We start from the raw sequence: 72,089 nt of genomic DNA, 5'->3' as shown, positions 1-72,089 counted from the left end.
TGTCGACAGATGATTTGGTTTATGCGAAGGTTGGTAGGGTGGAAGGTGAGTACGAGGGACATTCTGTCCTTGTTATGGTTGGAGGGGTGGGGTCTGAGGGCGGAGGTGCGGGATATGGACGAGATGCGTTGGAGGGCATCTTTAACCACGTGGGAAGGGAAACTGCGGTTTCTAAAGAAGGAGGCCATCTGGTGTGTTCTGTGGTGGAACTGGTCCTCCTGGGAGCAGATCTGGTGGAGACGGAGGAATTGGGAATACGGGATGGAATTTTTGCAGGAGGTAGGGTGGGAAGAGGTGTAATACAGGTAGCTGTGGGAGTCGGTGAATTTGTAAAAAATGTCAGTGTCAAGTCGGTCGTCACTAATGGAGATGGAGAGGTCCAGGAAGGGGAGGGAGGTGTCAGAGATGGTCCAGGTAAATTTAAGGTCAGGGTGCAATGTGTTGATGAAGTTGATGAATTGCTCAACCTCCTCACGGGAGCACGAGGTGGCATCAATGCAGTCATCAATGTAGTGGAGGAAGAGGTGGGGAGTGGTGCCGGTGTAATTACGGAAGATCGACTGTTCTATGTAGCCAACAAAGAGACAGGCAGAGCTGGGGCCCATACGTGTGCCCATGGCTACCCCTTTGGTCTGGTGGAAGTGGGAGGATTCAAAGGAGAAATTGTTAAGGGTGAGGACCAGTTCGGCCAAACGAATGAGAGTGTTGGTGGAAGGGTACTGTTGGGGACGTCAGGAGAGGAAAAAACAGGGCTTGGAGGCCCTAGTCATGGCGGATGGAGGTGTAGAGTGATTGGATATCCATGGTGAAGATGAGGCGTTGGGTAGCAGGAAAACGGAAGTCTTGGAGGAGGTGGAGGGCGTGGGTGGTGTCTTGAACGAATTTGGGGAGTTCCTGGACTAGAGGGGATAGGACAGTGTCGAGGTAGGTAGAAATGAGTTCAGTGGGGCAGGAGCATGCTGAGACAATGGGTCGGCCAGGGTGGTCAGGCTTGTGGATCTTGGGAAGGAGGTAGAACCGGGCAGTGCGGGGTTCCCGGACTATGAGGTTGGAAGCTGTGGGTGGGAGATCTCCTGAGGTGATGAGGTTCGGTATAGTCTGGGAGATGATGGTTTGGTGATGGGGGGTGGGGTCATGGTCAAGGGGGCAGTAGGAAGAGGTGTCCTCAAGTTGGCGTTTGGCTTCAGCTGTGTAGAGGTCAGTGCTAGTGAGGTCGTGATTGGAGCAGAGGGATTGGAGGGCTGCTCTTTGTGAGGGCGCGAGGTTGGAGTGGGGGAGGGAGGTAGACAGGTTGAGGCGGTTAATGTCCCAGCAGCAGTTGGAAATGAAGAGGTTGAGGGCGGGTAATAGGCCATCGCAGGGTGTCCAGGTGGATGCAGTGTGTTGGAGGTGGGCGAAGGGGTCCTCGGAAGGTGGGCGGGAGTCCTGATTGTGAAAGTAAGCTCGGAGGTGGAGGCGACGGAAGAAGTGTTCGACGTCACGGCGTGTATTAAATTCATTGATGCGTGGACAGAGGGGGATAAAGGTGAGTCCTTTGCTGAGGACTGATCGTTTGTCCTCAGTGAGGGGAAGGTCTGGACGGATGGTGAAAAATCGGCAGGGCTGGGAGCTGGGATCTGGTGTGGGTGTGGAACTGGGAGTGGGGTCGGAGCCAGTACTTGGAGTGGGTCTGATGGTGGAGGGAATGGGGGTGGAGTCTTGAGCCGGGGTGATGTTCTTCTCAGGGTTTTGGGGGCCAGGAATGGTGACAGTGGGATATGTGGGGGGCATGTCAGCAGAATGCAGGTGAGTGGCACTGGTGGGGGCGGAAGTGGTGGCAGACACAGCAGTAGGGGGGGCGAAGTCACTGAGCGTGTGACATCAACGATGATGTGAGGGGCGGAAGTGAAGTCTCGTGTGGTGCATGAGGAATTGTGAGGGGTGGAAGTGGCTGTGGGAGCGGCCATGATGGGGGCGGAAGTGACATCATCAATCAGCGTGGGGGTGGCAGCTGCACCAGCCACATGGCTAATGGCATCCAAGCAGTTCCAGTGGAATCTACTGGAATGTTTGAGGAGTGCTGGTTATGGAGGTGGGTAGATAAAAGGTTGTTGTACTTACAGTTTTGATGTTTGAGATGGAGTTGAAATACTGTTTGTTGAGAGTATGAATTCTCCTGAGGATGTAGTACAGAGTGGGTCCTTTGCAATTCTGAGAGAGTGTGGCCCTCAGCTGAGGCAGGGCTGACTGGAGAGAGGTTAGGAGCCGGCGCATTGCTGCAAGCGTGGAGCGGAGGATCTTAAAGGAGAATTGTTGCTGGTGTTTTTTGAATCTGTAGTCTGTACTGTTTGTCCTGTTCGGGTCCGAACTCTGCTGGTTTAAAGGTGGTCCGGAGTCCGTGTGGGATGAGTTGGTTATGGAGGCAGGCACTGAGGAAGCAAATGTGGCTGTGGTAGCGAGTGGGTGTTGACTCATTTCTCAGAGACTAGTGTTGGGCGTTGGCTGCTCCCTCAGTAGCTCGTGTTCGGTGTTGGCTGGTCTCTCAGTGACTAGTGTTGGGCATTGGCTGGTTTCTCAGTGGCTAGTGTTGGTGTTGTCTGTTTTCTTGGTGACGAGGTTTGGGTGTTGTTGAGTCTTTCAGTGGCTAGTGTTGGGTCTTCGCTGGTGTCTCAGTGACTAGTGTTGGGTGTTTGCTGGTGTCTCAGTGACTAGTGTTGGCTGTTGGCTGGTCTCACAGTGGCTAGTGTTGGGCGTTGGCTGGTCTCTCAGCGACTAGCGTTGGGCATTGGCTGGTCTCTCAGTGACTAGTGTTGGGTCTTGGCTCAACTCTCAGTGACTAGTGTTGGGTGTTGGCTGGTCTCACAGTGGCTAGTGTTGGGTCTTGGCTCGACTCTCAGTGACTAGTGTTGGGTGTTGGCTGGTCTCACAGTGGCTAGTGTTGGGCGTTGGTTGGTCTCTCAGTGACTAGTGTTGGGTGTTGGCTGGTCTCTCAGTGACTAGTGTTGGGTCTTGGCTCAACTTTCAGTGACTAGTGTTCGGTGTTGGCTGGTCTCTCAGAGGCTAGCATGGTGTGATGGCTGCTCTGTCGGTGAGTAGTGTTGGGTGTTGGCTGGTGTCTCAGTGACTAGTGTTGGATGTTGGCTGTTCTCACAGTGGCTAGTGTTAGGCGTTGGCTGGTCTCTCAGCGACTAGCGTTGGGCATTGGCTGGTCTCTCAGTGACTAGTGTTGGGTCTTGGCTTGAATCTCAGTGACTAGTGTTGGGTGTTGTCTGGTCTCACAGTGGCTAGTGTTGGGTCTTGGCTCAACTCTCAGTGACTAGTTTTGGGTTTTGGCTGGTGTCTCAGTGACTAATGTTGGGTGTTGTCTGGTCTCTCAGTGACTAGTGTTAGGCATTGGCTGGTCTCTCATTTGCTAGTGTTGGGTGTTGTCTGGTCTCTCAGTGACTAGTGTTGGGCATTGGCTGGTCTCTCATTGGCTAGTGGTAGGCATTGGCTGGTCTCTCATTGGCTAGTGTTAGGCATTGGCTGGTCTCTCAGTGACTAGTGTTGGGTGTTGGCTTGTCTCTCAGCAGCTAGAGTTGGTGTTGGCTGGTCTGTCAGTGACTAGTGTTGGCTCATCTCTCAGCGGCTAGTGTTGGGCATTGGCTGGTCTCGCAGAAGATGGTGTTTTCTGTTGTCTGGTCTCTCAGTGGTTAGTGTTAGGCATTTTCGGGTCTCTCAGTGACTAGTATTGGGCATTGGCTGGTCTGTCAGTGGCGAGTGTTGGACGTTGCCGGATCCCTCAGCGGCTATTGTGCAATTGCTGGTCTCTCAGCGGCTAGCCTTGGTCATTGGCTGGTCTCTCAGAGACTAGTCTTGGGCATTAGCTGGTCTCTTTGGCTAGTGTTGCGTGTGGCTGGTCTATCAGTGAGTAGTGTAGGCTGTTGGCTGGTCTCTCAGTGACTAGTGTTGGGTGTTGCCTGGTCTCTCAGTGACTAGTTTTGGCTGTTGGCAGGTCTCTGTGACTAGTGTTGGATAATGTCTGGTCACTCAGTGACTAGTGTTGGGTGTTGTCTGGTCTCTCAGTGACTAGTGTTGGGCATTGGCTGGTCTCTCAGTGACTCGTGTTGGGTCTTGGCTCGACTCTCAGTGACTAGTGTTGTGTGTTGGCTGGTCTCACAGTGGCTAGTGTTGAGCATTGGCTGGTCTCTCAGTGACTAGTGTTGGGTGTTGGCTGGTCTCTCAGTGACTAGTGCTGAGTGTTGGCTGATCTCTCGGCGAATAGGGTTGGGTTTTGGCTGGTCTCTCAGTGACTAGTGTTGGGTGTTCTCTGTTCTCTTATTGGCTAGTGTTGGGCATTGGCTGGTCTCTCAGTGACTAGTGTTGGGCGTTGGCTGATCTCTCAGTGACTAGTGTTGGGCATTGGCTGGTCTCTCAGTGACTCGTGTTGGGTCTTGGCTCGACTCTCAGTGACTAGTGTTGTGTGTTGGCTGGTCTCACAGTGGCTAGTGTTGAGCATTGTCTGGTCCCTCAGTGACTAGTGTTGGGTGTTGCGTGGTCGCTCGGTGACTAGTTTGGGCGTTGTCTGGTCTCTCAGTGACTAGTGTTAGGTGTTGGCTGGTCTGTCAGTGACTAGTGTTGGTCGTTGGCTGGTCTCTCAGTGGCTAGCTTTGTGCAATGGCTGGTCTCTCAGTGACTAGTGTTGCTTGGTCTCTCAGTGACTAGTGTTGGGTTTTGGCTCATCTCTCAGTCACTAGTGTTGGGTGTTGGCTGGTCTCTCAGTGCCTCCTGTTGGGTGTTGGCAGGTCACTCAGTGGCTAGTGTTGTGTGTTTGGCTGGTCTCTCAGTGACTATTGTTGGGTGTTGGCTGGTCTCTGGATGACTAATGTTGGATGTTGTCTGGTCACAGTGACTACTGTTGGGTGTTGGCTGGTCTCCCAGGGACTAGTGTTGGGTGTTCTCTGTTCTCTTAGCGACTAGTGTTGGGCATTGGCTGGTCTCTCAGTTACTAGTGTTGGGTGTTGGCTGGTCTCTCAGTGACTAGTGCTGAGTGTTGGCTGATCTCTCGGCGAATAGGGTTGGGTTTTGGCTGGTCTCTCAGTGACTAGTGTTGGGTGTTCTCTGTTCTCTTATTGGCTAGTGTTGGGCATTGGCTGGTCTCTCAGTGACTAGTGTTGGGTGTTGGCTGATCTCTCAGTGACTAGTGTTGGGCATTGGCTGGTCTCTCAGTGACTCGTGTTGGGTCTTGGCTCGACTCTCAGTGACTAGTGTTGTGTGTTGGCTGGTCTCACAGTGGCTAGTGTTGAGCATTGTCTGGTCCCTCAGTGACTAGTGTTGGGTGTTGCGTGGTTGCTCGGTGACTAGTTTGGGCATTGTCTGGTCTCTCAGTGACTAGTGTTAGGTGTTGGCTGGTCTGTCAGTGACTAGTGTTGGTCGTTGGCTGGTCTCTCAGTGGCTAGCTTTGTGCAATGGCTGGTCTCTCAGTGACTAGTGTTGCTTGGTCTCTCAGTGACTAGTGTTGGGTTTTGGCTCATCTCTCAGTCACTAGTGTTGGGTGTTGGCTGGTCTCTCAGTGCCTCCTGTTGGGTGTTGGCAGGTCACTCAGTGGCTAGTGTTGGGTGTTTTCCGGTCTCTCAGTGACTGGTTTTGAGCGTTGGTTGGTCTCAGTGACTAGTGTTGTGTGTTTGGCTGGTCTCTCAGTGACTATTGTTGGGTGTTGGCTGGTCTCTGGATGACTAATGTTGGATGTTGTCTGGTCACAGTGACTACTGTTGGGTGTTGGCTGGTTTCCCAGGGACTAGTGTTGGGTGTTCTCTGTTCTCTTAGCGACTAGTGTTGGGCATTGGCTGGTCTCTCAGTTACTAGTGTTGGGTGTTGGCTGGTCTCTCAGTGACTAGTGCTGAGTGTTGGCTGATCTCTCGGCGAATAGGGTTGGGTTTTGGCTGGTCTCTCAGTGACTAGTGTTGGGTGTTCTCTGTTCTCTTATTGGCTAGTGTTGGGCATTGGCTGGTCTCTCAGTGACTAGTGTTGGGCGTTGGCTGATCTCTCAGTGACTAGTGTTGGGCGTTGTCTGGTCTCACATTGACCTGTGCTGGGTGTTGCCTGGTCTCTCAGTCACTAGTGTTGGGTGTTGCCTGTTTTCTCAGTGACTAGTTTTGGGTATTGACTGGTCTCTCAGTGACTAGTGTTGGGTATTGACTGGTCTCTCGATGCCCAGTGCTGCGTGTTGGCTGGTCTCTCAGTGGCCAGTGTTGGTTGTTGGCTGGTCTGTCAGTGACTAGTGTTGGACATTGGCTGATCTCTCAGTGACTACCGTTGGGTGTTGGCTGATCACTCAGTGGCTAGTGTTGGGTGTTCAGTGGCCACTCAGTGACTAGTGTTGGCTATTGCATGGACTCTCAGTGAGTAGTGTTGGGCATTGGCTGGTCTTTCGGTGAGTAGTGTTGGGTGTTGGCAGGTCTCTCATTGACCTGTGCTGGGTGTTGGCTGGTCTCCCAGTGACTAGTGTTGGGTTTTGACTGGTCTCTCGGTGACTAGTGCTGCATGTTGGCTGGTCTCCAAATGAATAGTGTTGGTTGTTGTCTGGTCTCTCAGTGACTAAAGTTTGGTGTTGTCTGGTCTATCAGTGACTTGTGTTGGGTGTTGGTTGGTCTGTCAGTGACTAGTGTTGGGTGTTGGCTGGTCTCCCAGTGACTATTTTTGGGTGTTGGCTGGTCTCTCAGTGGCTAGTGTTGGCTGGTCTCTCAGTGGCTAGTGTTGGGTGTTGGCTTGTCTCTCAGAAACTAGTGTTGGGTGTTGTCTGGTCACAGTGACTACTGTTGGGCGTTGGCTGGTCTCCCAGTAACTAGTATTGAGTGTTCGCTGTTCTCTTAGTGGCTAGTGTTGTGTGTTGGCTGGTCTCTCAGTGACTAGTGTTGGGTGTTGGCTGGTCTCTCAGTAGCTAGTGTTGGGCATTGGCTGGTGTCTCAGTGACTAGTGTTGGGTGTTGTATGGTCTGTCGGTGATTAGTGTTGGGCGTTGGCTGGTCTCTCGGTGACTAGCGTTGGGTGTTGGCTTGTCTCTTTGTGGCTAGTGCTGAGTGTTTGCCGATTTCTCGGCGAATAGGGTTGGGTTTTGACTGGTCTCTCAGTGACTAGTATTGAGCATTGGATCGTCTCTTAGTGACTAGTGTTGAGTGTTGTATGGTCTCTCAGTGACTAGTGTTGGGCATTGGCTGGTCTCACATTGACCTATGCTGAGTGTTGGCTGATCTTTCGGTGACCAATGTTGTGTGTTGGCTGGTCTGTCAGTGACGAAAATTTGCTGTTGACCAGTCTCTCAGTGACTAGTGTTGGTTTTTGGCTGGTCTCTCAGTGACTACTGTTGGGTATTGGCTAGTCTCTCAGTGACTAGTGTTGTGTGTTGGTTGGTCTGTCAGTGACTAGTGTTGAGTGTTGGCTGGTCTCTCAGTGACAAGTGTTGGTCATTGGCTGGTCTCAGTGTCTAGTGTTGGGTGTTGGCTGGTCTCTCAGTGACTAGTGTTAGGTGTTGGCTGGTCTCTCAGTGACAAGTGTTGAGCATTGGATCGTCTCTTAGTGACTAGTGTTGAGTGTTGTATGGTCTCTCAGTGACTAGTGTTGGGCATTGGCTGGTCTCACATTGACCTATGCTGAGTGTTGGCTGATCTTTCGGTAACCAATGTTGTGTGTTGGCTGGTCTGTCAGTGACGAAAGTTTGCTGTTGACCAGTCTCTTAGTGACTAGTGTTGGTTTTTGGCTGGTCTCTCAATGACTACTGTTGGGTATTGGCTAGTCTCTCAGTGACTAGTGTTGAGTGTTGGCTGGTCTCTCAGTGACAAGTGTTGGTCATTGGCTGGTCTCAGTGTCTAGTGTTGGGTGTTGGCTAGTCTCTCAGTGACTAGTGTTGGTCGTTGGCTGGTCTCTCAGTGGCTAGCTTTGTGCAATGGCTGGTCTCTCAGTGACTAGTGTTCGGTGTTAACTGGTCTCTCAGTGACTACTGTTGCTTGGTCTCTCAGTGACTAGTATTGAGTATTGGATCGTCTCTTAGTGACTAGTGTTGAGTGTTGTATGGTCTCTCAGTGACTAGTGTTGGGCATTGGCTGGTCTCACATTGACCTATGCTGAGTGTTGGCTGATCTTTCGGTGACCAATGTTGTGTGTTGGCTGGTCTGTCAGTGACGAAAATTTGCTGTTGACCAGTCTCTCAGTGACTAGTGTTGGTTTTTAGCTGGTCTCTCACTGACTACTGTTGGGTATTGGCTAGTCTCTCAGTGACTAGTGTTGAGTGTTGGCTGGTCTCTCAGTGACAAGTGTTGGTCATTGGCTGGTCTCAGTGTCTAGTGTTGGGTATTGGCTGGTCTCTCAGTGGCTAGCTTTGTGCAATGGCTGGTCTCTCAGTGACTAGTGTTGCTTGGTCTCTCAGTGACTAGTGTTGGGTTTTGGCTCATCTCTCAGTCACTAGTGTTGGGTGTTGGCTGGTCTCTCAGTGCCTCCTGTTGGGTGTTAGCAGGTCACTCAGTGGCTAGTGTTGGGTGTTTTCCGGTCTCTCAGTGACTGGTTTTGAGCGTTGGTTGGTCTCAGTGACTAGTGTTGTGTGTTTGGCTGGTCTCTCAGTGACTATTGTTGGGTGTTGGCTGGTCTCTGGATGACTAATGTTGGATGTTGTCTGGTCACAGTGACTACTGTTGGGTGTTGGCTGGTCTCCCAGGGACTAGTGTTGGGTGTTCTCTGTTCTCTTAGCGGCTAGTGTTGGGTGTTGGCTGGTCTCTCAGTGACTAGTGTTGGATGTTGGCTGGTCTCTCAGTGACTAGTGTTGGGTTTTGGCTGGTCTCTCAATGACTAGTGTTGGACGTTGGCTAGTCTCTCAGTGACTAGTGCTGAGTGTTGGCTGATCTCTCGGCGAATAGGGTTGGGTTTTGGCTGGTCTCTCAGTGACTAGTATTGGTCGTTGGCTGGTCTCAGTGTCTGGTGTTGGGTATTGGCTGGTCTCTCGGTGGATCATGGCCGAGTTTCAGTTCGGAGTGTGAGTGGATCCTGCCCTGACATGTTCCTGAGGCCCTGCGGGAGATGTAGGGTGCAGCAGTTTCAGCAGCAGTAACAATATCTGCAGTATCGGTGTCAAGACAGACAGCAGAGCGGGATAGGCAGAGGACTCATTAAAGACTGTTGAACTTTTAACTTATTCCTTTATTTTCCTGGTTTAAACTACGAAAGACTTTAATGTAAGCTGTTACCTATTTCTTTATTTTTCATCTATTCTGTGAAGTAATGCTAAACGTTTTGACTCTGTTCTTTTACTATCTTGTACCTAGGCTTTTTTTTGTATCCAGGTACTTGGTTACTTACCAAGTGTGGTGACATTACACTGTACTTCTGTACTTGATTACATGTGTCAATAAAATCTAAAATCTAAGTATCTAAATCTAAGGAATGCAAGTGACTATGCAGGAATGTATTCCACCTGCTGTTCACTTTTAGGGTCATCCAGCAAGGAAACCACCCCTTCGGTCCAACCAGTCCACAGTGACCACGTTCCCAAACTAAACTAGCCTACTTGCCTGTGTTTGGGTCATATCCCTCCAAGCCTTTCCTATTTATGTACTTATCCAAATGTGTTTCACATATTGTAACTGTACCCCCATCCACTGCTTCCTCTGGCAGCTCATCCCACACACACACACCACTCTCTGGGTAAGAAAGTTGTCCCTCATGCCCTTTTAAAGACTTTCTCCACTCACCGTCAAAATGTGTCCCCTAGTTTTGAACTCCCCCACTCTGGGAAAAAGACCTTTGCCATTCACCGTATCCGTGCCCCTCATGATTTCATAAATCTCTATCAGGTCACCCCTCAGTCTCCCTGTGCTACAGTGAGAGAAGCCTCAGTCCATCCAGCCAGCTTTAAGAGGTGTATTTAAGTCCTGGTTGTTTTTTTGAACAGATGTTTGAAGACAGGGGTGAGGAGTTGTCTATTTGTAACAAATAACGACCCATCAAACTTTACAATCAGTATGACCAGTGCTGCCCATTGCCCAGAATGCTCTGGTTTGACAATCCCTTCGCTTTCCAGCCTCCCGATTTCTGCCTCTACTTTTGTCTATGAGGCACATGGCACTGGGTAGACCTTACAGAATCATGGGATTGCTTCCTGGTCAACACGCAAGGTGGCCTTGCCTCCTTTGATAGTCTCAGAAACTTTCTGACAGATTTCCAAGTATTTAATTAGGACTTTACACAGGCTGACATTTTTAAATTGAAAGCTGTTGATCCAATCAAGGTAAATCTCTCTCAACCAGCTTCACTCCATCAGGCTTGGGTCCGAGTCTTTTACGACAATCAGTGGGAACTGAACTAGCTGCTTCTCATACAAGACCAGGACCGAAGTTGTACCCTTAATCTGTAAAGGTTCCCTAGACTAGGGATGGAATGGTGGCTCAGTGGTCCACACTGCTGCCTCACAGTGCTAGAGACATGGGTTCGATTCCAGCTTCGGGCCACTGTCTATGTGGTGTTTGCAAGTTCTCCTGTGTCTGTGTGGGGGTGCTCCAGTTTCCTCCCACAATCCAAAGATGTGCAGATTAAGAGAATTCGCCATGCTAAATTGTCCATCATATTCAGGAATGTGTAGGTTAGCTGCATTAAGGTAAAAACAATGACTGCAGATGCTGAAAACCAAATACTGGATTAGTGGTGCTGGAAGAGCACAGCAGTTCAGGCAGCATCCAACGAGCAGCGAAATCGACGTTTCGGGCAAAAGCCCTTCATCAGGAATAAATTAGTCAGGGGTAGGGAATGGGTCTGGGTGAGTTACTCTTTGGAGGGTCAGTGTCGACATGTTGGGCCGGAAGGCCAGTTTCCACGTTCTAGGGATTCTTGCTTCTCAGCCTGGCCAACATCTTACGCAAGCTTAAGGATTGGAGTCCTGAGTGAATGTTGTTAAAAGGTGGTTCTGCAATCACTGATACAGCTGCACCACTGTTGACCTCCATTAGAACTAGGTGACCATTTAACCAGACCTTGATTATGATTAGTTCTTTTATGGTTGTTGCTAAGCAATGTAACTGTTCCAAACCAGCTTTGATGGTGGCCTTTCCAGGGTGTGCACTCTCCTGGATTCCAGCCGATGACTTCCGTGCCCCCAGTAAAGCCTAGTGGGACTCCATTGCTATCTTGAATCTACAAACCAGCAGTAACGACAATGGCTTGCCAGCCCAGAACCTGAAGAAAATGTTAACTGTTTGGCCAAGGTTTTGTTTTGGGATTTTGCTGTGGGCTGACCTACAGTCCTTCTGTTGGAAGTTCAGTTGGGCTTCAGCTAGTCAGCACTTTCACATGGTTACATCTTTAATCCCAAATACCAAAGGATCGGTCTCTCAGCATCTCATTAAGGGTGAAACCAAAGTCACATACCTCTATCAGTCATTTTAACCCTGTCAAAATGGGAACCCAGACTGTAGCTTTAGGGTGCAGGACCTGGAGTGTAGGGAGGTTAGGAATATGGCATTAATCTTAAAGGAGGGTGCCTGTAAACAGAAGAGTGGCTTGAAGTGTGTATACTTTAATGCCAGAAGTATACGAAATAAGGTAGGTGAACTTGCAGCGTGGGTTGGTACCTGGGACTTCGATGTTGTGGCTATTACGGAGACATGGCTAGATCAGGGACAGGATTGGCTGTTGCAGGTTCCAGGGTTTAAATGTTTTAGTAGGGTCAGAGGTGGGGGTAAAAGAGGGGGGGGTGTGGCTTTGCTTGTCAAAGATAGTATTACAGCGGTGGAAAGGAAGATGGACGAAGATTTGCCATCTGAGGTAGTTTGGGTTGAGGTTAGGAATAGGAGAGGTGAGGTCACCCTGTTAGGAGTCTTTTACAGGCCTCCTAATAGTCCTAGAATCATTGAAGAAAGGATTGTGAAGATGATTCAGGAGAAGAGTGACAGTAATAGGGTGATTGTTATGGGAGACTTTAACTTTCCTGATATTGATTGGGAAAGCTATAGCTCCAGTTCGTTAGATGGGTCAGTGTTTGTGCAATGTGTGCAGGAGAGTTTCCTGACACAATATGTAGATAAGCCAACAAGAGGTGAGGCCATACTGGATTTGGTTCTGGGTAACGAACCAGGCCAGGTATTAGAACTAGAGGTAGGTGAGCACTTTGGGGACAGTGACCACAATTCGGTGATTTTTACACTCGTGATGGAGAGGGATAAGTGTGTACTACAGGGCAAGAGTTATAGCTGGGGGCAGGGAAATTATGATGCGTTGAGGCATGACTTAGGATGTGTGGATTGGAAAAGTAGATTCCAAGGCAAGAGCGTAATTGATATGTGGAACTTGTTCAAGGAGCAACTATTGAGTGTCCTTGATAAGTACGTACCTATCAGACAGGGAGGAAAGGGTCGTGTGAGGGAGCCGTGGTTTAATAAGGAATTGGAATCCCTTGTTAAATGGAAGAGGGCGGCCTTTGTAAAGATGAGGCGTGAAGGTTCAATAGGGGCGATTGAGAGTTATAAGGTAGCCCGGAAGGACCTGAAGAGAGAGCTAAGAGCAGCAAGGAGGGGACATGAAAGGTCCTTAGTTGGTAGGATTAGGGAAAACCCTAAGGCTTTCTATAGGTATGTTAGGAATAAAAGAATGACTAGGGTAGGAATAGGTCCAATCAAGGATAGTAATGGGAAGCTGCGTGTGGAGGCTGAAGAGATTGGGGAGGCACTGAATGAATACTTTTCGTCAGTATTCACTCAGGAACAGGACATTGTTGTCGATATGAATACTGAGGCACGAATAAGTAGAATGGATGGCTTTGAGATATGTAGAGAAGAGGTGTTGGAAATTCTGGCAAGGGTGAAAATAGATAAGTCCCCTGGGCCTGATGGCATTTATCCTAGGATTCTCTGGGAAGCAAGGGAGGAGATTGCAGAGCCATTGGCCTTGATTTTTGTGTCCTCTTTGTCGACAGGAGTAGTGCCAGAGGACTGGAGGCTAGCAAACGTGGTTCCCTTGTTCAAGAAGGGGAGTAGGGATAATCCTAGTAACTATAGGCCAGTGAGTCTCACTTCTGTTATGGGCAAAGTCTTAGAGAGAATTGTAAGGGATAGGATTTATGAACATCTGGATAAGAATAATGTGATCAAGGATAGTCAGCATGGTTTTGTGAAGGGCAGGTCGTGCCTCACAAACCTTATTGAATTCTTTGAGAAGGTGACTAAGGAGGTAGATGAGGGGAAAGCGGTAGATGTGGTATATATGGATTTTAGTAAGGCGTTTGATAAGGTCCCCCATGGTAGGCTACTGCAGAAAATACAGAGATATGGCATTGAGGGTGAGTTGGAGGTTTGGATTAGGAATTGGCTGGCTGGAAGAAGACAGAGGGTAGTAGTTGATGGCAAAGGTTCATCTTGGAGTGCCGTCACTAGCGGTGTTCCGCAAGGATCTGTTTTGGGACCATTGCTGTTTGTCATTTTTATAAATGACCTGGAGGAAGGGTTAGAAGGTTGGGTGAGCAAGTTTGCAGATGATACGAAAGTCGGAGGAGTTGTAGACAGTGAGGAAGGATGTGGCAGGTTACAGCGGGATATAGAGAAGCTGCAGAGCTGGGCAGAAAGGTGGCAAATGGAGTTCAATGTAGCTAAGTGTGAGGTGATTCACTTTGGTAAGAGTAACAAAAAGATGGGGTACTGGGCTAATGGTCGGATACTTGGTAGTGTGGAAGAGCAGAGGGATCTTGGTGTCCATGTACACAGATCTTTGAAAGTTGCCACCCAGGTAAATAGTGCAGTGAAGAAGGCATATGGCGTACTGGCTTTTATTGGTAGAGGAATTGAGTTCCGGAGTCCTGAGGTCATGCTGCAGTTGTATAAGACTCTGGTGCGGCCGCATCTGGAATATTGTGTGCAGTTTTGGTCGCCATACTATAGGAAGGATGTGGAGGCACTGGAACGGGTGCAGAGGAAGTTTACCAGGATGTTGCCTGGTATGGTAGGAAGATCCTATGAGGAAAGGCTGAGGCACTTGGGGTTGTTTTCATTGGAGAAAAGAAGGTTTAGGGGTGACTTGATAGAGGTGTACAAGATGATTGGGGGTTACTTAGGGTTGACAGTGAGAACCTTTTTCCACGTATGGAGTCAGCTATTACAAGGGGGCATAGCTTTAAATTAAGGGAGGGTAGATATAGGACAGATGTTAGGGGTAGATTCTTCACTCAGCGAGTCATATGTTCATGGAATGCCCTGCCAGTAGCAGTAGTGGACTCTCCCTCTTTATGGGTATTTAAGCGGGCATTGGATAAGTATATGGAGGATAGTGGCTTAGTGTAGGTTAGGTGTGCTTTGATCGGCGCAACATCGAGGGCCGAAGGGCCTGTACTGCGCTGTAATGTTCTATGTTCTATGTTCTATGTTCTAAAACTCCTAGTGCAGATTCCCCTGGATCTTGAATTGCCGGGTAAAACCGATAGCCTCTCAGAATTTGACAAGGCTTTGTGTCGTAATCTCTAGAAAGGTTTTGGTTTCTGGTGCCTCAGGGAAAGTTACTCTGCCAATAACCAAAAAGGCTGTGGGTCCACAAGCTGTCAGGAGAATGTTTTGTTGTTTCTCAGCTGCCCCGATGTCATTTTGTCCAGAAAAGAAATGCACACACTGGGCCCAGTCTTCAACAACAGGATCGAAGCTTCCTAAAGAACAATGGTGCCAGAAATTCTCACCCCAACTCAAAGATGACCGTCGCAAGCAGGTTTCCTCAGGAACATGCTTTTCTATCATCGTCACTGAAATAACTCCACGGAGGCCATATCCCTTCAGCAAGTCACACATGGAAAACCCTTGACACTGATCCAGAGCCAGCACTCAGTGTCAAGATATCTGACACTCCTCTTTTTACCTGTCAGCCAGGGCTTCATGATTGGATCAGATTAACATCCCCAATCAGGGAACTCATATTCTTTGAAGTCCATCTGGCTGACCTCATTACCATCACTACAGGTAATCTGCAGGAGGTTTCTTTGCCAGTGTTTGACTCCATTGAGTCTGTAATCAATGTGAGGACTCCTAGAGTAACTCTCTTCCACTGTGGCTGCCATTGTACCACCACCTGTGCTGGGCCTGGTTACCAGTGGGGCAGGATATATCCATGAGTGCTGATGGTAGTCTCTGGGATATTGCCTGTAATGTTATTGAGTTATTATGTCTACATTAGCTGCTGCTTGACTAGTCTGTGAGACAGCACTCCCAAGCATGCACATTGAAAGAAATTACAGCACAATGAAGGAACAGGCTGTGCTGTGAATGAATATATCACACCTTGAAAGTAGGTAGCACACACTCAGGGACCCTGAGGGAATGTGCTACACACTAGTGGATTACTCAGCGCCTTGATAGAATGTACTGCATTTATAACATGTAACACAAACTGCAGAATTAAGCTTACACATTATTGGAATTTTCTGCACACTGATGGAAAATACTGACCACTACAGAAGTATGCAGCACCTTTAAAGAACTTAGTACTTCCTCGGGGAATGTACTGTATTTTGTAAGAATGTGTAGGAAGGTTAATGTAGACTTTGTAATTTATATATAATCTTTTGCAAGTTTGGGCTTTTGGGTTTTGAGTTAGTGGTATGTATGTTTCCATGTATTTGAAGTTAATGATTAAGTTGTAAGAGATTCTGTAGCCATGGTGATTTCTGGGAGTACTTGCACACATCTAATAGATTCTTTGGTGTACCTCATGTTTTGCAGCCCAGCAATGGACCCTCAGGTTTTAATGAGATTTCTGGAACTTTATTTCTTTCAGCCTTGGGGAAAACACTCGCAACTTCGAGAGAGAGAGGGGTTTTTTTAAGTTTTACTATGAGGTTTGAGCAGTCCATTGAAGTCTTCTGATGATGATGATGCATGTATAAACCAGTGCTCTTGAGAAAGGAAGTCTTAAGTGAAATGAGGTTAACTCAGGGTAAAGGGTTAGTGTGAGTCCCAGTGTTGGGATAAAACCCTGAAGAGGTTACTGAAAAAATGAGTATGCTCAGTGCATGAATAGCTCAAGGAAGCCACAAACTGACATTTCACTCTATAAATTAAAGTCACAAGTGAATTAAACCCATGTGGGTGTTAAAGACAGAGACTCTGATTTGTATGATGTGTGAAGGGTATATTTAGGTGCTTACCGTGGGTGTGCTTTGTGAACAATGCATAAAACATTGTTTTGTTTTCAATTTAGAAAGGTGTTATGGGATTAATGAGGCAATAATTTGAAAGTGTGTTTGAAAATCTTTTACATCTGTAACCATATCATGTACACATGTGAATGCATCGCCCAGTAGGGAAGTGTTGCACACTGAACTCTGAAGGAAACTAGCACACATGGAAGAAATGTATTGAACTATGGAGGAATTTATGAAATTCATTGTTGGCAGTACTGAAATTTGAAATACTGAATGCTGGAGGAACACACTGAACTCTGAGAAGTTGTACTGTGTACTGACATCACGTATTACACAGCATCCACCACAGTATAATTTCCAATGTATAAATTCCATTAACACTCCAAGTGTTCACAACCACTTACTGTCTGATCACGTTTCTTTAAGAGAAGAACCTTCACATAAGCCACTATTTGAAATCTGAATATTATAACATATTGGATGTAGGTTTGCTCACTGAGCTGGAAGGTCCATTTTTAGACGTTTTCTCATCATACGAGGTAACATCTTCAGTGAGCCTCCGGATGAAGCACTGCTGATGTTTCCTGCTTTCTATTTATGTGTTTAATTTCCTGTGGGGACATCATTTCCTATGGTTCTGCCTTTTCCTGTTCTTTTTCTCAGGGGATAGTAAATGGGATCCAAATCAATGCATTTATTGATAGAGTTCAGGTTGGAATGCCATGCTTCTAGGAATTCTCATGTAGGTCTCTGTTTGGCTTGTCCTAGGATGGATGTGTTGTCCCAGTTGAAGTGGTGTCCTTCCTTATCTGTATGTAAGGATACTAATGAGAGAGGATAATGTCATTTTGTGGCCAGGATACATGAACGTCAACTAGCCACAAAATGACATGACCCTCTCTCACTAGTATCCTTACATAAACAAACTAATTGACTTGGATCCCATTTACCACCCCCTGAGAAAAAGAACAGGAAATGACATCACCACAGGAAATGACATCATCAATCCAAGGAAACCCAAACATACAAATAGAAAGCAGGAAACACCATCAGTGCTTTGTCCAGAGTCTCACTGAAGATGTTACCTAGTATGGTGACGAAACATCTGAAAATAAGCCTTCCAGCTCAGCGAGCAAACCTACATCAAGAACTTCAACCTGAGCTACAAATCTTCTCAAAAATTATGACGTATATATAACATATAAAATCACATGCCTTTTATCACACCAACCAACCAGCATTCTCTTGGATGGCTTAGAAATGAAGAACAAGGAAACATTGAAGCAGGAGTAGACCATTCGGCCCTTCAAGATTGCACCACCATTCAACAGGATCAAGCTATATTCCTGCTTGATGCCTTAAAATTCTCAAACTGTATCTCTCTTTCCTGACTATGTTCAGTGATTTGGTCCTCCACAGCATTCTATGGTATGGATTTCCACAAGTTCACTCCGCTGTGAGTGAAGAAATGTTTCCTGATCTCAGTCTGAAATGGTCTATCTCACATCATGATGTGATGATGCTGCTCCTTTAACAAGGTTATGCTGCCCCTGGCTTTTTTTTTCAGAGAGGTCATAAAAGGAGTGAATCCGAAACGTCTAGGTTTGAAGGTTTTTAGGGCCAGTTTGATTATAGCTATTGATACTGCATCAGACAAAAGGCTTTCAAGTTTAAAAAAAACTTGCAATATGAAAGAGGAATGGCCAGTTCTCCCAGCTCAGCTTTGATTTGGTTTGGTTTTAGCAGTCTGGCTGTTAACGGAAAGCAGTGTCGAAGAGTGTGGTGGAGGAAAAGCACAGCCGGGCAGGCAGTGCCCGAGGAGCAAGAGAATCGACATTTTAGGCATAAGCTCCTGATGAAGAGCTTATGTTCATAACGTCGACTCTCCTGCTCTTCGGATGCTGCCTGACCGGCTGTGTTTTTCCATCACTACACTCTTCGACTCTGATCTCCAGCATCTGCAGTCTCGCTGAAAGCAGCCAGGCAGTGTTGAGGCTGCTGGTCCAAGAAATAGCTACATGTAAGAAGGTGTTCCACACTGAATCCTTCTGCCATCTCTTCTCTCTCTCTCTGTAAGACCCTGTTTGATTTTACCTTTTGTGCCAAGTGGTGTTCGTTGGGATTGTTGCAAGTATTTGGAAGAGCAGCATTAATTTGGGAAAATCTGTTGGGTTTTCAGATAGGTTAAGTTATTCTGCATTCTGTTCTCGTTTATTTGTGTTTCATTCAGCAATCTTGTAAATAAATTCTGTTTTGTTTATAACTAAGTGGTTTGACAAACTGCATCGCTCCTGGAATATCCACTGTACACCTGCCTAAAACAACTTGCAAAGTTAGGGTGCGAGCTACTTTCTTGAGATGTTTTGAGGGGGTCTGGCCTGGCCCATAACAGACTGGGGGCTCCTGGTGGTATTTGCTCTATAGTGCAGATTGGGATGAGGGTTGTTGGACTCGAAGGCAGCGAGTGGTAGGTGTTTGTGACTTTTGTTCGGGGTGTTGAATTCAACAGGTTTAAACAGTGCTTGGGATACGTAATGACTCTTTCGGTTACCAAGAGTATTCGGGGGGTGGAAGAAGTGACTTTGCAGGCCTTAGAAAAGGTGATAAAGGCCGAGCTGCTGGAATTAACAGACCAGCTGGAGCTGGAGCTGCCTCCTTCCGTTAGAAAAGGAGAGATAGTCACAGCAATAGCTCAGCATTTAAATTTGCTGGAAACACCATCAGAATCTTTGGAGATGGTTCAATTTCAATTTAAAATGAAGCAGCTTGAGGTAGAGGCACAAGACAAGGAAAGGGCAACAGCAATTAAATGGTTTGAATTACAATTGAAAGCCAAGGAAAGACAGAGAGAGAAAGAAAGAGAGAGGAAAGGATGAAGGAGAGGGATTTTGAACTTTAGAAATTGGCACTTAGACAGGCAAGTCAGCTGAAAAGGATGGAGATGAAGGGTGAAGGTAAGCTTAATGAGGAAGAGAGTGAGGATGAGCAAACCCATAGTCGACAAAGGTCTGGTGAGAATCTGTTTAAATATATTCACGCATTGCCTATATTTGATGAGAAAGATGAGTGGCACCATGGCTCAGTGGTTAGCACTGCTGCCTCACAGCATCAGCAACCCAGGCTCCAACTCCAGTCTGGGGCGACTGTCTGTGTGGAGTTTGCACGTTCTCCCCATGTCTGTGTGGGTTTCCTCCCGGTGCTCCGGTTTCCTCCCACATTCCAAAGATGTGCAGGTCAGGTGAATTGGCCATGCTAAATTGCCCATAGTGTTAGGTGCATTAGTCAGAGGGAAATGGGTCTGGGTGGGTTATTCTTCGGAGTGGACATGTTCACTCAGGGCCTGTTCCCATTCTGTAGGGAATGGAATCTAATCTCAGGATGTTGAAGTATTTTTCATCTCATTTGAAAAAAGTGGCTAAACAAATGCGGTGGGCCAGTGACCATTTGGGTATTGCTGGTCCAAATAAAACTTGCAGGCAGAGCAAGTGAGGTACTCACGCCACTATCAGAGGAGGTATCTGTAATGTGTGAGGAGGTGAAGGAAGCCACTTTAAGTGCATATGAGCTTGGGCCAAAAGCCGACAGACAACGTTTCAGGAATTTAAGGAGGGACCCCGGTCAAACCTACACTGAATTTGAAAGGATCAAAGTCATTTTGACAGGTGGATAAGGGCATTAAAAATATGAAAATATAAACACCTATGATGCTCTTAGAGAGATGATTATTTTGGAGGATTTCAAAAATTCACTCCCTGAACTAGTGAGAACTCATGTGGAAGAGCAGAGGGTTAAATTAGCAAGATGAGTCATTGAAATGGCCGTTGATTATGAATTGGTTAATAAAGCAAAGTTTGACTTCCAGAATCAATTTCAATCTGTGCGACATAGAAATTGGGGAAGAGAGAAATCCTCAGGTGGTAAAGGGAAGGTAGATCTCAGTGAAGGTAATAAGGATAACTTACCACAGGGTAAAAAGGAAACCCTTGAAGGGGAAGACAACTTAAAAACTCCGGCATTTTCACTGCAATAAAGTAGGCCGCATAAAATCACAGTGTTGATGAGTTAGGAAAAGCACTGGGAACCCAGATGTCGGAAAAGAGGATAAGCCAGTGCATTTTGTTGGAGTGGTAACAAAAAGCACAGTGGAGGCTACAAAAGCTGCAGCAGAATGTCCAAACTGGTCAAAGGTTGGTTCACAAGGAAGTGCCAGATCTTCTTAAACCATATACCTGCGAAGGTAGAGTTGATTCGAGCAGCAGATAAAGAGGTTACAACATTAAGAGATTCAGGATCCTCTCCCTCTGTGATGTTGAAAACTGAGATATGTACCTCTGAAGGAGTATTGCCAAAAAAGTTGCTAGTAACGTGAATTCATGGTGAGACAAGAAGCACTCAATTATGCAAAGTGAGGTTAGAGTGTCAAGTGAAGAGTGGGGAAGTCTTGGTAGGAGTACTCTCTCAACTCCAGGAGGACAAACTCTCAACTCCAGGAATACAATGTATTCCTGTTAATGATATAGCTGGTTCCCAGGAAGGAGGGATGCCTAATGAGCCAGTGGAAACTCAGGCAACTGAGCTATTGCAGGGCACACATCCTGGGATTTTTCCTGACTGTGTGGTAATGAGGTCACAGTCACCAGTTGAAACAGGAAACATCAAGAGTACAGATAAGAAAGTTGAAGTGAAATTAGCAGAGACCCTGTTTGATCAGATGGTGGAGACAAACCAGGAGCAGATAGGTTTCACAGCAGATATCTCTAAATCAGATGAATTAACTCAGTTATAGCAGAAAGATGAAAATTTAAAGAACTTGTATCAAAAGGCATATACAGCAAAAAAGAATCTGAATGTCTCCCTGAATGTTATTATCTTTAAAATGATGTCTTAATGAGGAAATGGAGACCATGTTCAGGCAGATTAGAAATGGGCAAAGACTCATCAAGTTGTATTGCCAGTGGGTTACAGAAAGGAAATGCTGCAGGAGGCACATGAACGACCAATAGGGGGTCATTTAGAATGGAGAAAAACTCAAGCTAAAATACAAAACCATTTTTCGCAGTCTGGACTGCAGTTGAATATTGCCAGACACGTCATACATGTCAGGCAATTAGATAACCACAGGCAGTTATAAAACCTGCACCTTTAATACCTACTCTTGCATTTGAGGAACCTTTTACAAGAGTCTTAAGTGATTGCATAGGACTCCAACTAAAACAAAACGTGAGAATCTGTATTTGTTAACAATAATGGATGTCTCCACTCAGCTCAGCTGTTTGCTTCACAGCAGTGTTTTGTAGAGGAATAAGACGGTGTTACTTTCTGGGTCTGTAGATTGTGAAGGAGCAAAAATGGCCTTGGCAGTGATATGTACTTCTTGTCAGATGTGGGAGTTTAAAGAGAGTTTAAGGGTTACTGCAGATTATATCTGCCATAAATACTGCTAGAATGCGAATCTTATCAGATTGAATGGATCAGTTGGAGAGACAGTTAGAAGTGACGTGGAATTTGCAACAGCAACAGTATGTGATGGATGGCAGTTATAGGAAGGGGGGAAAGTCTCAGATACAGTCACAGAGATGGGTTAACTCCAGGAAGGGTAAGAGAGGTAGGCAACTAGTGCAGGAATCTTTTGTGGATATACACATTTCAAACAGTATGCTGTTTTGGAAAATGTAGGGGGTGATGGATTCTCAGGGAATGTAGTACGAACAGCCAAGTTTCTCGTATTGAGACTGGCTGTGATGCAAGAGGGGTACATCGGCTTCCAAGAGATCAGTTGTGTTAGGGGTTCCGTAGTCCAAGGTACACACAGATGTTTGTGTGGCCAGCAGTGAAAAAGGAGAATGGTGTGTTGCTTCCCTGGTGCCAGGCTCAAGGATGTCTCAGAGAGGGTGCAGAATGTTCTCATGGGGGAGAGGGGCCAGCAAGAGGTCATTGGCCACATTGGAACCAACGATATAGGAAGGGAAAAGGTTGAGATTCTGAAAGGAGATTATAGAGAGTTAGGCAGAAATTTAAAAAGGAGGTCCTCAAGGGTAGTAATATCTGGATTACTCCCAGTGCTACAAGCTAGTGAGGGCAGGAATAGGAGGATAGAGCAGATGAATGCATGGCTGAGGAGCTGGTGTATGGGAGAAGGATTCACATTTTTGGATCATTGGCATCTCATTTAGGATAGAAGTGACCTGTACAAGAAGGACGGATTGCACTTAAATTGGAAGGGGACTAATATACTGACAGGGAAATTTGCTAGAACTGCTTGGGAGGATTTAAACTAGTAAGGTGGGGGTGGGGGGGGGGGTTTGGGGGGTGGGGGGTGGGACCCAGGGAGATAGTGAGGAAAAAGATCAATCTGAGACTGGTACAGTTGAGAACAGAAGCGAGTCAAACGGTCAGTGCAGACAGGGACAAGGTAGGACTAATAAATTAAACTGCATTTATTTCAATGCAAAGGGCCTAACAGGGAAGGCAGATGAACTCAGGGCATGGTTAGGGACATGGGACTGGGATATCATAGCAATTACAGAAACATGGCTCAGGGATGGGCAGGACTGGCAGCTTCATTTTCCAGGATACAAATGCTACAGGAAGGATAGAAAGGGAGGCAAGAGAGGAGGGGGAGTGGCATTTTTGATAAGGGATAGCATTACAGCTGTGCTGAGGGAGGATATTCCCGGAAGTACATCCAGGGAAGTTGTTTGGGTGAAACTGAGAAATAAGAAAGGGATAATCACCTTATTGGGATTGTATTATAGACCCCCGAATAGTCAGAGGGAAATTGAGAAACAAACTTGTAAGGAGATCTCAGCTATCTGTAAGAATAATAGGGTAGTTATGGTCGGGGATTTTAACTTCCCAAACATCGACTGGAGCTGCCATTGTGTTAAGGGTTTAGATGGAGAGGAATTTGTTAAGTGCGTACAACACAATTTTCTGATTCAGTATGTGGATGTACCTACTAGAGAAGGTGCAAAACTTGACCTACTCTTGGGAAATAAGGCAGGGCAGGTGACTGAGGTGTCAGTGGGGGAGCACTTTGGGGCCAGCGACCATAATTCTATTACTTTTTAAATAGTGATGGACAAGGATAGACCAGATCTATAAGTTGAAGTTTTAAATTGGAGAAAGGCCAATTTTGACGGTATTAGGCAAGAACTTTAGAAAGTTGATTGGAGGCAGATGTTCACGGGTAAAGGGACAGCTGGAAAATGGGAAGGCTTCAGAAATGAGATATCAAGAATCCAGAAAAAGTATATTCCTGTCAGGGTGAAAGGAAAGGCCGGTAGGTATAGGGAATGCTGGGTGACTAAAGAAATTGAGGGTTTGGTTAAGAAAAAGAAGGAAGCGTATGTCAGGTATAGACAGGATAGATCGAGTGAATCCTGAGAAGAGTATAAAGGAAGTAGGAGTATACTTAAGAGGGAAATCAGGAGGACAAAAAGGGGACATGAGATAGCTTTGGCAAATAGAATTAAGGAGAATCCAAAGAGTTTTTACATATACATTAAGGACAAAAGGGTAACTAGGGAGAGAATAGGGCCCCTCACAGATCAGCAAGGCAGCCTTTGTGTGGAGCCACAGAAAATGGGGGAGATACTAAATGAATATTTTGCATCAGTATTTCCTGTGGAAAAGGAGACGGAAGATATAGACTGCGGGGAAATAGGTGATGACATCTTGCAAAATGTCCAGATTACAGAGGAGGAAGTGCTGGATGTCTTGAAATGGGTAAAGATGGATAAATCCCCAGGACCTGATCAGGTGTATACGAGAACTCTGTGGGAAGCTAGAGAAGCGATTGCTGGGCCTCTTGCTGAGATATTTGCATCATTGACAGTCACAGGTGAGGTGCTGGAAGACTGGAGGTTGGCAAACGTGGTGCCACTCTAAGAAGGGTGGTAAGGACAAGCCAGGGAACTATAGACCGGTGAGCCTGACGTCGGTGGTGGGCAAGTTGTTGGAGGGAATCCTGAGGGACTGGATGTACATGTATTTGGAAAGGCAAGGACTGATTCGAGATAGCCAACATGGCTTTGTGCGTGGGAAATCATGTCTCACAAACTTGATTGATTTTTTTGAAGAAGTAACAAAGAGGATTGATGAGGGCAGAGCAGAGCAGTAGATGTGATCTATATGGACTTCAGTAAGGTGTTCGACAAAGTTCCCCATGGGAGACTGATTAGCAAGGTTCGATCTCATGGAATACAGGGAGAACTAGCCATTTGGATACAGAACTGGCTCAAAGGTAGAAGACAGAGGGTGGTAGTGAAGGGTTGTTTTTCAGACTGGAGGCCTGTGACCAGTGGAGTGCCACAAGGATCGGTGCTGGGTTTGGATTTGGTTGTGAGCATAAGAGGTACAGTTAGTACAGTTAGTAAGTTTGCAGATGACACCAAAACTGGAGGAGTAGTGGGCAGCAAAGAGAGTTACCTCACATTACAACGGGATCTGGACCAATGGGCTGAGAAGTGGCAGATGGAGTTTCATTCAGATAAATGCGAGGTGCTGCATTTTGGGAAAGCAAATCTTAGCAGGACTTATACACTTAATGGTAAGGTCCTAGGGAGTGTTGCTGAACAAAGAGACCTTGGAGTGCAAGTTCATAGCTCCTTGAAAGTGGAGTCACAGGTAGATAGGATAGTGAAGAAGGCGTTTGGTATGCTTTCCTTTATTGGTCAGAGTATTGAGTACAGGAGTTGAGAGATCATGTTGCGGCTGTACAGGACATTGGTTAGGCCACTATTGCGTTGGAATATTGCATGCAATTCTGGTCTCCTTCCTATCGGAAAGATGTTGTGAAACTTGAAAGGGTTCAGAAAAGATTTATAAGGATGTTGCCAGGGTTGGAGGATTTGTGCTACAGGGAGAGGTTGAACAGGCTGGGGCTGTTTTCCCTGGAGCGTCGGAGGCTGAGGGGTGACCTTATCGAGGTTTACAAAATTATGAGTGGTATGCATAGGGTAAATAGGCAAAGTCTTTTCCCTGGGGTGGGGGAGTCCAGAACTAGAGGGCATAGGTTTAGGGTGAGAGGGGAAAGATATAAAAGAGACCTAAGGGGCAACTTTTTCACACAGAGGGTGGTACGTGTATGGAATGAGTTGCCAGAGGATTTGGTGGAGGCGGGTACAATTGCAACATTTAAAAGGCATCTGGATGGGTATATGAATATGAAGGGTTTGGAGGGATATGGGCCAAGTGCTGGCAGATGGGACTAGATTGGGTTGGGATGTCTGGTCGGCATGGACGGGTTGCACTGAAGGGATTGTTTCCATGCTGTACATCTCTATGACTCTATGACCCTAAGTGTGATGTTTTTAAATTTTTCAACACACTCTGTGCATGTTAAGTCCTTGCTGGCTTTCACTTTCTCTTAAAGGTACAGTACACACCTACAACTTCATAACAATACTGTGTTGACGGCTTATAAGAGAGTTCCGTTTGTAGTTTTTTACAATCAGAGATGCACCAAATAATTCGACCAAGTTCAGTCCATTTGAATTAGTTTTTGGACATGAAGTAAGAGGACCATCAAAACTGATTCAGGAGAAATGGGTAAGTCAGAATTCAGAGACCGCACATTCGGACTATGTGTTAAATTTTAGGGAACGATTAAATGGAGCAGTCGAGTTGGCTAGACAGCATTTAAAAGTATCACAGCGTACAATGAAAAAGAAGCCGACAAGAAATCAAAAAAATGATTTTACTATCGGGGATAAGGTTACTTCCACTGATAGGTGAACATTTATAAGCAAGGTTTAGTGAACCTTGTCAAGTTGAAACACAATTGAATGAGGTGAACTATTTGATAAGGATTCCAGACAGAAAGAACTCTCACAGAGTGTATGCTCGAATTGTATATTGATCGGGAAGGAAAGCAAGAGGAGAAGGTGGTAATGAGTACAGAAGGAAGAAACCAAGTTCAGACGATTCTGAATTGGACATTCCTCAAATCAAATTGGACAATGAGGAAGTCATCAAAAATTGGGATAAATTGTTGAGTTAACTTGCAGAGGAAAATGGAAATATCCTGAAAGAGTTATTACTATCACATGGGGAGCGTATGTGGAAATACGCTGGGAAGTATGAACCTAATTATGCATGATGTAAATATAGGAGATGCTGTTCCGATTAAGCAACATCCTTACAGGCATAACCCTCTAACGTTGGCACAGATTCAAAAGGAGATTGAACGCATGCTCCAAGATGGCACAATCAAAGTGAGTTACAGAGACTGGGGCTCACCCATAGTAATGGTGTCAAAACGAAATGGTACCCAATGATTATGTGGGTCGAGAGTGTGGTGCTGGAAAAGCACAGCAGGTCAGGCAGCATCCGAGGAGCAGGAGAATCGACATTTTGGGCATAAGCCATTCATCAGGAAAGAGGCTTGTAGGACGGGGGGCTGAAAGATAAATGGGAGGGGGGGTGGGGCTGGTGGGAAGGTAGCTAAGAATGCGATAGGTAGATGAAGGTGAGGGAGAAGGTGATAGATCAGAGAGGAAGGTGGAGCAGATAGATGGGAAAGGTTATGAACAGGGCAGAAGGGCAGTGCTGAGTTGGAGGCTTGAAACTGGGATAACGTGGGGGGAGGGGAAATGAGGAAACTGGTGAAATCCACATTGTGTGGTTGCAGGGGTCCCAAGGCAGAACGTGAGATGTTCTTCCTCCAGGAATGAGGTGGTAATGATTTGGCAGTGGAGGAGGCCCAGGACCTGCACGTCCTTGACGGAGTGGCAGGGGGGAGTTGAAGTGTTCAGCCATGGGGCGGTGGGGCTAGTTGGCACAGGTGTTCCAGAGATGCAAGTAGGCATCCTATCGCCCCAATGTATAGGACACCACATCAGGTACAACGGATACAGGAGGTGACATTGGTGGAGGTGCAGGCACATTTCTGTCGGATGTGGAAGGATCCTTTGGGGCATTAGACGGAGGTGAGCGGAGTGGTGTAGGTGCAGGTTTTGCACTTCCTGCGGTGGCAGGGAAAGGTGCTGGGAGTGGAGTGTGGACTGGGGGGGTGGGCGTGGACTTGACGAGGGAGTCACGGAGGGAATGGTCTCTCGAAAACGCTGATAGGCATGGTGAGGGAAATACATCTCTGGTGGTGGGATCTGTTTGGAGGTGGCAGAAGTGGCGGAGGATGATGTGATGTATACAGAAGTTGAAGGAGTGGAAGGTGTAGACGGGCGGGGGGGTGAGGAGGTGCACAGAGTTTTGTCCTTGTTGCATTGATAATGGTGGGGTTCAAGGGTGGGAGGTGCATGAAGTAAAGGAGATGCGCTGGAGGGTATCATCGACCATATGGGAAGGAAAATTGTAATCTTGGAAGAAGGAGGCCATCTGGGATTTTCCCAGTCCCAAGCCTCCAACTCGGCACCACCTCCCTTATCTGTCCATCACCTTTCCCATCTATTCGCTCCATCCTCCTCTCCGGCCTAAGGGCTTTTACCTGAAACGTTGATTTTCCTGCTGCTTGGATGCTGCCTGACCTGCTGTGCTTTTCCAGCACCACACTCTCGACTCTGATCTCCAGCAGCTGTCATCACATTTTCTACTACCCAACGGTTATGTGTGGACTATTGCAAAGTCAATGCCGTTACAAAGACTGATGCATATCCGATTCCACAGCTGGAAGACTGTGTTTAGAAGGTAGGACAAGCAACCTATATTTCAAAGCTGGACTTGCTCAGAGGATACTGGCAGGAACCTTTGTGTGAAACAGCGATAACAATTGCAGCTTTTGTAACGCTGAATGGACTGTATCAGTTTAAAGTCATGCTGTTTAGTATAAAAAATGTGCCAGCCTCATTTCAGACACTAACCAATAAGGTCATTTCCGGATTACCCAACTGTGTCATATATCTCCACGACCTAGTGATTTTTAATCACACATGGAAGGAATATTTGCAAAGTTTTTCAGGCGGCATGGTGGCTCAGTGGTTAGCACTGCTTCCTTACAGTAGCAGGGTTCCAGGTTTGATTCCAGCCTCGTGTCTGTCTGTGTGGAGTGTGCACATCCTCCCCTTGTCTGTGTGGGTTTGCTCCAGTTTTCTCCCACTTGTTCAGATTGGGTGAAGTGGCTATGCTAAATTACCCATAGTGTTAGGTGCATTAGTCAGAGGGGAATGGGACTGGTTGGGTTACTCTTCGGAGGGTCAGTGTGGACATGTTGGGCCGAAGGGCCTGTTTCCATACTGTAGGTAATCTAATCTTGTTTGATCGACTTCAGGAGGCAGGTTTGGTAATAAACCCGGTTAAAAGTGAATTTTCCAAAGCTTGTTGTTACAGCCATTCAGTTTGAAAACTGTGCATGTGGCAGGCTGGCTGTTCACTGAAAACAGTCAGTTCACTTGAGGCTACTGGCCCAAGAAATAGCTACATGGAAGAAGGTGTTCCATACTGAATCTCCCTGCCATCTCTCTCTCTCTCTCTCCCCGATAGGACCCTCTGTCTGATTTTACCTTGTTTGCCAAGGGTTTGTTCATGGGGATTGGTGCAAGTATTTGGAACAGCATCATTAAGTTGGGCGAATCTGTTGGGTTTTCTGATAGGTTAAGTTATTTGGTATTCTGTTCTCTTTTGTTTGTGTTTCATTTGGCAATCTTGTAAATAAGATTAGATTAGATTAGATTAGATTAAATTACTTACAGCGTGCAAACAGACCATTTGGCCCAACAACTCCACACCGACCCTCCGAAGAGCAACCCACCCAGATCCGTTCTCCTGCATTTACCCCTTCACCTAGCACCACGGGCAATTTAGCATGGCCAATTGACCTAGCCTGCACATCTTTGGACTGTGGGAGGAAACCGGAGCACCCGGAGGAAACCCACGCAGACATGGGGAGAATGTGCAAATTCCACACAGACAGTTGCCTGAGGCAGGAGTTTAACCTGGGTCTCTGGCACTGTGAGGCAGCAGCGCTCACCACTGTGCCATCGTGCTGCCCAAAATTATGTTTTGTTTGCAACTCAGTGGTTTGACTAGCTGCATCCCTCCTGGAATATCCACTTTACACCTGCTTAAAACAACTCGCAAAGTTAGGGTCTGGGCTACTTTCTTGAAATGTTGTGAGGGTGTCTGGTCTGATCCATAACATGAGACCCTTGATGTTGCGCCAACCTGTGAACTATTCTCAGTTCGTCCCCCTATGCCATCATCATTTGCTAGCCAATAGAGGACAGAGTGGGATAAGGTCATTTTCAGGATGTAACTAGTGGTGTCATAGTGATCAGAGCTGGGGCCACAACCTTTTACAATGTACAAAATGCTAATAACTTGGATGAAGAAAGTGAATTTAGAATTCAAAATTTATGAATGATGCAAAAAATAGGTGGTGAGAATGAAAGTCTGGAAGGATCAAGTTAAGTGAATGAGTAAAAACTTAGCATACAATCATACAGCTGTACAGCATGGAAACAGACCCTTTGATCTAACTCACCCATGCCACAAAGATAATAGCTGCACTGTAGCAATTTTCCAAATATCTTTATATTCTGGAAAATTCAGAGTATTGCAAAACTGTCATTATAATATCATTAATTAAAAAGGTAGGAGTCTAAAAATAGATAACTATAAGGCAGTTGGCTGAATTGTATCCCAGATATTAGGAAATTAGCCTATTATAAAAGATACAATGGCAAAGCATTTAGAAATACGTATAATCAGCGTAACTTCATGAAGGGGAAATCATGCCCAACAAAATTAATAGAATTTTTTCAGGAGGTAGAAAGTAGGATCAATAAAGGCGATCCAGCGGCCTTTCAGAAGGTGTTTGATAATGTTCCCCCCTGTTAGAATTTTATATGTTTCAATCAGATCCCTCTCATCCTTCTAAACTCGTGAATACAGGCCCAGTCAAATCCACTCTCCCCATGGGAGTCTCCTGTTATCCCCACGACAGCCTAGTGATCCTTCACTACACTCCTTCTAGGACAAGTATATTCTGTACAGGTAGGGGCACCTGTACAACTACATCCCTTCTTCTGAACTCAAATACTCTTGCAGCGAAGGCCAATATATTATTTGCCTTCCAAATTTCTTGCTGCACCTGTCTGTTTACTGTCAGTGACCAGCATACAAGGATAACCAGATTCCTTTGTGCAGTTGCCCTTCCCAATATATTACAATTCAGATAATACTCTGCTCCTCTGCTTTTCACACTGAAATGCACAACATCACATTTAGCCACATCATTCTATATCCCCAGTGTTTTCCCACTCAACTTGTTTACATCATCTTGTGGCACCCTCCTCACACTCACAGACCCATCTGATTCTGTGTCATCTACAAATTTGGAAATGTTGCATTTAGTTTCCTTATCCAAATCATTGATATAGATGCCATAAATAGCTGGAACCCAGTCACTGATCCCTGTGGTACCATACTATCCACAGCCTGTCATCTGGAAGTAGCCCCATATATTCACATTCCCTTTTTTCTGTCGGTCAAACAATTCTCAATTCTAGCTGATATATTCCCCAATTCCATGTACTTTGCCTTTGCCTACTCACGTCTCCTTGAAGCTTCTTATCAAAAACCTTCTGAAAATCGAAATACACCACAGCTGCTGGTTCTCCCTTATCTATTCTAAGGGATAAACACTCAACAAAAACTCCATCAGGTTTGTTAAGCATGATTTGCCTTTCATGAACCCGACTGGCTTGGTCCAAACCAGTTAATGCTTTCCAAATGTTCCATTATTACATCTTTTGTAATAGGCTCTAGCATTTTCTCCAATATTGATGTTTGGCTAATTAGCCTAGAACTCTGTTTTCACTCTCTCCCTTTGTAAATAGTGATGTTACATTTACCACTTTTCAATCTGTTGGAACTACTCCGAGAGGCTATAGAATTTCGAAAGATGACCTCCAATGCATCCATTATTTCCAGGACCACTTCCTTCGATACACTGTGATGTAGATGATCAGGTCGCAGGGGTTTGTCATCCTGTAACCTCATTAAATTCCCCAGCCCCATTTTCTTACTAATGCAGATTTCTTTCAATTCCACCCTCTCACTAAACCTTCAGTTCCTGAATATTTTTGAGAGATTACTTGTGTCCTCTTTTGTGAAGACAGAACCAAAATTTGTGTTCAATTCTTTTGTCATTGGTTTGTTCCCTGTTACAATTTTCCCAGCTTCTCACTGTAAGAGACAATTATCTGTCATTTCTCATATTTGTTTGTTCACGTATTTATTTCAATGGTTTCTATGTTAGCTGCAATTTTACTCTCATATTCTATCCTTTTGATCAAACATTTTATCCTTTTTTGCTAAATTATAAAATTCTCCCTATCCATGATCTTTTTTGTGACAATTTTATATGTCTCCTCTTTAGATCTAATACTCTCCCTAATTTCTTTTATAAGTCATAGTTGAGTCATAATTCCTTTTTTACTTTTACGCCAGGCAAGTATGAAGAATTGTTGTAATTCATGCACACTTCTTTCAAATGGGAGCCATTGCTGAGCAGTTGTCAACTCCTTTGATAAAGATTCCACAATCCATCCTTACCAATTCACTCCTCATACCATTGTAGTCCTTTTTATTTAGGTGCCGGACTCTAGTTTCGGATCTGATGACTTCGCTCTCTGCCATAATAAAGAATTCTATCATATTATACTCACTCATCTCCAGGAGGTCTCACACAAAAAAATTGCTAATTAATCATTTTTCAGCACTCAGTATCCAGTCAAAACCTGCTCTCTGTTTGGTTTCTCAACACATGGATCAGAGCAAATTCCTTCAAAATATATTAAGAAGGTAGTCTTGACCTTAAGTTTTTCTAATTTCAAAGATAAAAGCAAGGTGTTATGTGCAAGATGAAAATTGTTTTTTTTCTGAATTTGCCTTTTAGCCACAAGTGTGTTTATGGGATTAGTTGTTGTTTGGTGGTAAAATAATCTCTTATTCTTAAGCTTTCGAATAAAGTTAAACTATTCCAAGTTCCTCATTCTTTTGCTGTATTTTACCTTTAATGTTTGAATATATTGTGTCTTGCTTAACATCAAGTAGTTTGACCAATCGAGTGCCTCACATGCAGGTCTCCAATCCAGGATGAAAGAACATCAAAAGACAGTTCTGGCAGAAAAACTCAGAGAGAGAGAGAGAGAGAGAGAGAGAGAGTGTAGCAGCCGGAAAAGATTCACTGCCTTTCAATCCTGCTGAGAACTCAGCAACAACTGCTGAAAGCTAACTCAAAATCCTGGATCTGTGACAGCTTGACCACACCCTCTCAGGCTGCTTCTATTGTTCCAGCTTTAAAAAATAGAGCCAAGGTCTTACAAGTGGTTTATCTTCTCACAGACTGCAGGAGACCTATCCCTCAATCTTTTGCTCTATAAGAAACCAGATAAACACACCCTTTAAAGCCACATATCATCTCAAAACTAATCACTTGAATATTCCAGGAAATCCTCCTCAACTATACCATTGCTAGTTTGTTATCTTTACTGCCAATCAGCATTCCCTACAAATAAAATATAAAATGTTTTAACCCTGCCCAAAATCTATCTTTTATCAGCAATGGTCAAGCTCTGCCGTCTAAATCAATGTGGAGGGAATGGACTGCAGATTAGAGGAATTCAGCTTTTTAAGAGATGCAGCTGACAGTTTGGGAATTTGTGGAACACTGTTAGATTGCAAAGTGCACTTGAGGGATGTGAACGATTCACACTTTGGAAATTTATGCAGACGTTGTATAAAATATTGAAGGACTGTGCAGAGGACTGAAGAAAGGCCATGAGCGAAGTCCAGCACATGGAGAAATTGTCACTACAATGATCTGATCTGCCCTAAATTCAGGGATGGTCTTTTTGCCTTTGGCACTGTATTTGTACCTGATGAAGCAACACTTATGTTAGGTTCTATAACATGAGAATCAGACGTGAGTACCACAATACTAAAAATTCTTTATTACAGCTCCTGATATATACTCCTATATTACAATAAGAGGCATTGTCACGTCTGGGTGAGTATTGAGCAATTTGGTTACAAACTATATGCAGTTAGCCCAGTGATGCTGCAAGTAGCCCCAGTATAATGAAAACTCTATTTTTTTATTTCAGAAGGCATCTGATAAGATACCCCACATTAGTCTACTTAATAAGGTCAGAGCCCATGGTATGGAAAGTAGTACATTAGCATGGATAGAGGATAGGTTAACCGTGGGCGGCACGGTGGCACAGTGGTTAGCACTGCTGCCTCACAGCGCCAGAGACCCGGGTTCATTTCCCGCCTCAGGCGACTCTCTGTGTGGAGTTTGCACGTTCTCCCCGTGTCTGCGTGGGTTTCCTCCGGGTGCTCCGGTTTCCTCCCACAGTCCAAAGATGTGCAGGTCAGGTGAATTGGCCATGCTAAATTACCCATAGTGTTAGGTAAGGGGTAAATGTAGGGGTATGGGTGGGTTGCGCTTCGGCGGTTCGGTGTGGACTTGTTGGGCCGAAGGGCCTGTTTCCACACTGTAAGTAATCTAATCTAATCTAATAGAAGGCAGTGTTGGGACAAGGGCACATTTTCAGATTTGAACTAGTGGAGTGCCACAGGGATCAGTGCTGGGGCCACAATATTTTGCAATAAATATTAATGACTTGGTTGAGGTACCAGTCAAGATCGGAGACAGTTACAGAGAACTCGGTGAACTCAGTCAGGACAATCACAAAGGCCAACCTCCCATCTATAGACTCCATCTACCAGGCCCGCTGTCGAGGAAAGGCCGCCAGCATCCCCAAAGATCCATCCCACCCTGGCAATGTTTTTCTACAACCTCTACCATCGGGGAGAAGGTACAGAAGCCTGAACACACACACCAGCCGATTTCGAAACAGTTTCTACCCTACTGTTGTCAGAATACTGAATGGACTCTTAACATTCGCCTGTACCTGTGTTTTTGTTTTTGCCGCTGTTTACCTAGTATTTACTTATCTATGCTACTTAACTCTGTGATCTGCCTGTATTGCTCACAAGACAAAGCTTTTCACTGTGCGTCGGCACACATGACAATACATTCAATTCAATTCAGTTCAATTCAATGTTCTGTTGCCAGGTTTGCATTTGACACAAAAGTAGGTGGGAAGGCAAGTGGTGAGAATGACACACAGAGTCTACTGAGGGACATAGACAGGTGAAGTGAGTGGGCAAAAAATGTAGCAGATGGAATATAGTATGGGAAAATGTTTCAATGGAGAAAGACTGAAGAAATAATGGAGCAAAGGCATTTGGGAGATACAGAGAAGATATGAGCAGGAGTAGGCCATTCAGCCCCTCAAACCCATTTTACCTTACGATCATGGCTGATTTTCAAGGTCAATGCCCTAATCACATCCTCCCCCCAGATCCTTTAATCCCTTTAGCCAAAGGGATCCCTTTGATCCCTTTCCGTGGTAATGAATTCCACAGGCATGCCACTCTCTGGGTGAAGACATTTCTCGTCCATGAGTTCTCACCCATCAATCATAAAAAAAAGTGAGGATTCCCAAGTTCAGCGTGTACTAGAGAAGGAGAATGGAATGTTGGCTTTTAATTCAAAGATAATGATTAAATTGAGGGAGGTTTTGCTAAAAATCTGTAAAGCACCAGTCTGACCACGGCTGGAATACAGCGAGCACTGTGTGTAGCTTATCTAAGGTAAGATGTATTGGCTTTGGAGGTCGGAGGCCATAAGATTATAAGGCCATAAGAAACAGGAATAGGAGGAGACCATTTGGCCCCTTGATCCTGTTCCTTTATTCAACAGGATCATGGCTCACCTCCATTTTCCTTCTTTTTCCCCTTGATTTCCCATTCTCACCAACTATCTCTGCCTTGAATATTCACACGGACTCTGCTCCCATAGCTCTTTGCAAAGACTCACAACCCTCGAAGAGAAAAAAAATTCCTCCTCATCTGAGCCTTAAGTTGGTGCCCCTTTATTCTCAGGCTATGCCCTCTAATCCTAGACTCTCTGATGAGGAGAAACATCCTCACAGCATTGGCAGCCTACAAGGCTGCATGCTCATCTCCTAACTTTACTCCCTGTACACTCATGGCTGCATTGCCAAATTTCATCCCAACTCTATCCACGAGTGCACTAATGACACCGCCAGATCTCAAACAATGATGACACAAAATACAGAAATGAGATAGAGTGCTTGGTGGCATGCTGTAAAGATAACAATCTCTCCCTCAACATCAGCTGGTCATTGGGCGGCACGGTTGCACAGTGGTGAGCACTGCTGCCTCACAGTGCTGGAGACCTGGGTTCAATTCCCGTCTCAGGCAACTGTCTGTGTGGAGTTTGCACATTCTCCCCGTGTCTGTGTGGGTTTGCTCCGAGTGCTCCGGTTTCCTCCCACAGTCCAAAGATGTGCAGGTTAGGTGAATTGGCCATGCTAAATTGCTAGTAGTGTTAGGTGAAGTGGTAAATGTAGGGGAATGAGTCTGGGTGGGTTGTTCTTCGGAGGGTCGGGGTGAACTTGTTGGGCCGAAGGGCCTGGTTCCACACTGTAAGTAATCTAATTGACTTCAGGAAGCAAGGTGGAGGGCACGCCCCCCTCTACATCAATGTTGCTGAGGTGGCATGATCAGGAACATCAAGTTCCTGGGAGCAGTGATCATCAATAATCTGTCCTGGTCCACCCACATCAATGCAGCAGTCAAGAATACTCACCAAATTTCCCCAGCCTCCTGAGGAAGGAGAGATGTTGTTATGTCCGTAAAGTCTTTTATCAATTTTTATTGATGCGCCACAGAGAGCATTCGAATGCATCACAGCTTGTTATGGCAACTGCTCTGCCCAGGACCGTAAGAAATTACAGTGCGTTGTGAACACAGCCCAGTCCAACACGCAAATCAATTTTCCAACCATTAACTCCATCTACACTTCCCTCTGCCTCAGGAAAGCAGCCAACATCAACAAAGACCCCTCCCACCCTGGTTATAACCTCTTCCAGCCTCTTCTGTCAGACTGAAGATACAAAAGCTTAAAAACATATACCACCAGATTTTAGAACAGCTTCTTCCCTGCTGTTATTATACTTCTGAATGTACCTCTCAAATTTTAAATTTAATGTTGATCTTGCTCTCTGTGCACCTTCTCTTCAACTGTAACATTATATTCCTTACTCTGTCCTGCTACCCTGATGTACTTTGTATGGTATGATCTATCTGTGCTACACACAAACAAAACGTTTCACCGTACCTAGGTACATGTGACAATAATAAATCAAATTAAATCAAAAACCCCATGAAACCTCTTAAGAATCCATTCTTTATTAAGATTATCTTTTATCTCACTTCTAACTTGCCTCATTATCCCTCGGTATACAAATATCTATCAAACCCGATCTTGATGTTACCACTCAGAGTCAACTATGTTGGAGTGAGACTGGACTCACATAAGACCCAGATCAGGTAAGGAAGCAGTTTTCATCCCTAAGGAACTTCAGTGAAACTTTTGAGCTTGTACTCCAGCAGATTCATGAGAGTCTTTGTTACTGATTGCTTATGATTATTTAAACTGAATTTTTAAGCTACCATGGTGGGACTTGAATTGATCCTCTTGTTGGAACAATTAGTCCATGCCTCTGTTCTACTAGTCCAGGAACATAACTGCTACTCTATCTTGCCAATGTTGGAAGCAGTAACTCATTGGACATGAGCGTTTAATGGGAATATAAAAGCCCATAATTCACACACCCAGACTACAGAGACAATTTAAAACGTGTTTCTCATTGCCCCAGAGAGATGAGAAATGGGATGACCCCTGACCTTTAACCTATCCTCAATTGTGGCACTCCTACTGCACCAGGAGGGATTTAATCTGCCAAATGATTGCAATTAAAGAACATTAAATCTTCATGGAGCTTTTTAAAAGTGCTGTCAACTGATTCCCACCAGTTTACTGAGCACCTGGCCCGGGAAAAAAGGGAGAACTTAGAAACCGATGAATGTCAGGATCTGCATAGAGTAATTAAATGGAATTCCTGACAATTAATATTGTGTTGGTGTACAACAAACATGGAAGTAACGTTAATAAATTACAGGGCTGAGGTAATCAATAGTACATGTGGGAAAATGAGAGCCACGTAGGACATTATCACAACAGTTCAAATCATGTGATTTAATATCATTATATAGCACAGTGTCATCATGGAGTCACATTGCACTGTGTTGTTGTGGGGTCACAATGTCGTCAGGGTCACATGGTATAGTGTCACCTTGGAATCACATGACACAGTATCATCATTGAGTCTCATGTGCAGTATCGTCAGGGAGATATGTGGCAGGGTGTAAGAGGGCATAGCAACTAATATCTGGAGTCGTTTGTGGGTTGAGAGTATGTTGCTGGAAAAGCACATCAGGTCAGGCAGCATCTGAGGAGCAGGACATTTTAAGCCAGAGCCCTTCATCAGGAATGAGGTTAGGAGCCGGGGGTGGGGGGGAAGTGGTGGAGAGATAAATGGGAGGAGGTGGAGCTGGGGAGAAGGCAGCTGAGAGTGCAATAGTTGGATGGCAGTGTGGGTGAAGGTGATAGGTCGGAGGGGAGGGTGGAGTGGATAGGTGAGAAGGCAGATGGACAGGTGGGACGGATCATGAGGGCGGTGCTGATCTGGAGTTGTATGATTGTCACTTAATCACACATTACAGCTATGCTGTGGAGTTGTGTAACTCTGGAAGCTGAACCAAAGGAGGATTAAATTTTCCCATCGAGGTGAGAGGGAAATTATTTGCTGTGATAAATAGCATTGAGCGTCTGCTTGGCACTTCCGTGAATTGGACTAAAAGGCTCCTTTCACTTTCGCTCTGGGTGAAACAGAGAGATTAAAAGTCTGGGCTGTGGTACACTTGATTGGATTGGCTGTGTTATCCATGCTCATAGACTTGGGCAAAAGGTTGCACTCGAGTAGATGTCCCAGACCAGTCACGGCCTCTCAGTTTCCATTTACAAGATAGCTGAGCCCCCACCCAAAATCATAACCTCTGAGATGTGCCATCCATCTTGGGTGAAATAACATTTGCCTAGCAACCCTTCCTCTTTAGCTTTCTTGAAATAACTCAAAAACATTGGAATTGCCATTTTGAAATAGAAACATGCAAATATCAAAAGAAAGAGCAGGAGCAGGACATTCGGCCCTTTGAGGTTGCTCTGACATTCACCATGTAGTTTTTTCCCACTTTTCCTCCATATCCTTTGATCCCATTAACCACCAAGTGCTGTATCAAATTCATTCTTGAAATCCTAGTTGTTTTTTTGCCTTAGCTGCTTTCTGTGATCGTGAATTCCACAGCCTCACCACTCCCGCCCACAGTCAGCTCACTGGCTGAAGAAAACATCACTAACCAGGGTGAGCCATTCAACACTATGGTGAAAGTGAGGACTGCAGATGCTGGAGATTAGAGTTGAGAGCGTGGTGCTGGAAAAGCACAGCAGGTCAGGCAGCATCCGAGGAGCAGGAGAATCGACCTTTCGGGCACAAGCCCTTCATCAGGAGTCAACACCTTGGGCCTACTCTGGTCCTCAATTTGATGTCTCCTGATTTTCACCTCAACTCCACTTACTCAGGATTAATAATTGATGTCAAGACGTGTGGTGCTGGAAAAGCACAGCAGGTCAGGCAGCAATGGAAGAGGAGGAGAATCGACATTTCAGGCACCAGACCTTCACAAGAAAGGCCTGCTAAATGATGTAATGGAGCATTTCAAAATTCATAATGCAATCAAACAGAGTCAGCATGGCTTCATGAGGGGATGTCATGCCTGACAGACTTTCTAGAGTTTTCTGAGGAGGTAACAAGCAGGACAGATAATGGGGAAGTAGTGGATGTAAAGTATTTGGGTTTTCAGAAGGTGCTACACAATAGGCTACTTAATAAGTTAAGAGTCCATGATATTGAATATAGTACATTGTCATGGCTAGAGGATTGATTAGCTAATGGGAGACAGAGCGCTGGGTTAAAATGACATTTTCAGGATTGTGATCTACAACTAGTGGAGTGTGTTTTCCCCATAAACCTTCATTCCCCTATTGATATAGAATCTCTCTCTCCCAGCCTTAAATATACACAAGGACACTACCCCCACAGCACTCCTTGACAAGGAGTTCTAAAGGCTCACAATCCACTGGGAGAAGAAATTCCTTCTTAACTCAGCTTTAAATTAGCACCTTTTATTCTGAGATGAAGGAATCTGGTTCTAGACTCTCTCTCATCCTCTATGTACTTACCCTGCCAAGCCTCTTCAGAATCCTATATGTTTTAATGAGGTCACCTCAACTCCAGTGAGTAGAGTCCCAAACTGCTTAGCCTTTGCTCATAAGACAATCCCTCCATAGCTTGGACCATCCCAGTGAACATTCACTGAACTGTCTCCAAATGAAACAATCTTTCCTCAGATAAGGGGACCAAAACTACACATAGTGCTCCAGATGTGCACCTTGTACAGCTGCAGTAAAACTTCCCTACTCTTATATTCCAACTCCCTTGAAACAAAGCCCAACATTCCATTAGCCTTCCTGATTACCTGCTGTGTCTATGTGCATGCTTTCTGTGTTTTGGGTCCCCTAAGTCCCCTTTGCGTTGCAGCTTTCTGCAGTTTTTTCTGGTATTTTGTTCCCTCTTCCAAAATGAACAATTTCACATTTTCCCAAATTATACTCCATTTGCCAACTTTTTGCCCAGTTACATAACATATCAATATCTCCCTGTAAACTGGATGCATCCCCTGTGCAACTAACCTTTCCATCTGGAAGCAGTGTCGGACATTCATGCTGTTGATATCAGGTTTGAGGTGAGGTTGAGTAGGTTAGGCCTGTACTCATTACAATTCAGAAGAATGAGAGGGGACTTTCTGAAAACATATAGTATTAATTAGAGGACTTGACATGTAGATGTCCTGAAGAAGGGCTTATGCCCAAAACGTCGATTCCCCTGCTCCTTGGATGCTGCCTGACCTGCTGTGCTTTTCCAGCAACACATTTTTCAGCTCTGATCTCCAGCACCTGCAGTCCTCGCTTTCTCTAGGTAGATGGGGAAAAATTGTTTCTTCTTACAGGAGAGTCCAGGAGCAGACGGTATAATCTCAGAATAAGGGGTCGCGCATTTAAGTCAGAGATGAGGAGATCATCAAATCTGTGGAATTCTTTACTGTACAGAGTAGTTGAGGCTGACTCATTAAGTATAGATTAGAGTGGTGCTGGAAAAGCACAGCAGGTCAGGCAGCATCCGAGGAGCAGGAAAATTGACATTTCGGGCATAAGCCCTTCAACAGGAATTTTCCTGCTCCTCGGATGCTGCCTGGCCTGCTGTGCTTTTCCAGCATCATTCTAATCTAGACTCTGATTTCCTGCATGTGCAGTCCTCACTTTTGCCTCATTAAGTATATTCAAGAATGAGATTAACAGATTTTTAATCAGTAGAGAATCAAGCATTCCTGGGAAAAGGCAGGAAAGTGGAGTTGAGGATTATTAGATCAGCCATGGTCTCATTGACTAGCAGAGCAAACTTAATGGGCTGAATGGCCTACATCTGCTCTTATGCCTTATGATCAGTCCTCACCCATTATAGCCTACACCAGATTCCAGAGCTCTTTGAGGTGATGGGTTCAATATAACATCCTTTGTCTTTGAATAAATATACAATGCTTCATTGCGAGTGTACCAATTATCATCTAATTTCTTTTTAAAGTAAACATTGCTGATGAACATCTACAAGTAAACTGGTCACCTAAGAATTCTTTATAGCTTGCTTTCATTTCTAAGATGTATTTCTCACTTCAGGATTGTAAGACATTGTTCTCACTACAAAAGGGAGGTAATGACTTATTGGTATCATCACTGGACTATTAATCCAGACTCTGGAATAGTGGTGCTGGAAGAGCACAGCAGTTCAGGCAGCATCCAAGTAGCTTCGAAATCGACGTTTCGGGCAAAAGCCCTTCATCAGGAATAAAGGCAGTGACCCTGAAGCATGGAGAGATAAGCTAGAGGAGGGTGGGGGTGGGGAGAGAGTAGCATAGAGTACAATGGGTGAGTGGGGGAGGAGATGAAGGTGATAGGTCAAGGAGGAGAGGGTGAAGTGGATAGGTCGAAAAGGAGATAGGCAGGTCGGACAAGTCTGGCCAAGTCAAGGAGACAGAGCTAAGCTGAAAGTTTGAAACTAGGATGAGGTGGGGGAAGGGGAAATGAGGAAGCTGTTGAAGTCCACATTGATGCCCTGAGGTTGAAGTATTCCGAGGCGGAAGATGAGGCGTTCTTCCTCCAGGCGTCTGACACCTAGGTTGCTGAAGGGATAAGGTAGCAGTTGGGTGAAAGCTGCATAGTGGCAGCTATGAGTTAGAATCATACAATCCCTGGAAGCAGGCCATTTGGCCCACCGAGTCGACACCAAACCTCTGAAGACCCATCCCTATCCTTGTAACCCTGTATTTCCCAGGGTTAATCTACCCAGCCTGCATATCCCTGGACACTATGGGCAATTTCCCATGACCAATCCACCCTAACCTGCACATCCATGGACACTATGGGCAACTTAGCATGGCCAATCCACCCTAACCTGCACACATTTGGACCAATGGAGGACACTGGAGCACCTGGAGGAAACTCTTACAGATGCAGAGAGAATGTGCAAACTCCACACAGACAGTTGCCCAAGACTGGAATCAAACCCAGGACCCTGGCACTGTGAGGCAGCAGTGCCAACCACTGAGCCACCCCGAGTTGGGTAAGATGGAAGATGTGAGAGTGTGTTGCTGGAGAAGCACAGCAGATCAGGCAGCATCCAAGGAGCAGGAAAATCAACATTTTGGGCTGGAGCCCTTCTTCAGGAATGGAAGAAGATTTGGCTGTGATAGCGAGTCTGTTTGAAGAAGGACTCCAGCCCAAAACGATGATTCTCCTGCTCCTCAGATGCTGCCTGACCTGCTGTGCTTTTCCAGCAACACACTCTCAACTCTGATCTCCAGCACCTGCAGACCTCACTGTCTCCTAAGGTGGAAGATGGATGAGGGCTGCCCATAGGTATAGGGATAGGATTTATGACTATTTGGCAAAGCATAGCATGATTAAAGGCAGTCAGTGTGGCTTTGTGAGGGGCAGGTCATGCCTCACAAATCCTACTGAGTCCTTTGAGGAGGTGAAAAGACAGGTTGACGATGGTCGAGCAGTGGATGTGGACTTCAGCAAGGCATTTGGTAAGGTTCCCCATGGTAGGTTCATTCATAAAGTCAGGAAGTATGGGATACAGGGAGATTTGGCTATCTGGATTCAGAATTGGCTGGCTGACAGAAGGCAGAGAGTGGTTGTAGATGGAAAGTATTCTGCCTGGAGGTCAGTGTTGAGTGGGGTCCCGCAGGGCTCTGTTCTTGGGCCTCTGCTCTTTGTTGTTTTTATAAATGACTTGGATGAGGAGGTTGAGGGATGGGTTAGTAAATTTGCAGATTACACAAAGGTTGGAGGTGTCGTCGATAGTATCAAGGGCTATTGCAGGCTGCAGTGCGACAGAGACAGGATGCAGAGCTGGGCTGAGAAATGGCAGATGAAGTTCAACCTGGATAAATGCAAAGTGATGCATTTTGGAAGGTCAAACTAGAATGCTGAATATAGGATTAAAGACAGGATTCTTGGCAGTCTGGAGGAACAGAGGGATCTGGGTGTGCAAGTACATAGATCCCTCAAAGTTGCCACCCAAGTGGATAGGGTTGTTAAGAAAGCATATGGTGTTTTGGCTTTCATTAACAGGGGGATCGAGTTTAAGAGCCACGAGGTTTTGCTGCAGCTCTACAAGTCCCTGGTGAGACCACACTTGGAATACTGTGTCCAGTTCTGGTCGCCCTACTATAGGAAAGATATAGAGGCTTTGGAGAGGGAGCAAAGAAGGTTTACCAGGATGCTGCCTGGACAGGAGGGTTTGCCTTATGAAGAGAGGTTGAATAAGCTCGGACTTTTCTCTTTGGAGAGAAGGAGGAAGAGAGGAGACCTGATAGAGGTGCACAAAATAATGAGAGGAATAGAGTCAATAGCCAGAGATTTTTCCCCAGGGCAGGATTGACTGGTATGAGAAGTCATAGTTTGAAGATATTAGCAGGAAGGTATAAAGGAGACATCAGAGGTAGGTTCTTTATGCAGAGAGTTGTGAATGCATGGAATGCATTGCCAGCTGTGGTGGTGGAAGCAAAGCCATTGGGGACATTTCAGTGACTGCTGGACATGCACATGGATAGCAGTGAGTTGAGGGGTGTGTAGGTTAACTTACTATATTTGACATTAGGGTTAAACCTCGGCACAACATCGTGGGCCAAAGAGCCTGTTCTGTGCTGTACTTTTCTATGTTCTATGTATCATGTGGCTCAGATGGTGTCAGGTAGAGGGGGCAGGGAATTGTTCAGTATTGGTTCAGAGATGTTTGGGTTGGGGGTATTGGGTTGAGATGCCGATAACGCCCAGAGATTGTGATTGGGTAGGGAGTAGTCTCCCCTAATCTCTCTATTTCTGGCCAGTGCAGGGTATTGAAAATAAACCAGGCATGAATACCCTGAAGTCTAACTTTCCAACGATCCTTTTATTACTTGAGAATATTCCCTCAATATCTGATTACCTCTACATCAACAATATGAATGAATCAGATGGGTTTTCACAGCCATGAACAATGGTTGATATGGTTAGTATGACTTGGGTTGCTTTACATTCCTGATTTTAATTAACTGAATTGGTTAGCACTAGTTTCCAACAGTGGTCACCACACCAGGGACTCAGCTTTGATTCCAGCCTCGGGCAACTGCCTGTGTGGGGTTCGCACACTCTCCCCGTGTCTGTGTGGGTTTCCTCTGGGTGCTCCGATTTCCTCCCACAGTCCAAAGATGTGCAGGTCAGGTGAATTGGCCATGCTAAATTGCCTATAGTGTCCAGGGATGTGTTGGTTTGGTGCATTAGGCAGGGGTAAATATAGAGTAGGGGAATGGATCTAAGTGGTTACTCTTCAGAGGGTTGGTGTGGACTTGTTAGGCCAAAGGGCCTGTTTCCCCACTGTAGGGATTCTAATTTTAATTCTAATATCAAGGTGTACCACAGTCTCAGGCAGAGTTGGTGAGATTATGGTTATTTCATTGGGTTGGTAATCAAATATTTTAAGGACAGGGGTTCAAGTCTCACACCTCCCAACTGAATTCAAATCCAGTTAATTAAAATCAAGTATGTAAAGCTACCGAACCCGTGTCAACAATTGTCCATTAGTGTGAAAACCCATCTTATTCATTCACGAATCTTTGAGGGAAGGACTTTACTCATTCTGGTCCACTTGTGACTCCAGACCTACAGCAATGTGGCTGACTCTTAACTGGCTTCTGAAATGGCAAGCCAATCAGATCAAAGAAATATGGGGATGGGGAATAAGTACTGGCCTTACCAGTGATGGCCACCTCCCATTAAGGAATAAAACAAAATAGAATAAAACAATGACAAAGGATGAAAAAAACCCCAAAGAATACAATGGAGAGGCGATGGCCTAGTGGTATTGTCACTGGGCTGTTAATGGAGAGAGCTAGGTAGCATTTTGGGGAAGGGGGTTCCAATGGCACCACAGCATTAAAAAATCTGGAATCAGGCATCAAGCAATGACCATGACCCCATTGCCAATTGCTGGGAAAATCCCATCTGGTTCACTAATGTTCCTTAGGGAAGGAAATCTTCCATCCTTACCTGATCGGGCCTACAAGTGAATCCAGACCCATAGCAACGTAGTTGACTCTTAACTGCCCTCTGGGCATTAAATGCTGGCCTAACCAGCAAAATGCCGTCATCCTGTGAATGAATAATAATCAAAGAGAAGCCTCCCTCTCCAGAATGTGAATGACTGGAGGGACTAAGTGGTTTGGCTTTCGTTCCTGATGTTCGCTGACGTTGGCTGCTTCATTTGGCTGCATTGAAGTCACGCGGGGCACAACTCAGATGGGGGTTAAATGAAGACGTTCACTTAAATTGAATGTGTCGCTGCTTGTTACAAAGAGAGAAGATAAGGCGTTCAAAAAAAATCTTTTGTTTTCCGCTTTTAGTCCTCCCCATTTGTTACTCCTCCAGGCCCTCAGAGACTTCCCATAATTCATTTCTATCACAGAAGGAGGAAGAAGGGAAAGGGTGGTTGGGGGGTTGGGGGGTGTAGGGTCAGGTGGGTTTTGTCAGAGTACTAAACTTTAATACCCTGACCTATCTGTCTGCAGAGTGCACACACAACCTGTCAGCACCCTGCACAGTCATTTCCTCGTTGTTTTCTAATACGTAGAGAAAATACATTGATCAAATCTTAATCAAACCCTCATGTTTTGAAACATCTTGCTTTAAAAGAAATGAACACCAAATGCTACACATTTTGAAAAATACAATTAAATGTAACTGAAATACTGGGCGCGTCTTTCATTCGAAACGTGTTTTTATAATTGCTGCTCGGTTTTCCTGTGTTAGGATTTCTCTATCTGGTTTATTTATAAGGTGGTCTCGTAAAAGTCTTTTAAAGTTCACATTTTCATGAACGTTATCAAACCCCCAACATCCTAATCATCTAATTCGGCTTGCTCTCTACACAATCCAGTTTAAGACCTTATAACACTTGTACACTGTAGATGGGCGACAGAATAAAACTCTCCCGCTAGGCTCACCTTTTTTTTTAACCAGTCCAATCAGAAATTCATTTCTGTAGAAACTTACAGTAGTCCTAGGATGTCCCGACGTTGTTCAAAACTGAGTTGGGACGTCATGGTGGCTCAGTGGTTAGCACTGTTGCCTCACAGCGCCAGGAATCTGGGTTCGCTTCCAGCCTTGGGCAACTGTCTGTGTGGAGTTTGCACATTCTCCCTGTGTCTGCGTGGGTTTCCTCCGGATGCTCCGGCTTCCTCCCACAGTCCAAAGATGTGCAGATTGCACATAGTGTTAGGTGTGTTAGTCAGAGGGAATGGGTCTGGGTGGGTTACTCTTCAGAGGGTCGGAGTGGAATGGTTGGGCCGAAGGGCCTTTTCCATACTGTAGGGAATCTAATCTCTGTTGGAATGCAGGAAACTCAACAATTAGCTCCCAAAGACGATAGTGAGCAGACCATTTCTTTTAGCAATGCTGACTGAGGGATGCGGGTTCTCCCATACTCATCAACATTTTGCCAAAGGCCTTTTAAGATCCAGTTGAAGGACCAGGCGAGACTTTGCCCTCATCTGAAGGATGGTGTCTCTGCCAATGCAATGTTTTTCTGTGCTTTTACTTAACAGCCTTTCAAGGAATGTGGGCATCACTGGCAAGACCAACGCATGTTACCTATACATAGTTGGCATCAAAATGAATGGCTCGCCAGGCAATATCAGAGGGCAGTTCAGAATTAAATACGTTGTTGTGGGTCTGTAGGTGGCACAGTGGCTCAGTACTGCTGCCTCACAGCGCTAGGGACCCAAGTTTGATTCCAGCCTTGGGTGACTGCCTGTGTGGACTTTGCACATTCTCCCCTGTGTCTGTGTGGGTTTCCTCCGGGTGCTCCGGTTTCCTCCCACAGTCCAAAGATGTGCAGGTCAGGTGGATTGGCCAAGCTAAATTGCCCCATCGTCTGCATGGTTATGGGGGTGAGTCTGGGTGGGATGTGCTTCAGAGGGTTGGTGGACACTTGATAGGCCGAATGGCCTGCGCCCACACCGCAGGGATTCTTATCAGGTAAGGATGGTAAATTTGCTTCCTTGACCAGATGGGATTTTACAATAATGGTCACCATGATTGAGAATAGATTATAGCCTGAGGGGATGCTAGAATGTTTGCTCATACAATCATAGACTCAACAATACAGAAACAGACCCTTCAGCCCAACTCATCCATGCTGAGCAGGTTTCCTGAACCAATTTAGTCCCATTTGCCCACATTCAGCTTATATCATTCTAAATGGTTGCCAGCCATGTCCCTGTCCAATTGTCTTTTCAATGTTGTTTATCACTTTGTTTTACAGATCATTCCATACACGCACCGCCCTCTGAGTGAAAAAGTTGTCCCTCAGGTCCCTTTTAAATCTGTCTGTGCTCACTTTAAACCTATGCGCTCTAGTTTTGAACTCTTCTACCCTGGAGAAAAGGCTACTCACCCTATTCACGCCCCTCATGATTTTGTAAACTTGTATAAGATCACTCCTCAGGGTCCTACGTTCCAGGGAGAAACAGTCCCAGCTCCCCAAAATCTCCTTATAACTCAAATCCTTTAGTATCAGCAACATCCTTGTAAATCTCTTTTGCACCCTTTCCAGTTGAGTAACATCCTTCCTGTAGTAGGGTGACCCAGAATTGTACAAAGTCCTCCAAATATAGCCTCAACAATGTCTTGCATAGCCATCACATAATGTCCCAATGACTGTACTCAACGCTCTGACCGACAAAGGGAAGTATGCCAAAATTCTTCCCCATCCTGTCTACCTGTGACACCACTTTCAAGGAACTGTGCACCTGCACCCCCTAGGTCTCTCTGTTTGACAACACTCCCCAAGGTCCTACCATTAACTGTGTAAGTCCTGCCCTGGTTTATCTTACCAAAATGCAACAAAACAAATTGTATTTATCCAAATTAAACTCCATCTGCCATTCCTTGGCCCACTGGCCTGTTTGATCAACTTCCTGTATTACTGTGAGGTAACCTACTTCACTGTTCACTATGTTATCTACAAACTGACCATGCTTCCTATATTCTCATCCAAATTGTTAATATAAATGATGGACAGCAGTGGATCCTTGCAGCACACCGCTGATCACAGGCCTCTAGTATGAACAACAACCCTCTACCACCACCATTCTCTGTCTCCTATGGTCAAGCTAACTTTTTTATCCAATTAGCTAGCTCCCCCCACCCTGCACCCCCCCCCCCCCCCACCCCACCCCCACGCCCCGGTGATCTAACCTTACTAACCAGCCTATCCAATGTAACCTTGTTGAAGACCTTGTTAAGGTCCATGTAGGCAACATCTACCACTCTGCCTTCATCTATCTTCTTGATCACCTCTTCAAAAAGTCCCTGGGAGATGACACCACTTCTGTGGAGTATCGTGTACAATTCTGTCACCCAGCTACAGGAAGCATATTATTAAATTGCAGTGGCTTCAGGAAAGATTTACTAGGATATTGCCAGGACTGAAGGGCCCAAGTTATAAGAAGAGGCTGGATAGGCTTGGATGTCTTTCCCCAGAGTGAAGGAGGTTGAATGGTGACCTCATAAAGATTTATAAAATCCAAAGTAGGGGGCATATTTTTAAGATAAGAGTAAGAAGATTTAACATGGGACAACAAACACTACATTGGACAGAAAACTAGCCACCAGGATACAGGAACATCAACTAACCACAAAAAGACATGACCCCCTCTCACTGGTGTCCTTGCATACAGATGAGGAAGGACGCCACTTTGACTGGGACAACACATCCATCCCAGGACAAGCCAAACAGAAACACACACAAGAATTCCTGGAAGCATGGCTTTCCAACCTGAACTCTATCAACAATCACATCTGCTTGGACCCCATTTACCACCCTCTGAGAAAAAGAACAGGAAATGGCATCACCAACACAGGAAATGATGTCACAAACTCAAGGAAACCTAAACACATAAATCGAAAGCAGGTCACTAACACCAGTGCTTCATCGGAGGCTCACTGATGATGTTACCTAGTATGGTGCCGAAACGTCTGAAAATGAACCTTCCAGCTCAGCGAGCTAACTTACATCCTGAGGGACAACATTTTCACACAGAGTCTGGTTCGCATGTGGAATGAACTGTCAGGGGAAGTGGTCGATGCAAGTACATTTACAACATTTAAAAGACCTTTGGATACATCCATGAATAGGAACAGCTTGGAGGGACATGAGCCAAACGCAGGTAGGTGGGACTAGTTCAGTTTGGGAAACTTGGTCAGCATGGACGCGATGAACTGAAATATCTGTTTCCGAGCTGTATGACTCTATGATTCTATATTTTCGCAACAGTACCTGTCTGTGCCAGCACTTGCAGAATCTCTTTAAGTGGGCTCGGTGCTGGCGGGTGGCAGTATAGTGGGTTGGGATACCTGGTTGGTATGGACGAGTTGGACCAAAGGTCTGTTTCCGTGCTGTACATCTCCATAACTATCACTCTAAGCTGTTTTCTGCAAGTAGCATGGAGTTAGCAGTAAGAGACAATTATGTATCTCAGGCATAATATAACTAGCTCCGAAGTGCAGGATAATAAACTTTGTTGTTTTTCAAAATTGACCCTACTTCTGCTGAAGACGTCATGTGAACCTTTGTCCTCAGTTGGTATCTGCACTATGGACTGAATTATTCAAATAAAGAGAAGCTGTTACCTGTAGGAAAGGGGTCAGTAAAACCAGAAAAGGGAGGGTTCAGGGAAATGGCATCAAGAACCAGAGGTGACAAGAAAACACATCCTTATGCAGCATGGTGTGATCTAATAACTCCACATTTGTGGCCACCAGACATGCTGATAATCTGAGCAACCTCAATATAAACGTAAAAGATCCCAGAATGAGGCAACAGTGGAGGAAATTCAACGAAAAGCAAAATACTGAAGATGCTGGAAATTTAGAACGAAAACAGAAGGTGCTGGAGAAACACAGCAGGTTTGGCAGCACCTGTGAAACAGAATTATAGTCATAGAGTCATAAAGTCAAAGACTCACAGAGTCATAGACTCACAGTGTCACAGAATCACAGATTCATAGAGATGTGCAGCACAGAGACACTTCGGTCCAACTTGTCCTTGCCGACCAAATATCCTAGTCTAATCTGGTCACATTTGCCAGCATTTGGCCCAAAGTCCTCTAAGCCCTTCCTTTCATATAGGAGAAAGTGAGGACTGCAGATGCTGGAGATCAGAGCTGAAAAATGTGTTACTGGAAAAGCGCAGCAGGTCAGGCAGCATCCAAGGAACAGGAGAATCGACGTTTCGGGCATAAGCCCTTAATTCCTGAAGAAGGGCTTATGCCCGAAACGTCGATTCTCCTGTCCCTTGGATGCTGCCTGACTTCCTTTCATATACCCATCCAGATGCCTTTTAAATGCTGTAATTGTACCAGCCTCCACCACTTCCTCTGGCAGCTCATTCCATACACATACCACCCTGTGTGAAAAAGTTGCCCCTTAGGTCCTTTTTAAATCTTTCTCCTCTCACCCAAGATCTATGCCCTGGACTCCCTCACCCCAGGGAAAAGACCTTGCCTATTTGCATTATCCATACCCCTCATGATTTTATAAACCTCTCTAAGGTCACCCCTCAGCCTATGACGATCCGGGTAAAATAGCCCCAGCCTTAAAAAGCCTCTCCCTCTCACTATGAACAGAAGAGCTTGGATCAAGAGGAGACAACTCGGCCTCTCGAGCCTGTTCCGCCACTGGGTAAGATCACGGCCCACCTGATTACACCATAATCCCGCTTGTGTCCAATAACCTTCGACCCTTCAAGCATCAAGAATCCATTTACCTCCATCTTAGAAACATTCCAAGGCTCTGTGTCCACCCCCTTTTGAGGAAGAGCACTCCAAGGAATCATGACCCGCTCTGAGGAAAGGAAATGGCTGGTTTAAATGACAGTTTTAGAGAGCATCATGGGAAACATAGAATCCCTACAGAATGGAAGCAGGCCATTCAACCCATTGAGTCCACGTCAACCCTTCGAACAGCACTACACTCATAGTCACCCTCCTACCCTATCCCTCTAACCCTGCATTTCCCATGGCTAACCCACCTAGCCTATACATCCGCTGGATACCATGGGGCAATTTAGCCGAGACCAATCCACTGAACCTGCACACCTTTGGACCAGTAGTTCTCTGCCACACCAGATGGGAATTGTCTAAACTGTCCTCCAGCCAAGATTCGGTGTAGGGATGTGCAGGCAATCAGGGCAAATATGCTGAATGCAATGGGAAGGTCAACGGTCTGATTGCTTCATACTTCTGGAATTTTCCGACCAGCCGCTGGAGACGACAGGGAAGGAGAATTTATTGAAGGCAGGGCGAAGCTCCCTTTGTTAAAAGTGATTGCGTTTTCCAGGGCTGCAAAGTGGGATCGAGATCTAACAGAAAAGGAATTCCACAGCAATGAGAGGGGAGTTCATCGTTCATCGCGGAGTCCCTCATAAAAACGTCTCCCTGACACCAGACGCAGCTGCATATAGAGTGTCCAGCCATCGCACTTAAAGCTGGTTAAAGACAGATTACAACATGCTTCCAACATATGTCTCCTTTTCCCAGCTGAACCCCTCAGTCCGATTCGAGCATCGCTCCTGAGCATTTATTGCCCGATAATATGTCCACAGAACTCCGCAAAATGGCTTTGAGCCCTGAGTTCACCCCTGGGTATCCATTATTTTATTTTACTTAAAATCACCTAAACATTTTAATTATGTTCCTGTGTAATTCATTCATGGATGCTCGTTATTCTGTTTATAGACCATCTGAAGGATAGATACTGGGGTGTGATTCACGCTGCAAACAAATCAAAGGGCTCTAAGCAGTTAATCATGGAATAACAGCTAGTCAGGAGTGAATTACAGGTTGGAATCTAATCAAAGGGTTCAGGTGGTTTAAATTCCGAATAACTAATATACCCTGGAGTGGGTTGGGTTCTTGTGGTGCAGTGACAGTTGCCTTAGGGAGGTAATGGTCTAATGGTATCATCACTGGGCTCTTAATCCAGGGACCTGAGTTCACAATCCTGTCCTGAGGGGATGGTGGAATTTGAATTCCTGCGATGACAAGTCTAGTGATGACCATAAATTCTTTGTTGATTGTTGGAAAATCCCATCTGGTTCCCTAATGTCTTTTAGGGTAAGAAACTGCCATCCTTACTTGGTCTGGCCAACATGTGACTCCAGACCCATGGCCACATGGTTGACTCTGAACTGCCCTCTGGGTAACTAGGGATGGGTGATAAATGTTGCTTGGCCAGTGACACCCTCATAGTGTGAATGAACTTTTAAAAACCCTGGACTTAGAGACCTGGGTTCAAGTCCAACCTGCTCCAGTACATCCCCCTAAAGGTTGATTAGGAAAAATAGGTTAAAGAGAAAAAAAAAACACAGGCGTGAGTTAGGTTCTTGTGGTGGAGTGGTACTACCTTCATCCTTTTCGGGTTCAAGTTCCACCTGCTCCAGACCAGTGTTGTAACATTTCTCAAGGTGTTGAATTAAAAATAAACCCCAAGGGCGAGTGTTACAGGACAGGATGCACTCAAGGGGTTTGGGGTTTACATATAGAACAACGGATGGCTAGGACAGAGGGGTGTGCAATGCTGGCACATCTACTATAGATACGGAAAGGAGCTAAATTGTGATTGCAAACTGAGTCTGCTGGAGAAAGTGAGGATTGCAAATGCTGGAGATCAGAATTGAGAGTCTGTTGCTGGAAAAGCACAGCAGGTCAGGCAGCATCTGTGGAGCAGGAGAGTCGACATTTCGGGCATAAACCCTTCATCCTTCCTATTTCTCCTGCTCCTCGGATGCTGCCTGAGTCAGGTGACAAGCACTACACTCTCAAACTGAGTCTGCCCCTCGCCAATTTGATTGATTGATTGATATATCGTTGTGACAGGTACCGAGATACAGTGAAAAGCGTTGTTTTGTGTGCTATACAGGCAGGTTGCGCAACTGCCTCAGGGTAGCAGAACCGAGTGCAGAGTACAGTGTTACAGCAACAGAGAAGGTGCACAGACGGAGATCAGAATTAACATTGAGTTGAGGTCCAGTGCAGCTGTGTGTGGACCTACATTCACCCAGTGTTGCCTTATGAGCTATAACACAGTTCAAATAGTTTTCCATTTTCAGCTGTGGGCTGATCTAATCTTTTGCCTCACTGCTTTTAACGAGTTGAACGAGTTTTGTCAGTTGCGCCCCAAGAATTAGTGCTGATTAATGTGTCTGTAAACATTGCAATGGAATGGAACATTCTTCAGGTCCGGCCAAGAAAAGAATGGAACAGAGTAATAAATGTCAATTTGGCTTTCTTCATTATTAATCCAAACAGCTGAAGAACTATAAAGGCAACTCTGGACTTGTTCTGGTGGCGATGGGAGTTGAGCAAAATGTTGCTGTCCAAATCTCAAAGCACAAAAGGCCTTTCAGCCCTCTAGATTTATACAGGCCCAACCTGTTCACACCTTCCTCATAAGACAACCCTTCATGCCAGGTGCCAGTCAAATGAACATGTTTTGCACTCAAATGCATGCAGTGCGATGATATTATTTCTTAAATAAGGAATCCAAATCAATACACATTACTCCAAATGCAGTCTCAACCAGACTCTATTTTTTGTATTCCATTTCACTTGTAAAGCAAAAAAAGGTTCAGTTTGCTTATCGAGTCACTAACTCTGTCTGCACACTAATATTTTGTGATTCATGTACCAGGACCTCCATTTTAAAATGTTGTTTCTCTATTCTTCCTGCCAAAGTGGACAGTGGCACATTTCCTGAGCTGAAAAATGTGTTGCTGGAAAAGCGCAGCAGGTCAGGCAGCATCCAAGGAGCAGGAGAATCGACGTTTCGGGCATAAGCCCTTCTTCAGGAATGAGGAGGGTGTGCCAAGCAGGCTAAGATAAAAGGTAGGGAGGAGGGACTTGGGGGAGGGGCATTGGGAATGCGATAGGTGGAAGGAGGTCAAGGTGAGGGTGATAGGCCGGAGTGGGGTGGGGGTGGAGAGGTCAGGAAGAAGATTGGAGGTCAAGAAGGCGGTGCTGAGTCTGAGGGTTGGGACTGAGAAAAGGTGGGGGGAGGGGAAATGAGGAAGGTGGAGAAATCTGCATTCATCCCTTGTGGTTGGAGGGTTCCTAAGCGGAAGATGAGGAACATTTCCCCCATGTTACTGTTACTGCCCATTTGCTTATAGAGTCGTTGAGGCACGGAAACAGACTCTTCGTTCCAACTCGTCCATGCCGATCAGATATCCTTAATTAATCTAGTTTATTCCTTACTAATTCCCATTCACAATTTCCTCTCCCATTAAGGCTTCCAGGCAACAGCTGCCAAATAGACTTCCACCACAAACTCAAGGGCAAGGACAAAGGTCAGACATATGATGCGCCATGACGCAGATCGTGAAAGACATCATGGGAAGATAGACGATCCACTGGAATGGGCAGACATATGACATGTGCGATTGAATGGAGAGAAGTGAAACACTTTCTGGTTGGAAAAGTGAGGAATGGTAATATCAAACAAAAGGTGCAATTCTGCACTGTTCCTGTAGGAGGCAGTGGAGAGACATGAAGGAGCTCAGCGGGACCAAGAATCTTAATGTCACTGCATCAGTGGACAGGGAGACAATGCTAAAATTCACCAAAGAAGTTCCAAACCCACGACCTCTTCCAAAGAATCAGGGTCGTTGGAAGCAGTTCCCCTCCAAGCCACTCACCAGACTGACTTGGAAATATATTGCTGTTCCTTCATTGTCACTGGGTCAAAATCCTGGAATTCCCTCCCTATCGGCATTGTGGGTCAACCCACAGCAGGTGGACTGCAGCGGTTCAAGAAGGCAGCTCACCCCCACCTTCTCAAGGGGCAATTAGGGACGGACAATAAATGCTGGGCCCAGCCAGAGATGCCCTCATCCCACAAATGAATAAAGAAAGACCACCAAGTACAGGTGGGCAATGGATGGATGAGGTGGACGTGGTGCTGACAGGTTGTAATGCAAGTTATTGTTGTACTTCAACTGATGCATCGGACCATGAGCTCCAGTCTGTGCTGGCACATGGTTTGGTGTTCTTAATTTTACTCCATCTGCAGAGAGTTTGACTGCATTCGCAAAGGCACATCAGCAAAGAACAGTAATGCTTACAGACAGGAAACTGTTGTGTGGCATAATGAAAGACATGTGCCGTTCTGCTTCACATTTGTAGCTTTCATCATCGTAAGTTATTCCAGAGTCTTTCCAAGTGTATGATCCAATTGTGACTCCCAGTGCAGCACTTAGGGAGTGTTAGTTTGTAAGAGGCACAATCTCTCAAGTGAGATGTTAGGCTGAAGACCGATCTGCCATCTGAGGTGGATTTGCAAGTCCAATGAGCCTGGATGAAGGAGAGGAGGGGAATTCATCCCCCATGTCCAAAAAAATCATAATCTCCCAAACATCACAAAAGCACATTCACACTGTGAGTTTTCACAAACTTGAGACATCCCAAATGTTTACGAGTAAAGACTTAATTTGAAGGAAGGAAAAACAGAGCAAGGAAACTGCACACAGTAAGGTACCTCAAACAATGAGGTGGGAACGTCCAGATCATCTCAAAGTTTTCTTTCTTCCTGTGTTTAGATTAGATTAGATTACTTAGATTAGATTACTTACAGTGTGGAAACAGGCCCTTCGGCCCAACAAGTCCACACCGCCCCGCCGAAGCGTAACCCACCCATACCCCTACATCTGCATCTACATCTACATCTACCCCTTACCTAACACTACGGGCAATTTAGCATGGCCAATTCACCTGACCTGCACATCTTTGGACTGTGGGAGGAAACCGGAGCACCCGGAGGAAACCCACGCAGACACGGGGAGAACGTGCAAACTCCACACAGTTAGTCGCCTGAGGCAGAAATCGCAGGATATTGGGATCAGGAATAACAAGGCCTGGTGTGTGGGGGTGGGGATTGGGGTAAGACATGGGAGAGCTCAAGCCTTAAAGTTGTTGAACTTGATGTTGAATCCAGAAGGCTATAGAGCTCCCAAGCAGAAAGTGAGCTGTTGTTCTTTCAGAAGGCGCTAGGTCCAGAGAAAAGAATTTTACTCAAAAGCTTGTATTTTGCTTATTGTGTCCAATCCTACCACCACACCATCACCTACATAAACCCATAAGTTACCATTGAAGTACCTCCGAAACCAAGATGTATACACCTGGGTGATTTCCCATTTTTTTACCCTTCCTAAATTTGAACTCATCCAAATCCTGTCTGCAAAAAAAAACTTGACTTTCCAGTTGCCTGTCACTTTAACCCACCACCCTGTTCCCTGGTCAACATCCCAATCTCAGGATTGCTGCCGTGCTCCAGTGAAGCTCAGTGCAAGCTGGAAGAACAGCACCTCACTTTCTGCTTGGAGTCAAAACTGAACACAGTACTCCAAGTGCAGCTTCACCAATGGGCGTCCTGTACAACTGCAACATAACTTCCCAACTTCTATCCTCAATGCCCTGACTGATGAAGGCCAGTGTACCAAAAGCCTTCTTCACTGCCCTGTTTACCTGTGACTCCACTTTCAGAGAACTGTGAAGCTGAACTCCAAGGTCCCTCTGGTTCCACTACACTCCTTAAGGCCCAACTATTCACCATGAAGCTCCTACCTTGATTTGACTTTCCACAACGTGAGAACTCACTTCTCTATATTAAACTCCATTTGCCATTTCTCAGCCCACTTCCCCAGCTGATCCAGGTCCTGCTGCAATTTCTGATAATCTTCCTCACTGTCCACGATACTGCCTATTTTAGTGTCATCTCCAAACTTACTGTTGATGTCCATTCTCATCCAAATCACTGATATAGATAACAAACAGTAATGGGCCCAGCACCGATCCCTGAGACATTCCACTAGTCACAGGCCTCCGAGTTGTTGCTGAGGAAGCATCAGGGTGCACTGAGTAGTTGCACCACCTTCAGTAGATTCCTGATCCACTGAGCACAGAGGGGCAATTTTCCATTCGGGGAGGCGGTGGAGCACATGAGACATTGACTCTTGGTGCCCTGTCGTTATAAATGGAGTCCTTCTGGCACAGAAACATAGTGTTCACTATCTCCTACCATTACCATTCCTGTCTGAAGGTGCTACCGGAAGCATTGACATGGAGAATGGAATGAGATCTGATAGGCATGTCTGGTGGCCCCAAGAATGGATGGTCAACAAAACTCGCCCATGGGGTGTAGCTGCCTGCAGTCAGATCCCATGGGATAAAGCAAGGACTAAAGATGCTGGAGATCTGAAACAAACAAACAACATCAGCAAGTTTAGATTAGATTAGATTCCCTAGTGTGGAAACAGGCCATTCAGCCCAATAAGTCCACACCAACCCTCCAAAGAGTAACCCACTCCCCCTCTGACTAACCTAACCCCTGACACAGGGAGAATGTGCAAACTCCACACAGACAGTTGCCCAAGGCTGAAATTGTCGTGGAGGAACTCAACAGGTCTGGTAGATAGAAGAGTGAAGAAAGAAACAGAGTTAACATTTCGAGTCCAGTCAGTTCAGAGTTCTGAAGGAAGGGTCAGCTGTTTCTCTCTCCAGAGATGTTGCCAGACCTGCTGAGTTGTTGCCTCAGTGATTTACTGTTTTTATTTCATTCAAATCTCATCCTGAATGCTGAGGAATTTAAGTTTGATTAATTAACTAAACTTGGAATTTAAAATATAATTAGTTAAAGTAATTGCGAACAGATTGACTTAGAACCCTTACAGCATGGAAGCAAGCCATTTGGCCCATCAAGTCCACACCAACCCTCTGAAGAGTATCTCACCCAGACTCACCCCTGTACCATATTCCTGTCAACCTGCATTTCCCATGGTGAATCCAGCTAGCCTGCAAATCCTGGAAAGTTTAGCATGGCCAGTCCACCCAACTTGTACACGTGGGAGGAAAACAGAGCATCCAGAAGAAACCCACGTGGATACAGGGAGAACTTGCAAACTCCATACAGACTGTCACCTGAAGCTGGAATCAAACTCGGGTCCCTGCTGCTGTGAGGCAGCAGTGCTAACCACTGAGCCACTGTGCTGCCCTAAAACTCCTAAGTATAGAAACTAGGAGCAGGAATAGACCATTTGGCCCTCTGAGCCTGTCCCACCCTCCAATATGATCATGTCTGATCATCCATCTCATCCTCACATTCTTGTTTTCTCTGCATACCCCTTGATGCCTTTAAAAATCCAAGAAATTATCTATCTGTCCTTTCAGGATAGAAATCCGTTCTCCCTACCTTGTTCAACCTGTAAGTGACTCCAAACATGCAGCAATGTGGTAGAGTCATAGAGTCATACAGCACAGAAACTGACCCTTTAGTCCAAATAGTCCACACCGACTATAATCCCAATTTTTCCCAACTTGAATTACATTTCTTATTCATGTAAATTATCCAACGTCTTTTAAGCATTGTAACTGTACCTGCATCCACCACTTCCTCTGGAAGTTCATTCCACACCGTTGACTCAACTGCATTTTGAAATAGTTGGCATTAAACTGCTCCAGAAAAGTGAACCTTCTATGTGTAATACAGATGGACTGCAGCAGTTGAGGAAGGCAGATCATTACCCCTTATCCAAGGGTAATTAGGGACAAATAACAAATTGATCCCCCGCAATGGTCACAGACAAATGACTGAGTTGAAGAAAACCCCAAGGAAATCCAGGCCCTCAGCACAATCAGCGAATGATGTAATCTTTAAAGACCTGAAAGAATCCTGGAACGAACAACAACTGAAGCACTCCCTCTGCAACAAGGCAAGGTTGGGTAAGGCAGCTGTCACAAAAAGCACAGAGCGGCTGAAATCCGAGACTAAGGAAACTTATTCACCACATCTCTTTCCTACACAATAAAAAAAAATTGGGTTCAATAGTTTACCGCTGAACAGATTACTCAGCCAAGTGATTTCCTGTGCTCGTGACTTAATAGCGCAGATATCCAGTTCATTGTATAACACTCTGGAGACGCAAGGCCAACTTCTCACCTGGATGACTATTTGCAGGGCTATCTTAAAGACATCATGTCATTTTTAATCCCCAATACAGGTTTAGGAAGGCAGCAAAGCAAAATACTCTGAAGCTGCAACCAATGGAGGGATTGATGCTTCTGTATGATACCTGGGCTTGAGTTACAAGAGGGAAATTTGAACCAGGGTCCCACGTTTTGGAGCAGCTATCTGACTTGCAGACTGGAATCTAATTGAAGGGGTCCAAGGTGTCCCCAAAAGGCTCCCCAATTTACAAACGTCTGACTTCTGAACACTCATACTTACTGGCGCAATCCTATACAGGGACGTAATTTTAAATATCTGACATGTGAACATTTCCTGTACTTATGAATGGCTGCTTTATATTATCTGGCATTGTGCTCTGAATTGCGTACAAATTGACTTGTGAATGGCCTCAGGAACAGAACCTGTTTGCAAGAGGGGGACTGCCTGCATTGAATAATCGATTCACCAAGTTATGGTATAGGACAGAAACATGGAACACAGGAACAAGGCAGTCAGCCCTTTGAGCGTGCTCCCGCTTACAATATGAATGTGGTTGATCATGCAACTCAGAACATTTCTCCCATTATCTCTCTGTAAACTTTGATTCCTTTAGGCTGAAGAACTGTATCGCCACCTTGAAGGTACTTAATGTTTTGCCCTCACGGCTGTCTGTGGCAGAGAATTCCATAGACTCATAACCCCTTTCTCATCATCTCAGTCCCAAATGGCCTACCCCTTATTCTTAGACTGGGGAAGGAACACTCAACTCGAAATGTTAACTCTGATATCTCTCCACAGGTGTTGCCAGACCTGCTGAGTTTTTCCAGCGATTTCTGCTTTCGTTCCCTGGTTCTGAACTCCTTCCTCTATAGAAACATCCTTCCTATATTTACTCTGTCTAGACCTGTGCGATTTTATGCGTTTCTCTGTAATCCAGTTGAGGAGATGAGAAAGTTTAAAAATGACGATCACACAGCTGCTTATATACTGTAGACCCCCAAACAATCAGGAAACGATGGAAAAGGAAGTATTAAGAATTCTTAAAATGTGTATCAAACCCAGATAAGAAAAGAGGGATTCTGCACTTGAGAATAAAGCCAGCTAGGTGGAAGGAGCTTAATTTGGGAAGCATTCCGATTTCAGTGATCATAATTCAGTTTGTTTACTGTCAACTATGGCAAAGGATGAAGATAGAGATAGAACAAAAGCTCTAAATTGGAAAAAAAAACTCACTTCCACTTAACCTGAGACGTGACTTAGTAAGCTGGACTCAAAACTGATGGCGTCAGAGCAATGTGGCGTTATCAAAGAGGAGGTAGGGAGGGTACAAGAATATACAGAAGTGGATAAGGGCAGAAAAGAAGCCAACGCCAGTTGGAAAAGTTTAGTACTGCAGGAAGCCTAAAATAGTGGGAGATAATCACACAAGCAAAGAAAAGGATTGGGAAACAATATTGACAAGTAAAACAGTGTATGAATATACCTGGAAGGTTTTAGCAGGTGTCGGCAGGTTAGACACAGAAAGGATGTTTCCAATAGTGAAGGAGTCAAGAACCAGAGTTCACGGTTTCAGGATAAGGGGTAAACTTTTTAGGACTGCGATGAGGAAAGATTTCCTCACCCAGGGAGGGGTGAACCTGTGGAATTCGCTACCACAGAAAATAGTTGGGGACAAAACATTGTGTTTTCAAGGAGGAGGGTAGATACAGCTCCTGTGACCAAAGGGATCTAGGGAAGGGTGGGATTAGGGTGTTGAGCTCAATGATGTGCAATGATCTTAGTGAATGGTGGGTCAGGTGTGAGCAGGCCAAATGGCCTCGTCCTGCTTCAATCTTCTCTATCCTACGTTTTGAAGTGCAAGCGGATATTTGTGGAAAGAGCAGGGTCTATGAAGAACTCAGAGGTGAGTGGAGGTATTTGGAGAAGGATAATGTGAAAATGCCTCCAAATTAATGAATTTGTCTTCATAAAAGGAGAGAGTAATACAGTCATTGTAATGAAACAACAAAAGAGCAATAAACATAGCCCAGATGAAATGTATCTTGGGTTGCCAAGAGAAACAAGACAAGAAGCAATTGAAGACTTGACCATCGTTTTCCGATTCTCCCAGTTTGCCAGCTGGAGAACTGATAACACTCTCTGATGGTAAAAAGGGAGGAAGGTGAAACCTGAGTAATTACAGGCCAGACATCCCCCCGACATAATTATCGGGAAGTAGATCTGAAGAGCGGCATAAATTATCATTTCGAAAGGCATGGATAAATCAGGGGCGGGTTTTGGGAACTAGGTTCAATATCTTGAAGTGACAAAGAGTAGCACACTCCAGGTGGAGTTTGAGACATGGCTTTCAGTAAAGATCCCCCCCAACCCCTCCACCCCCACCCCCCGGTCAGAAAAGTAAAAGCTCATGGGGCCTGAGAGAAAGTAACAATATGAATCCAAAATTGTCTTGGTGGCAGAGAGTAAAGGGTAATGAAATTCAATCTGGAGATGTATGAAGTAATGCATTTGAGGAAGTCAAACAATGCAAGGGAGTACATAATAAATCAAAGAATTCAAAGATGTTTAGGAACAGAGAGAGAGAGAGACAAAGGATTTGATAGAGTCTACTGCACAGAAACAGTCATTTAGATAAACCAATTGGTCTCTAAGTCCACTCCAGCTATCCTGTTTTACCTACATCTGCCATCCCAATTATCTAAACCCTTTTCCTCATCTGCTTGCTTAGGTTCCTGTTGAATGCATCCATACTATTTCATCCTGAAGGGAATGATTGAAGGAAATAGTCTGGACGTTTTCAAAAGGAAGCAAGTTCCATATCACCATCACTCTTCTTAGTGAAGAGCTTTCTTCCGAATTTCTGGTTGGATTTCTTGGTGACTCTGTATGTTGATGGCCTCTTTATAGGGTGCCATGATCCATGTTAACAATCACACAGCAACCAGCCATCCATCCAATGCTACCACCCCCTCCCCACCCCAACAACCCTTCTCCACCCTGTCCCCCAATCACCCCTGCCCTACCATTCCAGTCAACCCTCATCTGACTCAAAGGTCAGAGGTCAGAGCCTGTTTCCAGTCCTGATGGCAGTCCCACATCAATTTAATGCTGGGGGCATGATTAGTTGATGAAAGGTGATTCCTCTACTCCTAAACGAAGATACATTTTCAACTTTTATAGACAACTCTATAGGACTGGCAGTGCTGTGAGGAGCCCCTGTTGGGACTGCAACCCCCCCCACCCCCCCTCCGCAGTACTGAGGAGCCCAAAGTGGCAGCTAACTCCAGGGTCAGTAATTTTTGTGAAGAGGTTAACTAGTGATTGAGGTAGAATGCAGGACAAGTTCAAGAGAATTAAAGGATGTACATCTCAAAGGCTGGAGGATTGTATCAAATAGCATGACCCTATTTGTCTGTTGTGGTCTGTTGTGGAAATATTGTGGTCTGTTCTCCACAATAATTTACTGACCCGTACCCAACATTCCCTCACTTATGGACCTTGTAACACAGTCGCCATTTGAGTGATTCTGCAGTTGGACAGCATTTGGAGTCAGAGGGTCATAGAGGCACAGCAGGAAAACAGACCCTTTGGTCCAACTCGTCCATGTCGACCAGATTTCCTATATTAATCTAGTCCCATTTGCCATCATTTGGCCCATATCCCTATAAACCCTTCCTATTAATATACCCATACAGATGCCTTTTAAATGTTGTAATTGTACCAGCCTCCACCACTTCCTCTGGCAGCTCATTCCATACACACCCCACCCTCTGTGTGAAAAGGTTATCACTTAGGTCCCTTTTAAATCTTCCCCCTCCCACCTTATCCCAGTGAGGCTGCACTTGGTGTGCTGAGTTCAGTTTTGGTCTCCTTGCTATTAAATTGGAAAGAGTACGGAAGACATTTACAAGGATGTTGCCAGGACTCAAGGGTCTGAGTTATAGGGAGAGGTTGGGCAAACTAGGACTTTTTTCTCCAGAGTGTAGGAGCCTGAGGGGGGGATGTTATAGATGTGTATAAGATCATGGATAGGGTGAATGCACTCAGTCTTTTTCCCAGGGTTGGGAATCGAAGACTGCAGGGCATCAATTTAATGTTAGAGGGGAAAGAATAAAAGGGAACCTGAGGGGTAACGTTTTTACACAGCGGGTTGTACGCATTTTGAATGAGCTGCCAGTGGGTACATTAACAACATTTAAAAGGCATTTGGGCAAATGCATGGATAGGAAAGGATATGGGCCAAGTGCAGGGAAATGGGGGTTAGCGTGGATAGACAGTTTGGTCGCATGGACCAGTTTGAGCCAAAGGGCCTGTCTCTGTGCTTTAGGATTCTCTGATTCCATGACTCTATGCCATCTAGTTTTGAACTTCCCTACCCCTGGGGAAAAGATCTTGAGTATTCATCCTGTCCATGCCCCACAGGATTTTATAAACCTCTATAAGGTTACAGGTCAGCCTGTAACACTCCAGGTAAAATAGCCCCAGTCTATTCAATGTCTCCTGATAGCTCAAACCCTCCAACCCTGGCAACATTCTTGCAAATCTTTTCTGAACCCTGTGAAGTTTCACAACATTTTTCCTATAGCAGGAGGACCAGAATTGAATTCAGTATTCCAAAAGTGGCCTAACCAATGTCCTAACCAATACAGCCACAACATGGCCTCCCAACTCCTATATTCAATGCACTGACCAAAAAAGGAAAGCATATCAAATGCCTTCTTCACTATCCTGTCTACCTGTGATTCTACTTTCAAGGAGCTATGAACCTGCACTCCAAGGTCTCTTTGTTCAGCTACACTCTCCAGGACCTGACCATTAAGTGTGCAAGTCCCATCCTGATCTGCCTTTCCAAAATGTAGCACCTCACATTTATCTAAATGAAACTCATTTGTCACTCCTCGGCCTATTATTTGCTGACTCATCCTGAGTGGGTAAAGAATTATGCTGACAAGAATTATGTTGACTACCAATTTAGAATTGTCAGCTTGCACTGTGGGTCCTGGAAATGACATTCATTTATACCCAGGCTCCTAATCTTTGCAGACAGAAAGAACAAATGCATACAGTGTGCTATTTCAACTGGTTCATGTCTCACGACAACATCTGAACCAATCAGAGTCAACCTGCCTGTTTCAAATTCTAAACAAAGCCTGGGAAGTTAACTGTCAACTAATATTAATGGGTGCATTGGCCATGAAAATGTCTTTAACAATCAGCACTCTCCTTTGATACAATATAAAACTTGGCCTCACTATTGAATTGGAATTCTTGCAAACTGTCCTGATGAGAGTACAATGAAAGGCTTCATAAAATGTGCTTTTTTTCAGTAATGCTCAAGTTCTGTATGATTAAATGGCGATTAGTGTTCTCGAAATTAAAAATGCCACAGGACACGTGTTGGTGATGTTGAAGTAGAAGATCAGCCATGATCTCATTGGTTGTTAGAACAGGTTGGAGGGGCTGAATGGCCTACCCCAGCTCAGGCTACATATTTTAATGGTTCTGACAGATGGGCAGAAAAGTGGAGTTAAGGCTGCAATCAGATCAGTCATGATGGTTCTGGATAGCAGAGGGGTGAAATGGCCTACTCCTGCGAACAATTCTAATCCTAAGAACAGGAGGTTATGCAGGAATTGTTTAAAATACCTGATGTGAGCTCAGTGAGTTCATTGTACACAATCTGATTACCACATGACTAGAACTGTATGTGAGAGAGTGTGGGGAGATGTATAAGGATGTGTACAGACATGAAGAATTTTAGCTGTGAGAAAGAACTGAATAAATTGGGATTATTATCCTTGGATCAGGGGAGGTTGAGGGGAGATGTAGTTGCTGTGTGCACATTTAAGCGGGGAAAAAAATGAGGACTGCAGATGCTGGAGATCAGAGTCTAAATTAGAAGCTTTCATTCCTGATGAAGGGCTTTTGTCCGAAACGTCGATTTTCCTGCTCCTCGGATGCTGCCTGACCTGCTGTGCGTTTTCAGCACCACACTAATCTAGACAGTTAAGAGGGGAGTCTACATATTATATACAGGAAGAAGCTACTTCCTTCAGTGAAGAGGTCAATAAGCAGGAGATTTATAAGACAAAGGGGAGTTGAGGAGATTTATTTTCACTCTGAGGTAGGAGGAGGCCTTGAACTCAAGGCCAAAATGATGGTTGAAGCAGAAACTCCCAACAGTGACGAGTCATCTACAGGGCTGTGGGCTCAACGTTGGAAAGTTCTGTTCGGTTTCACCACCCTTTTAGTGGCCAGCACAGACAAAATGACTCCCTCCTGTACCCTAAGTATTTTGTGTTGCCAAAGAAAAGGCATGCTCATTAATAGGATGTGTTGAACACTTGGAAACCCTCACTTATTGCTCATCTTTGTTGCCTTTAATCTACTGTAGGGATAATGCTCCCAAGACAAGTTGGGTAGAAAGTTCAGAAATATTGGCAAAACAACCAAAGATGGTTTGGCAAAACATTTTTTTATCTTACCTGGAATGCAGTTTGAAAGTTCTACATTGTTGTATGATTCCATGAAAATGTGAGTCTTGTAATATTTATCTGTGGGTATACAGCTGCTATGTCTCACTAATATCTACTTCCACACATTAGCAAACCTTAGGAGGTAGTTAGTTGGGTTTAGAATCATCCTTTTCATTAACTAGATTGTACATTCCTGGGCATTGTTCAGTAGATGCTGGTTTTTAGCTCCTCTGAAAAAGCTGAGCTGGTCATTATCAATTTTCAAAAGTCAAATGTGTATGGTGATGTTAATAAGGTGCAACACATCAGCAGTAACATCTCCTAATTCTCCAAAGCCTGTCCACCATCTACAAGGCACAAGTCAGGAGTGTAATGGAATACTCCCCACTTGCCTGGATGGGTGCAGCCCCAACAACACTCAAGAAGTTTGTCACCATCAAGGACAAATTAGCCCGCTTGATTGGCAACACATCTGCAAGAATCCACTCCCTCCATCAGTAACAGCAGCGTGTACTATCTACAAGATACACTGCAGAAATTCACCAAAGATCCTCAGACAGCACCTTCCAAACCCTTAACCACTTCCATCTAGAAGGACAAGGGCAGCAGATACATAGCAACTCCATCCCCTGCAAGTTCCCCTCCAAGCCGCTCACCATCCTGACATTGAAATATATCGTTGTTTCTTCAGTAACACCAGGTCAAGCCATGGGACTCCTTTCCTAACATATTTATGCATGTACCTATCATTGTATCATAGAACCTCTGCAGTGTGGGAGCAAACCTCCCCTCCGACCTATCACCTTTACCCCCACCTCTATCCACCTCTTGCTCTCTCAGCTACCTTCTCCCGAGCCCCAGCCCCCTCCCATTTATCGTTCCACCCCTGAGGCTCCCAGCCTCATTCCTGATGAAGGGCTGTTGTTTGAAATGTCGATTTTCCTGCTCCTCGGATACTAACTGACCTGCTGCGCTTTACCAGCACCACACTCTAACCTCCAGCATCTGCAGTCCTCACTTTCACCTAGCAAACCATTCATCCCATCAAGTTTGCAATGACCCTCTGAGGAGCATACCACCCACCCTACCCAATCCCCACAACCCTGAACTTCCATGGCCAATGCTCCCAGCCTACACATCCCCAAACTCTATAGGCAATTTCCCACGGCCAATCCACCTAAGCTGCACATCTTTGGACTGTGGAAGGAAACCCACGCAGACACTAGGAGAATGTGCAAACTCCACACAGCCAGTTGCCCAAGGCCAGAGTCGAACCTGGATCCTTTGTGCTGTGAGGCAGCAGTGCTAACCACTGAGCCACTGTACCACCCCCTACACTAAATGATTGCAGCGGTTCAAAAAGGCAGCAACCATCACCTTCTCAATGGTAAATAGGGATGGCCCAGCCAGTGATACCCACATCCCATGGCTGATCTTTTTTAAAATGCAGCAAAAGAGTATCAAAAATGACAACAGCAACATCTCTATTATATTATATAGCAACTTTAAAATGATAAAACTTTACTAAGCACTTCACAACAGTGTTATCAAGTCAAGTTTGATACCAATTTGACTCAAATTCAGCTCTTCAGTCCTGCTACATTCAACTGTGAATGGGAGTGGACAAATAAACAATGAACAAGTGGAAGCTTCCATGACAATGGAATTCAGCACATCAGTGCAAAAGGAAAGGCCTTTGAATCCACCTTCAGCAAGAAGTGTTGAGGGGACAATCCATCTCAGCTTCTTTCTATGCTCCCTGACAACATTCTGTTATAACAGTGAAGATTTGTGCTCAAGAATTAGCCACATCCCTCACAAAGTTATTCCAGTATAGCAATAGGAAAAACCACCCAATGATGTTCTCTTGCAAAAAGAAGGACAAATCAACGGTGACCAGTCACAAATCTATCAGTCTACTCTAAACTTGCAGCAAAGTGTTGGAAGGGATTGTCAACAGTACTTTCGAGAGATACTTTTTGAACAATAATCTTCTCACTGATGTGCAGTTTAGTTTCTGCCAGGTCCTCTCAGTTCCTGGCCCCATTAAACCCCTGCTCCAAACGTGGGCACAGAGTATAGACTCTAGGCAGAAGGGGAGAGACTCCCCTTGACATCAGTTGGCAGGAAGCAAAGTTTGAGGAAAACTCGAGTCAATTGGGAGGAAAAAACTGACTGCTGATTGAAGTCATACCAAGCACAAAGGAAGGTAATTGTGGTTGTTGGAGGTTAATCATCCCAACTCCAGGACGTCACTGAAGGAGAAAGAATGTCGTGTTGGAGAATATATGGGAATGAAAGTTGATAAGATGCTAGAGAAAGACAACAGCTAAGTACAGACTACTAGACTTACAGTGGTTGTAGGAAGAACTAGAGTATATTGTAAAACACATAATAAGTAGACACTTAATAATGACCTGATTGGGTAATGGAGTCATGAATGTGCAGTTGTGTTGGACAAACCTTTTGGAGTTACGGTTTAGATGAGATTACTTACAGTGTGGAAACAGGCTCTTCGGCCCAACAAGTCCACACCGACCCGCAACCCACCCATTCCCCTACATTTACCCCTTTACCTAACACTACGGGCAATTTAGCATGGCCAATTCACCTGACCTGCACATCTTTGGACTGTGGGAGGAAACCGGAGCACCCAGAAGAAACCCACGCAGACACAGGGAGAACGTGCAAACTCCACACAGTCAGTCGCCTGAGTCGGGAATTGAACCCAGGTCTATGGCGCTGTGAGGCAGCAGTGCTAACCACTGTGGCACCGTGCCGCCCATTGAGGATATTTCTGACAGAATTGATAAAAGGAAGTCTTGTAGACATGGATTTGCAGAATACTTTTAATAAAGTATTTTTGCAGGGGTTGCTTGGCAAAATGGAATAGAAGGTCACAAAGTGGCACTGATTAAAGATTGGCCAACAGGTAGAAATCAGACCAGGAATAAAGAGATTATTCCCATGTTAGCAGCCAGTGGCCAGTAGGGTACCTCAAGAATCAATACATGGAGCCGGCTGTTCATGTAACAATGACTTGGAGGTGGGAAAATAGGAGTTGGAACTCCAGAGTTTAGTGCTATGACAGACGTAGGCCTGGCCATCAATCATGGAGCAATTAAAGTGGGATTTATACAAGAGAAGTGAAGTGCAGAACTCTGATTGTTATGGGCTGGGAGGAGATTACAAAGATAAGCAGAAGAGGACCAAAAATGAATATTTTAATATTAGTTTGGTGCACAGCCAGTAGTCAATATAGAGCAGTGAGCACAGGGGTGATGGGTGAATGGGACTTGGCAGCATTTGGGATGTGGACAACATAATGAGGTCAAATTTACAAAGAGTACAAAATAGGTCAGTCAGGAGAGTGTTTGAAAAGTGAAGTCTAGAAGTAGCTAAGACATGGATAAGGGCTCAGGAACATTGCAGCAGCCAAAAAAAAGCTTTGAATTATAATGCATATATCTGTAAATTGAATTCTTTTTATGTATCTGAAGCATTGAAGAATAGTCAATTGAATGAAATTAAATGTCCCTGATGTTTCATAATTCAATCTCCCTACTTTGGAAATTAAACAAATTTCTCATGCATTTGAAGTGTTTTAGATTACAGATTGATTTCTTTTTCCCCAGTTGCTTGAAATTAATTTCCTATGAATTCCCTTACACAGGACGGTTGCAGAATAAAAACACCAAAAGGACAAGAAGCAATGTCCTGCTCACAGATAGTATTCCTGGCAACAAAACCAAAAACAAACTGTCCTGTCAAAATATTTGCAATAGTTGCAAAATAAAAGGAGTACATCCATTTCCTTGTCACACATCTTACAAATTCCACGCAAACTGCCTTCGAGTTCACAGTGTTATAGGAAGTCATCAAGCCCATCAAAACAATCGTTCCAAATTTTCTTCAAATAAACAATAAGTCCAGTTTCTACAAGGTAAAGTGGAGATTAATAGCTTTAGATATTTGTCTTTCTTTCAACAGAATAACTTATATCAATATTCCAGTTTCAAATGACGTAATGGAAATTCATTCATCTACAAAGTCAACCATCTCAGCTCAGATAGTTTAGGGGTTAGGTCTGTAAAACTCAGCGTGAATTTTAAAAACTCGTGGCCAACGTTTCACTAGAGAAACAAAACCAGGCAAATCTTTATCAATGCATCACATCACAGCACAATTTGACTGGGACAGTGCTTCCCTGCCTCCTCCTTCCAATACCTAATATTTTTCTTCATTTGCTGCTCTTCTTTTTGTATTTTTACCTCTTCTTCACCTTTCTTTTTTCGCTCTTGCTTCTTCTTGCTTTCTGCTCCCAGGGGAAGCAATAGATGCAATTTTACCAGATATAATAGAAATGCAAAAGCCCAGGATTTCTTCATTATTTTTCTCAGTCAGTGCATCTTCAAAATTGCATTTCTCAATCATATACATTCTTTAAAATTACTGACTGTAATATTAGTGCTGGAATAAATAAACCCATTCTGATCAACTTCCTTTAACAATATTTTAATAGAGGTTTGAACTACGTCGTTTAATCAGGGCAGTTTAAGGATAGCAGATAAGGCTATTTGCATTTATTTACAATCCCAGGAGGTATACAGCAATGAGTTAGGCACTATGTAAAATTGTCTCTAAACTGTCTCCATCAAACACTCCAAGAGCAGGGTGAGATTCAGAGTAAAGCTCTCTCTACACTGTCCCTGTGTCCAGGAAAGGGATGACACGGGTTAGATTCAGATTAAAGTTCACTCTGCACTGTCCCATCAAGTGCTTCCAGGACAGCTACAGCACAACATCAGATACAGAGTAAAGCTTTCTCTACTCTTTTATACTGAATGTAAAAGTCCTTCGCTACTGTCCCCATCAAACACTCCTGGAACAGGTACAGTGCAGGGTTAAATATGAAGTTCCATCTGCACTTCTAAAGTGAATGTATATTTTACATAAATCTCCTTTGTCTCTGTCCAGGACAGGGACAGCTCAGGGTTCGATACAGTGTAAAGATTCTTCCACTCTTCCAAACTAAACTAAACTGTATGCAAATCACCCCTCTGTTCTTTTAAACTGAAAGTAAAGCTCCTCTACACTGTCCGCATCAAACACTCCCAGGATAGGACCAGCACGGGGTTAGATATCACGTGAAAATACTCTCTGCTCTTTTAAAGTGAAAGCAAAGCTCCCTCTACTCTTTGAAACCGAAAGTAAAGCTTCCTCAACACTGTCCCATGAAACCCTCTCAGAAGAGGATGAGCATGGGGTTAGATACAGTGTAAAAAATACTTTCTAGCCTTTTGAAATGAAAGTACCAGATCAAGCCCCTGGTCTGTTTGCCAGTTCATTGACTAATACGGCCAAAGAAGTATCAGGTTTTACAACTCCGGATATACTTTATCAAAGCAAAGTCATACATTTAGAACAAAAGCTGCACTAACAGCATTTCAACGACTAACCAGTAAATGGACTATGTAACTGCATTAATTAGCAGAAAGTGAGGACTGCAGATGCTGGGGATCAGAGCTTAAAACTGTGTTTCTGGAAAAGCGCAGCAGGTCAGGCAGTATCAAAGGAGAAGGAGAATCAACGTTTCGGCTTATGCCCGAAACGTCGATTCTCCTTCTCCTTTGATGCTGCCTGACCTGCCACGCTTTTCCAGCAACACATTTTTAAACTGCATTAATTACTTAGTTGTATTTAATGAAACCTCAGGACAACACTTATGCCACATGATTGAGCTGAAAACCCAATTTGGTTATAACGTTAGATGAGAGAGACTTTGTCCAAGCAAAGGTGACTTACTTGGGCCATCCTGTGGGACAAGGCCATGAAGTACCTGGAGATGCGAAAATATGAGCTATGTTTCATTATCCTCTGCTGTGGACAAAATGCGAAACATTGTGATATATTGACATGAGTGGATTTCCTCCAAAGTTTGTTCCAAGATTCAGTGCTGTCAGTGTACCTTTAACGAATTTGTTAAAGAAAGACAGAAAATTTCAATGGACACAAAAGTATCCAAGTGCCATTGAAATCCTGAAAGCTGTGCTGACAGCCTCGTCCATTTTAGACATGGTGAATTATGTGAAACCATTGAAACTTGACTGTTGATGCCAGAAACATTGGTGCAGGGGTTATTTTTACTGTAAAATGATGAGTTGGGAATTGAACAAGCTGTCAGGTATTTTTCAAAGGAACTGACTGCCTGTCAGCAAACATAGTCTGCACTGGAAAAAGAGACGTTAAGTCTTGTGATGGCTCGACATCAGTTTGGGATTTACATCACCAACAATTTGGAGCAAAGAGTTCTATGGAACGCAATCATTTAATTTTCTTAGAAAAAGAAAATTCAGGACAAGTGACCTATGATAACTTGAATGGAACTTACCTCCCCAACCATAAAATTTAAAAATCATTCACGTGCCAGAAAAACGAAATGTCATCGTGGAAACTTTATCGAGAGCACATTTAGACTAGACTAGATTAGATTAGATTCCCTACAATGTAGAAACAGGCCCTTTGGCCCAACTAGTCCACACCGACCCTCCGAAGAGCAACCCACCCAGACGCATTTCCCTCTGATTAATGTACCTAACACTACGGGCAATTTAGCATGGCTAATCCACCTGACCTGCACATCGTTTGGACTGTGGGAGGAAACCGAGGCACCCGGAGGAAACCCACACAGACACGGGGAGAATGTGCAAACTCCACACAAACAGTCGCCCGAGGCTGGAATCTTACCTGGAACCCTGGTGCAGTGAGGCAGCAGTGCTAACCACTCAGCCACCGTGCCACCCTATTTGAAGAACGCTGATTGTTGTGCCATC

This window comes from Chiloscyllium punctatum, chromosome 1 (assembly GCF_047496795.1).
Source record: "Chiloscyllium punctatum isolate Juve2018m chromosome 1, sChiPun1.3, whole genome shotgun sequence".
NCBI lineage: Eukaryota > Metazoa > Chordata > Chondrichthyes > Orectolobiformes > Hemiscylliidae > Chiloscyllium > Chiloscyllium punctatum.
This window is presented reverse-complemented; position numbering follows the sequence as displayed.